At 46.2% G+C, this 71,888-nt stretch overlaps 1 protein-coding gene and 1 non-coding gene across 2 annotated transcripts; both read right to left on the reverse strand.

Moving 5' to 3' along the window:
* Positions 1-12,944: 12,944 nt before the first annotated feature.
* Positions 12,945-13,096, reverse strand: LOC122482185. The gene has a single exon (XR_006297002.1). It is a non-coding gene; the product is annotated as a U12 minor spliceosomal RNA (small nuclear RNA).
* A 23,301-nt stretch (positions 13,097-36,397) lies between these two features.
* Positions 36,398-57,202, reverse strand: FAM124B (family with sequence similarity 124 member B). Its single transcript, XM_043577986.1, has 2 exons — positions 55,562-57,202; positions 36,398-38,253 (listed from the first exon to the last, which is right to left on the reverse strand). The coding sequence occupies exons 1-2, from the start codon at positions 56,291-56,293 to the stop codon at positions 37,603-37,605; spliced, it is 1,383 nt and encodes a 460-aa protein (XP_043433921.1). The 5' UTR covers positions 56,294-57,202; the 3' UTR covers positions 36,398-37,602.
* Positions 57,203-71,888: the final 14,686 nt, after the last annotated feature.

Consider the following 71,888-nt stretch of genomic DNA (forward strand, 5'->3'; position numbering starts at 1 on the left):
ACATTTAACAAATGTCACAGAAGGTGATGAGGCAAGATCCCTGTCTCGAAGCCGAAGCAATAAATAATTTCACTTTTCTCAGCTGTGTTTCTAAGTGTTCTGCAATCGGTTTTTCCCATTAAAAATATATCTTGGGCTTTTCTCATGTCAAAAAAAAAAAAGTCCTTAGTTGGCATTTCCATCTTAATTTCCATCTTAATTTCTAGGAAAATAGCAGGATGGTCCATTTCAATATTTAATGAAATATCAACCTCCATAAAAGCCATGTTCGCATAGACCCATAAACGTAGCCAGGATTAGAAACCAGCTGAAGACTACCATTCCGAGGAGACTGCAAAGGGGGAATGGCAGACACACACACAAAAGGGAACAGGACAGATGAAGGAAACCGAAAAGCCGTGGTAGCAGAATAGTCAGCTCCCAAAGATGCCCATGTCCTGATCCCCAGAAAACATAGTGCGTTAGGGTCCCTGGCAAAGGGGCATGAAGGTGGCCTTGGAATGGAAGCTGCTCTCTAAGGTGAGGAGAATATCCTGGATTATCCAGGTGGGTCCAAGGTAACCACAACCGTCCTTGTAAGTGAAGGGAACAGGTGGACCAGGCAGACCCAGAGAGATCCCAGTGCAAGAGGGGCCAGCCTGGCATTGCTGGATTGGAAGATGGGCCAGGCCACACAGAACGGGGCAGCCCCTGGCCGCTGGAAAAAGCAAGCAAACCGATTTTCCCCGCAGCCCCCACAAAGGAGGAAGGGAGCCCCACCGACACCTTGCTTTCAGCCCAGTGACATGAATTCTGGTCATCTCCCCTCCAGAACTGTAAGATAAGAAATTCATGTTGCATTCAGCCGCTAAGTCGGTGGTACTTTGTTACAGCCACGATAGGAAACCAATATACGTTCGTAAAAAATATATTTATTTGTACCCAAGGAAGGAACACATTTGAGACCCCTCTCCCCACCGCCACACCAAGGCTGGGAATCGGATCTGGCTGAAGAAGATGCGGCTGGTCCCGCTGATGGTGGGCAAGTTCACTGGGGTATCGTAAGTCGGGGCTTGTCTGCGGGCAGCGAGTGGGGGCTGGTGAGCAAGAGGCTGCCGCTGGGGTGCCCACAGAACTCTCTGGAGAGTAAGCACCAGTCTTCTGCAAGCCCCTGGCAGCTGTGCCTTTTCTATTTTTTTTTCAAGTTTTTTTTTTTCCAAGTTTTTATTTAAATTCCAGTTAGTTAACATCCAGGGTACTATTAGTTTCCAGTGTAGAACTTTAGGGACCATACTCGGTGCTCCTCATGTCAAGTGCCCTCCTCAACTCCCATCACCCATCTAGCCCATCCCCCCACCCAACTCCCCTCCAATAACCATCGGTTTGTTCTTTTTAGCTAAGGGTCTGCGGGGCGCTGGGGTGGCTCAGTCGGTTAGGCGTCCGACTTTAGCTCAGGTCGTGATCTCACAGCTCGTGGGTTCAAGCCCCGCGTCGGGCTCTGTGCTGACAGCTTGGAGCCTGGAGCCTGCTCTGGATTCCGTGTCTCCCTCTCTCTCTGCCCCTCCCCTGCTTACACTGTCTCTGTCTCTCTCTCAAAAATAAATAAAAACATTAAAAAAATTTTTATAATAACCTCAAATGCAGGAATTATTAATATCACTATTCTATGAATGAAAAGGCTGGCACACCAAGTTATTAAATAACTTGCCCCAGTTCACACAGCTAGTAAGTGGCAGAACAAGAGTCATTATGGCTTTATAAGCATAGAAGAAAGAAACTATATTTATATATACACACACTAAATCCTAGAATTTTAGAACATATAATATTAGAAATGTTAATATTTTAAATCATTTATTTTATACCTTAAGTGAATTCTATAGTTTGAAGGTAAGTTATCTTTGATGAATTAAAGCCTCAGATTCTTTTATCCTAAATAATTTAAAAACCTATAAACTCAATAACTATGGAAGGTAGGGTTGTAGCTAATTTCCAGTATTGGTTTAAAAGTAGATGCTATGTCGGGTGCCTGGGTGGCTCAGTCGGTTAAGTGTCAGACTCTTGATCTCAGCTCAGGTCATGATTTCACAGTTGTGAGATTGAGCCCCAATTCTAGCTGGGCATGGAGCCTACTCAAGATTCTCTCTTTCCTTCCCCCTGCCCGTCCCCCACTCTCTTTCTCTTTCTCGGAAAAAAAAAAAAAAAGATTCTAGGTGATTTGAAATAGGAGACTGAGCCTGACATTTTTCATGGTCACACAAGGTTCTACATTTCTTACATATTTAGGTAGAATTGGTGTAGTAAGAATTTGGTGACTCATTTCCCTGGACCTCCATTTCCTCCTCTGTAAAATGGAGCTAGCACCTGTCATGGGCTGAATGGTCCCCGCCCCCCAAATTCAGATGTTGAAATCTCTACTCCCAGTACCTAAGCATGTTACAGATAACAGCTAAAGAGGTGATTAAGTTAAGTGACGTTAAATGTTAGGGTGGGACCCCAATCCAAGCTGAGTAGTGTCCTTCTAAGTGGAAGAGACACCAGGGTGCTCTTGCAAGAAGGACATGAGGAAGAAGTGACAAGAGGTAGCCATTGGCAAGTCAAGGAGAGAGGCCCTCCGAGGAAGCCAACTGTGTCTGTACCTTGATCTAGGACTTCCAGCTTCCCAAACTGAGAAAATCCATTTCTGCTGCTTAAGGCAGCCATTGTGTGCTATGTTGTTATGGTGGTCCCAGTAAACTCATCCAATATCCAATGTGCAGAGTAAATAAGGACAGGTCCTGTATGTCAAAAGTACTAGATAAACAATAACCAAAGTATGGAAAGAGCCCAATGGCCATCGATGGATGAATGGATAAAGATGTGGTATATACATACAATGAAGTATTACTTGGCAATCGAAAGAATGAAATCTTGCCATTTGCAACTACATGAATGGAACTGGAGGGTATTACGCTAAGCGAAATGAGTCAGTCAGAGAAAGACAAATATCATGTGACTTCACTCATACGAGGACTTTAAGACACAAAACAGATGAACACAAAGGAAAGGAAGCAAAAATAATATAAAAATAGGGAGAGGGACAAAACGTAAGAGACTCTTAAATATGGAGAACAAACAGAGGGTTACTGGAGGGTTTGTGGGAGTGGGGATGGGCTAAATGGATAAGGGGCATTAAGGAATCTACTCCTGAAATCATTGTTGCACTATATGCTAACTAACTTGGATGTAAATAAAAAAAAAAAAAAGAAAAAAGAAAAAAAGTACTAGATAAATATGGTGGTAATGGTATTGGGAGTACTACAAAGACGTGCAACCAAAGGCAAAATTCTCTTTTTTTTCAGATTTTGTTTTTAATTTCAAGGATTGACTCTTTGTTAATCGCTTTGTTTTGCCCAGTAAATTTTTATAGAAAAAAAAGAAGCATACTTCTATTCCAGATATAAATCTGTTTAATATTGCAGGTGCTTTGAGGTTATAAAACATTTTCCAAAGAACTACAATCTATTGTCTGAAACTAGGGGTCTGATAACCGGATAATCATTGTAGTTACAATTTCTTTCTATAACAGTTTGGTAGGAAAGTCTATTTTTTAATAATAGAACATTGCTTTGGCTCCTAGGCATAAGATCGTTCCTAAATGTTTCTTTGGAATATGAAACGAAAGCATTCTGTCAGGACACCTTCAAGCTGTAGATACCAAACGTTAGAATTCAAGAGGCCTAACCCTTTGAATAAAGGCTAAAGTGGCAAACATTTTTTAGCAAATCTCTGAATGGTGTGGAGAAACAGCTTGTACCAAAATGAACCAAACAAATAAAACAGGTCAGAATTATAGGCTAAGGGTCTTTAAAGTTTATTTATTTATTTTGAGAGAGACAGAGACAGTGTAAGTGGCAGGGAGCAGGGGGAGCAGAGAGAGCAGGGGAGAGAATCCCAAGCAGGGATTCACTCACAAACCACGAGATCATGACCTGACCAAGTGGGACATTTAACCGACTGAGCCACCCAGGCGCCCCATAGAAATTATCTTTTAGAAGCTGTGTTTACTGTCATGGGTTTCTTTATTCGTTGTGGATTTGCCATACTAAATGCAGGTTCGGGGCACCTGGGTGGCTCAGTCGGTTAAGTGTCCGACTCCAGCTCAGGTCACGATCTCCTGGTTCGTGAGTTCGAGATCTGCCTCAGGCTCTCTTCTGTCAGTGTGGAGCCTCCTTCAGATCCTCTGTCCCCCTCTCTCTCTGCCCCTCCCCAGCTTGTGCTCTCTCTCTCAAAAATAAATAAACATTTAAAAATGCAGGCTTGGTTGTGGTGAACATGACCTAGTTATGGCCTTGATGTCATGTCCTTCCTACAGTGGAACAAAATGTCCCTTGGCTTCCAACTAAATTCTTCCCTCCAATTGGCCATATTGGAACCTTATGGTTAAACATCTCTGGGCTTCAGTTTCCTTAGTTCCGAACCAGACAAAACATTCTCTGGTCAGGTCTGACTTCTAGGATTCCGTGGGGCATTGGCCATGGAATGGGACAGAAGAGACCAGGGGGCCGAGGGGTGGTTATGACCTTCAGGAAGCAACCGTCAGGACTCAGGATGGTTCTCCCACACCTGAAAGACTTGGTTAGCTTCTACCAAAAGCCTTCATCCCTCCACTCCCACACACACTATTCTTCTGGTATGTTCTTTGGCTGCTGCTGCTGATTCACCATTGGCAGGCTGTGTATTTTAAGCTAACTTCTCATTAGAGGTGCTATATTTACACCATTGCATGCATAGTTGATGGGGCTAGAAGTTCTTTTGTGGCACAAAACAGACCATCTCAGGTGCTCCGAATCTCATTAGGTTGAGCCTCTTACAGGCTCCATAGGACCCTGGTTTCTAAAATATCAAGTCAAGTGTTAAGGAATTCCAAAAAAAGTAACTAGAATCTATGGTTTAAATACCAATATAAGTTAAAAATGGCTTCCACCTAGGGAGTTTTAATTGGTCACGATACTGTTTTAAAGTTTATAGAAATTTAAAAACAAAATAGCAAGGAACTTCATCTGATTAAAAGAGAATGCTATCCATCACAATTCTGCCATGTTAAATGCTGCAGCGATTGGTTTAGAACAGCTGTGAAGTGCCTTGAGAATGATCTAGTGCACTGGGGTCCCCCTTCCCTCGATGTAGACTTTCTTCCCTAAATTTTGTGAGTTTTTCAGTGACCCCTAACTTATACAATCAAAGCGAGCTGATCACAGAAGCCAGGTTACGTCATGAGCCTCCCCCGAAATATATCCATCCACCTCCCACTGTTTGTTCTGCTAAGTTCCAGAACCTTCGATTTGGCCCTTGGTTAACTGTCAGGTGACCTTTGCCACCTAGAAAGCAATATTTGAGGAAATGACCTCCCCTGACTCGAATTCCTCACCCTCCACAGAGTGGATCTGGTTATGAAAATTAACCCTTGGGAAACCAAGGGAGGGACAAAACTGTGAGTAATAGTTGATAAGGTCTGAACACGAGGTTTCTATGTCTCAGGCCCCTCCCTAGCTAGCAAAATTCTCATTTTCCAAAATAGGTCCCCAGACAGTTTCCGAAGTGCTTCTTGCCTTTCCTTAGCATCTGAAATAAGAAACTGCCTCCCACTTTTTTCTTATTCCTGCCACCCATGAAAGTGTACAGCTATGTGTAGCCTTTGAGGAGGTACCTCACAAGACAGACATATGATCACCCTTCAAGGACGCATTGAGAATCGCTACTTTCTATCCTGTGATTCGATCTGATTTTCTTCTCCCACATTCTTCTCTTCAATAGAATTCTATTTTCTGAGGAGAACCTCTTTTACTCTCATTTAAAGCCACACTCAAAGCCAGCAATCATATGCAAGACTTTCCTATGCTACAGGAAACACCATCTCCCGTGGAAAAGACACTTGTGCTCAGCCCCTGAGAGACTCCTAGAACCAGTTGTGGTTTCAACAACCCAAAGTCCTCACATTTAATGCAAGAGAAATACTGCGTGGCTGGTGACCAGGGATGTCCCCCATGGTCCTTGCTCCCTCATGGTCCTTGCTCCTTCTCTAAGGGACTTACGGGTGCCCGTCCTTTGTACCTTCTCTCACCTGCCCACTTTGAGCTTTCTGCTGTGGAATCCAACATCTCTCTCTCCAATCTTCACCCCCACCCAGATGAAAAGTAGCTATTAAGGCTAGGACCTTACATGATGGTGATAAATTCTCCAAATTATTTAGTAGTGCAATACCTCAGTAAGTTGCCTCAAAGCAATAGGCCTTAGCTAAGAGAAATGTTGGTGATAGTGGAAAATTCAAGTTCACCGTCAAGCTTTCAGGACTGAAACTCTGTAGTCTCATGCACAAACCTTCACTTACTTGAAAACTTTAATCAGTTTACCATCGTGCTCCGGGCTTTCTGGCATCTCCACCATAACCTCGGAAGCCTGTGTCACCGTTTCTTGGGGTTCCTATAATGTGCAGCCAGAGAATTTTGAGTGGCTTCAAGATATTCTAGGATATAGAAAAAAAATGACTCAAGGTCATTTACTATGATTTAATTTTGATAATTCAAGCACCAGAACACCAGAACAAAGCAATTCTGTAAGTGCTCTGTGACCTCCTTCTTACATATATATCTAGAAACTGAAAAATCAAATGACTTTTGTCAGGATGGAACAAAAAGTCAATATTAGAGCAGAGAAGTATAGCCATATTCTGCAAGTCTTGATCTATTAATCAACTGGGACACAGCCCTGCTGTCTAAAAGAGGCAGGAGAATAGAAATGCAATTTGGGGGCATTATAGGCTTAGAGGAGAATAAGCATGTAGTAAGGCTAGGGAAGCTAGAAATTCAATACTTGTTCACCATTGAATATTTAACATTTAAATATCATAGCAAGTCCCACCTAACGTGCAATCTGAGATTATTTGCTTCCGAAGTACTTATCTGATTAGAAGAAGTTTAATGCCTTTCTCAGTTTCATGTGAATGATGGGTGTCCCAAATCCCAAGACGGTAATTATATATAATTTACCATGAAATAGTTAACTCTTGCAGGTTATTGAAAAGAGAAGAATTAAAAGGCAACTCGGAAATTTGAAAATTCTACCCATCAAAAATAAGAGCTTTACTTTGACTTCTTTGGAAATTCTAGATGATGATTTACTTCGCTATTCACGTCACAGTTGAGGTCACCCATTTAAAGCCAAGCCGGTCAGCTGCCTTTAGAAATGGATAAAATAACTATCAGCTGGGTGTAGCCTGGGTGTCTCTCGCGAAGTTGTAGCCAGCGGTGGGGTTGGGGTAGACACAGCTCAAACTGGATGACCCTGTGAGTGATCAACTGACGTAGAAAGTGGTTCACCCATTTACAGAAATATCTTTCTCTGTCAAATGTGTACTCATCAGAAAGGTCAGCTTTTGCTTGGATCATTCCACTGTTGCCCACAGCTGCAGCAAACAGAGTGGGGTATTTATTCTCAACCACACTGCAGGGAACCCTGCCTGAGAACCACCAAACGAGACCCATGTATTGTTGGCAAGTGCCATTTTCTCTGCCATGATGTTTTGGAAGTTGGCAGGGCTTGGCTGCTGCGGAGACAGTGGAGGCTGTAAGTCCGTAGGTCTCTATAATTAAAACGCAATCACACTGCCTTATGACAACCGTTAGGGCAAAATAACATAGCACTTAAACCTGCTTGACCAGGAGGCCAAAATGCAAATGTTGAAAGCACATTGAGATTTTTACCCCCATTCCACTTGAAACACTTGAATGAGAATGGGCAGAAGGACATTCTGGTGAATAGTTACACGCAAAGGCAGGCAGCAGGAGGAGGAGGAGTTTCTGTTTCTCAAGTCTCATTTGCATTTGTCCTTCCCGACCCGGGCGCACCTGATGGGAGCTCCAGACTCCCCTCCATCGCAAGATGGCCTTCCCTCAGGCACAGGGCGCACTGGGCGCCCCTCGCAATAAGCTATCGGCAGGACTCCAAACGTAGCCCTTAGTGGAAAGAGATAAGCTGGCATTGTTTCACTACTTTTCTGAGACTTTAGGGGATCCGTGGTTAATCAAGTGGAGGATATTTTCTAGTCTTTTTGGGTTGCCTGCTGCATCCAGAGAAAGCCAATATGGGCTTGAATTTCCTAAGTTATAAGGGAGCAAGTAACACTTTAGCGTTCTGTTGTTTTTCAGTAGGGTTTTCGGTAAGGCTAAGGAAGTCTATTGTGTGTGTTAAGGTTGTTTTTAATCTTCAACACCAAAGAACAACAACAAAAAAAATTTAACCCCTATCTCCTTGCCGGAGATACTAATTTCAAGTAGAATAATGCCCCATGTGGCTGAGTGTCAACATCAAATAGGGGCTAAAGACATTTAAAAAAAAACACTTCACATAGAAGAAATACACATGGCCAATGAACACATGAAAAAGAAATTTAGTCCTACTAATCCGAAAAGTGCAAATTTGGTAATGGTTTATTTTCTTCACCTATCAAACTGTCAAACACCTGTGTCGATGATAATACTAAATGTTACCAAAAGCTAGATGAAGCAGGCACTCCAGTGACTACTGGACAGAATAAAGTAGGAGAACATTTCTGGGGAACACTCTGGAACCTATATCAGGATCTTCCGAAGGCAAAGGAAATTTGACCCAATATTTCACTACTAGAAACCTGTGACAGAGAACGTTGGCTGTCCCCAAATATCCATTCTCCATTTCTTTCTCTTAGAAAAAAAAAATCAGCTAGGCTTATAGAATTAAAACTACCTTTCCCAGCCACAGCAATGTTATTACAGAAGAAAAAAAAAATAAGATATAAAACCTTAGATACATTTTGTTTTGAAAGCCAAGATTTTAGCAACAATTTAATAGGTCAGACTATGAATAACATGTCTTTCTCTGTAATCTTCTATATTTTCCCCCAAAATGCCAGTTTCAAAACTAGAAAAAAAAAGTTATCAAAAAATGCCACTAAAAAACAGAGGTTTGGGGCACCTGGGTGGCTCAGTAGGTTAAGCGTCTGACTCTTGATTTCAGCCCAGGTCATGATCTCCTGGTTTGTTAGATTGAGTCGCACATCGGGCTCTGTGCTGACAGCACGGAGCCTGCTTGGGATTCCCTCTCCCTCTCTCTCTGCCCCTCCCCCGCTCGTGTGTGTGCATGCACACGCTCTCAAAATAAATAAACTTAAAACAGAGGCTTATATGACTCACATATGTTATACAAGTATTAATGCATTCCTTATTATATTACATGATAATCATATACCATAACAGCATGACAAATAGAAGTCCAGGATGAAGTAATGCATGCTAAAAATTTTGCTTTTTAAATATTTATTTTAAAAATTATTGTTTCAAAGTTAATAGAATAGTGATCTCTTAATCACTATCAACTTAAACTTGGCATTCTAGATAGGGAGATACGCTGAATAAATGATGAGGAGGGGTTTCATGTTGCTTAGGGTCCGCTCTATGAAGTCACGTTTAAAGAAGCACAGTCCAGGGGCACCTGGGTGGTTCAGTCAGTTAAACTTCCAACTCTTGACTTCAGTTCAGGTCATGATCTCAGGGTTTATGAGGGTTTATGTCGGTCTCTGCTCTGACAGCGGGGAGCCTGCTTGGGACTCTCTATCTCCCTCTGTCTCTGCACCGCCCCTCCCCCTGCCTGTGCTCGTTCACTCTCTCTCTCTCTCTCTCTCTCTCAAAATAAATAAATAAACATTTACAAAATAAATAAACAAAAATAAAGAAGCACAACCCAACAACCAATAGTAATGAAAAGGGAACTTTATTCTTAGCAGGTGCACCTCAAAGCACAACAAAAGGGTTAGAGGTCATAACCCGCCTCAGTCCCTTCTGCTTCTGTTGAGGAAGCTCCTGTCCCTTCCTAATTCTGTTGAGGAAACTCTCAAACACCAAACTCTTACTCTCTTAACACCAACTCAAGCATCATTGTTTCACTCTTGCCAGAATTTTTTCCTTGTGTGGCTAAATCTAATCTCCCTCCCAGCCATCAGGGTGTTCTCGTCCTTCATGATTAGAAGGTAGAGCAGGCGCGGGAGGTGGGGAAGGGACCCGGCTAATAAAGGATTTTCTGGAGCAAATAGGGGAAGGTGGGGTACTGTAAACATTTAGGGCTAATGAGTTTTGTCCCAGGAACAGGCAACTCCACACCGCCAATGGGTTGTGATTGGATCCCTTTGATGGGTTACAGATTAATTACATGGAGAGTATTAGTCAACCACTGTTCCTGACTTCATCGTTACAAGCTGTGAATTTGGTCAAGTACTTCCATTTTTGAAAAACAAAATGTCGCAGGACAATACAGAAAACCTAGCCTTGAAGCCTTTTATGGAATAACAAAATTCTGACAACACCCACACCCAAATCACAGTTTCTAAGGAAGAAATGCAGAGCCCGCGAAAATACTGGACTGTCACCACATCATAAAAGAGTCAGCGACTTCGAATTCCAAAATCACTTTTTTTGAAGGTAGGAAGAGACCTATGCTATTAACCTGAAGTTATTAATAGTTTTCCACTGTTAAACGGTACCAAGAATTATGACTCATTTAATAAAGATATCATTTCACTGACATTAATGGCACGCTCAGGGCTGTAAAAAGGCAATGCATGTTCCCTTTAAAAAGAGAGTCAAGGGGCGCCTGGGTGGCTCAGTCGGTTGAGCGTCCGACTTCGGCTCAGGTCATGATCTCACAGTCTGTGAGTTCGAGCCACGCGTCGGGCTCTGTGCTGACAGCTCGGAGCCTGGAGCCTGCTTCCGATTCTGTGTCTCCCCCTCTCTCTGCCCCTCCCCCGCTCATGCTCGGTCTCTGTCTCTGTCTCTGTCAAAAATAAAAATAAAACATTAAAAAAAATAAAAAGAGAGTCAAACTCTTGGCCCCAAATATTTGGTGTCTTTCAAACTTTTAGAGCACCTTATAATTCATTTGGTCTGATTGTATACGTAGTAATTATAAGTAGGTAAAAAAAAAAAAAAAAATCACGTTTCCACTGCACGAAACACAACAAGACTAAGTGGGAAGAATAAGATCCTGAAAAACAACTAGATCTTTTTAATCTGTCCCCGTGTTGCCGCCGCAAGCTAAAATTTGACATTTCACTTAACAGTGACAAACTGTTTTTAATAAAATGGTCGCTACTGCCTCCGAGTGGCAGGTCGTTTTCAGAGTTTAAATTTCATTAATTTCAAGTCTTCCCAGCCTAACGGGAGAGAATTTTGAGACTGACGGCGTATCTATCGTTGCAAGTTTAAAATCTGAACGTGATATTGTAGTTGAAAGACACGAAGAGTATTGTCCTGCTTACAAAAGCGTACGAACAACTTGTTAAGTGTGTGAGGTTGGCTGGCTTTGTCCATAAAGTCTTTGCTTCCACGGGGAAGCAGAGGGCTCTCATCTCTCACTGTTTTCCATCCAGGTAATGCTCCTTGACATCCACGTTTTGCTGGTGGCACTTTCACCTCCAATCATGAGAAACACTGAGCCACCAGGTATATAGGACTCATCACTCACGAAATGCCTCTGTGGAGAGAAAAGCATTATTTTAAATCATTAATGCATCAAACTGGGATTTGTCTGTTGCCGTTTCTAATGGCAGAGGGGTAGGGCAATTTAGTGCGTCAAAATAAAGCTTTGTTTCATGGTTCTGAGGACTGGTCTAAGCAAGTGACATGACAAGTAACCGTTCCTCCGAATTGCGCGTAATTGTTGAAATCAGCAGCCCACGATATAGTTTGCCCAAATCAAACCCTACATAATTAGTACATTGGATTTGGATTATATGGTGGATCAAAGGCAAGTCTGCCCTTTTTTCCACTCTGAAATGAACCAAATGCACACAGGAAAATAAATAATAATGGCGACTCAGTCCTCAAGGAAAATCGAGAACACTAAAAATGCAAATCATGGAGAGAACTGGGAACTTTGGGAAGAGCTGGCAAAACACAGATTTCTACCTGGCGATGAAACATCCATGAATGAGCCAGTGACCATTAGTGTGGAACAAGAAGTGAAAGGGCGAGCCTACGCCGGCCGACTCCATCTTGTTCTGTGCTCTCCACCTTGAGTGACTATGTCCCCGACATGACCCCTTTTCCGGGAAAATCGCAGAAACCTCAGATCGAGCCTCCTCCCCTTGAGTAACCTCCCGCTCACCCATTCAAACTTCCTGATCAAAACACAACCAGCGACTTGCATAACAGGACTCTGACCCTTCCCCAGCCAATCGGCTGCCCCTAGACCCCTATAAAACCTTTGTGCTTTTGAAACTCGCTCTCTCTCCCCGGTATCTCACCGCTGCGTCGGTGCAGGTAGGGGACTGAGTTCGAGCTAGCTCGAATAAAGGCTCTTTTGCTTTTGCATCGGACTCAGCTCCCTGGTGGTCTTTGGGGATCACGAATTCTGGGCATAACAGAAGATCCCTGTGCATGGCTGGGCTGGGGATACAGACACCCCCTGGCAACCCACTTCACTCCATGGAGTGAAACAGGTAAGAATGGTAATAAATAGGGGCGCCTGGGTGGCGCAGTCGGTTGGGCGTCCGACTTCAGCCAGGTCACGGTCTCGCGGTCCGTGAGTTCGAGCCCCGCGTCAGGCTCTGGGCTGATGGCTCAGAGCCTGGAGCCTGTTTCCGATTCTGTGTCTCCCTCTCTCTCTGCCCCTCCCCCGTTCATGCTCTGTCTCTCTCTGTCCCAAAAATAAATAAACGTTGAAAAACAAAGAATGGTAATAAATAAATGAAGCAGCCAATCCAGGTATTTAGGAGACAAAAAAAAAGGATCCAAAGAAAGCCCAACAAAAATAATAAAGATAAAAGTAGGAATTAATACATCAGGAGACTAAAGACTGATAGACCCAAAAGAATGAATCCAAGGGCTTTTTTTTTTCCCTTCTCCACCTCGTTTATCACCTTCATACCAGTCTACTCTTTCAGGGTTAAAGACTGACAGGCAGATCACCAACCCCAAGGCACCCCGCAAAGCAGGCGGGTCACCCCAGAGGCAACCTTTACCCACTCAAAAATTTGTGTCACATAAGCAGTGAGGATTCGGGCATCATCCGAAGTCATCATGTTTCCCTACTTGTAAGTTTAAGGGATCCAGCAGTTGTTTCTTTAAATACCAAACGGAATTGTAAAAATTTAGAAAAACGATTGTCTAAACCGGGAGTTCTCAACGTGGGTGATTTTGCCCGTCCCCTTCCCTAGGGGACATTTGACAATGTCTGGAGATATTTTGGGTTGTCGCAACAGGGTAACAGCTGGTGTTACCGGTATCTGGCGGGTAGAGAGGTAGGGCTGTTGCAAAACAGACTCCAATGCCAGGATAGGAAGGAGTAAAGCTGGAGGAGAAGGAGGAGGACCTTATGCTTGCCTGGGCCTCTACTACAACACCAGGACAGGCCCCACAACAGAGGCCCGTTTGGCCCAAAACATCAGTGGTGCCAAGGCTGATCAACCCTGGTGTGATCGAATCAGTAAAAGCGGTAGGAATTACATATGCATAAGGAGGATGTAAAAATGATCTGGCTCAAAGATATTTGACAAATTACGGAACACTCTGCTCAAACCTGAGCCAATAATTTTGAGAGTCTGTATGTAACTAATGACTTTACCAGAAAGTGAGAATTACCAAAAGACAGTGTAGACAGCACAGAGCTTCTAAGCCAATTATCATGGAAGAAATAGGGCAAGTTGCAAGAAAAGACAGTGAGAGAATGAAAGGGAAATAATTCTATCACCATTTTAAGGAACAGATGGTCCCAATTTAGTTTAAATTGTTCCAGAGCAGAGAGTAAGGAGAAAATCGTCCTTTTTTTTCTTTGACTTTTTTTTGAAAATCAGAGTTAACAAAGAATACCCAAACCTGACAAAGAAAATGCATGGAAAAGACAATTATAGGGGAATCTCAATTATAATTATCAATCTAATAGAAGAAAATAGTAGCCAGAAGATTCTGTCAGGACTTGAAAGCAATAACACGTGATGTTAGGTGGGATTCATATTAGTGATGAAAGTTTCAACATTAGAGAATCTAATATAATTTACCATTTTGAAATCTAACTTAGTGCTTTAATAAATCATGGAAAAATAGTATGATCATCTTTATGATTTCTGAAAGGCAATTGTCAAAATTCACAATCTGAGAAAAAATTCAACATCTGTCCTTTAAAAAAAAAGAACATGTAGATATTTTCATATCATGATTTTATCTACCATAAAACTCCCTACAAGATACACATAGACACATTTGTATATAGTTATGTTCAGTTAATTATGAATGCATGTATTAAATATACGTTTTTCTCCTAATGTGAACATAAGGAAAAGAAAGTCTCTTTCTCAAGATAGGCTATTCCAAATATCTCATAGCCTACGGTACAGAAATTATTTCTGTGGGCACATGACTCAAACGGAACCAAGCAAGTGCTCTCACCTACAATTGTAAGTTCCACTTGGAAAGAGGCTTTTTCTTCTGTGGAATGTCATTAGTATGACCTTAGATTTGTGACTACAGAGCCTGACCGAAACTCTAGAGGTGTGCAGAATCCAATGGGATGTATTTACGAAAAATTGTTAGAGTTTTGGTCCTGCTAAATCAGAAGGATACGTAAAGAATTCAGTACAGAATCAAAGTTAATAGTTCACTGAACCCAATCAAATGTTGAAAGCATCTGGGTAGGGGTTTGTATCTCTAATCTCATTTTAGAATTAAATAATGTATAATTTGAAGAGGGCTCTAAGGCCATCCCATTGGCACACATGGACTGGAAGTCTCTCTTGGTTTAACGGTCATCAAAGAGGGCTCTGTTTGTCTGTCTGGATGGTGAGAAACATACTTCCAGCATGCTACACCATCTTACGCCCTGACCAAGACTTCAGGTTATATACAACCTCATTAAATATGGAAAAAAAGCAATCTGTACTCATTGGATATTTGAAGCATTGGTAATGCATAAGAGAATCTGAGTACTGAACAGATGAATCTAGTCACTCCAAAGTAAAAAGGCATTTGGGTAATTGATTTAGACTTGTGTTTTTAGGATGAAAGGAACAAGAGAAGTTGACTCCTGTTGTGAACAGTGTAAGAACACTTAGGAGAATTTATGATTCCCCAAATGTACAGTTTATTGTACGTGATTTATCAGAATAGTATCTAAGAACTTGGGAAGGTTTGTTAATCAGACATTTGAAGGACTTCAAAGGAAATTAAATATATTAAATTTATTAACGCAGTTTAAATGTTTAAGGAAATTTTATTAGCTTATACAAGCACTCTTAAAAGTGACTGCTGAAATTTGCTAGGTTTATAAATAGATGATAAGACTTGTAATTTAATTTGTAAAGCATAAAGAAGAATTGGGCTTCATAGAATATAGAATTTGTAACTTACTACAGTCACTAATGTGACTAGAAAAGAATTTATAACTTATTAGAGTTATGAATTTTACTACAGTCACATTTTGATTTTGTTTTGCTGATTAGGGTCTCAGTAATCTTGAGTACAAACTCCCCCTCAGCCCTTAATGGGATCAAAACACTCCCCTTGCGGCAGAGAACACAAGCACCAGTCTGAAGGGCCCCCGGGGCCATTTGCTACAAGCCAGGAAGTCTGTCCAGGAGTAAGGTCAATCAATGCAGAAGGCAGGACCCAGAGATGAAAACATGATGTGTTTAAACCCCTCTATCCCACCGTTGCCTGAAGTCTGACGGCCCTGAATTTTTGTGAGTCAATACAATTCTCCTTTATGCTTAAATATGAGTTCAGTTTTTCCCACTTGCAAATAAAAGCTCAAGTGTTTGCAGCTCCGAGCGCCTCCCCTCTTGTGACCTTTTCTCTTCTCCCGGCTTTGACATTGACGGGTGATGTTACGGCAACAAATACTTGACCTTATGGGTCAGTTTTTCCGGACATAGGTAAATTGTTCACAGTTCATTTTTAATGTGACTAGAAAAGGAGCAGGCAAGTTTCGCACTTTTAGCATGTCAGTGGAGCTCCTACAATTGAGAGGATAAAAAAGATAGGACACCCAGTAGGAAAATGGACTTGAATTCTATGCAATTCACAGAAGAAAACTGACCCCTCACTAGCATCAGAGAAAGGCAAAGGTAAACAACCCTGAAATACTATTTTAACCCATCGGATTGTCAAAAGTTTCAGAACTTTGATAAAACCATTTGTTGGTGAGGATGTAGAAAAACACGAACTCTCATGCATTGCTCATGGAACCACGTGTGCTCATTTGGAGAGCAATTTGGCAGGATTTTGTAAAACTGAGCACACCAGTACCCTCAGACACAGTTTTTCTACTCCTGAGTCTATATCCTCCAAATATTCTCTCTCAGATGCCCAAGAGACCATATAGTAGTGTGTTGAGTACAGCGTTGGGGGTTCCAGAAGTTAGAAACCATGAATTTGTCCATCAAAAACTGTGAAAGTAAAGGGGCCCCTGGGTGGCTCATTCAGTTAAGCGTCCGACTTCAGCTCAGGTCATGATCTCACTGTTTGTAGGTTTGAGCCCCGCATCAGGCTCTGTGCTGATGGCTCAGAGCCTGTAGTCTACTTCGGATTCTGTGTCTCCCTCTCTCTCTGCCCTTCCCCCACTCACGCTCTGTCTCTCTCTGTCCCTCAAAAATGAGTGAACGTTAAAAAAATGTGAAAGTAAAGTTAAGGAAAACGCGCCCCACACATACAGTAGATAGCAGAACAAAGCACAGGGGAAGGAGGGAGTCGGCTGTACATACGGCAACATGGACTGATCTCAAAACTATGGGCTGGCTGGAAAAAGAAAGTAAGAAACAGAATCGATTTGAGGCACAATACCTTTTAAGTACATTTTCTAAAACAGAAAGCAATACTATACGTTTGTCATGGACACACATGTAAGGAAACTTACTGAAAGTCATTTGGGAAAGCATATAGTGAATCTACCAGAGGCAAGGAAAAGAATGAGACTGGCGACCAGGAGTGAAAAGACAGGAAAATAAAATAAAATAAAATAAAATAAAATAAAATAAAATAATAAAAGAGGGGGACTTCAGCAGAGAATGATGGTGATTACGTGCCATGAAATTAGGAGCATGATCGGCTCGATTCTATGTATCTAATAGATCTTCATGATCATAATGTGGAATTGAAAGAGGAGTGAACTGAAAGCCAATGGAAATGATATTTCCCCCAAAGGAAATTTGGGCACATAAGCTCAACGGAATGGCCAGCAAGCATTACTATTTACCGTGGATGCTAACCGTGGAGTAAAATGGAAGTTTATGAAATAATATTTTGTGGCCATGACACAGGGGAAATAGAACTCAGAATTACATAAAAAACTATGATTGCAACTTCATAAAAAGGAGGAAAATGCACGAGAGCACGAGGAAACAGAAACAGTCGTGAAAAGAGGGGGATAAAGGAGTGACATTCCCCATAATAAAAAAAAATCATTAAAATATTTTTGAAAATAATTTTTGAAATTAAAATATTTTTGATACTAAAAGCAAGAATCCGGGGCGCCTGGCTGGCTCAGTCGGAAGACCGCGCGACTCTTGATCTCAGCGAGGTCACGAGTTCAAGCCCCATGTTGGGAGGGTGTAGAGATTCCTTAAATAAATTAAAATTTAAAAAAAACACACACACACATTAAAAGAAATAAAAAACAAGAATCCCATCACAATCGGCCTTCTTGGAAGCCAAATGTTTGTTTTGACTTGCTTGCTTATTTGGTTTCAAAAGTGTGGTAGCTGGCCTTCCACAGGTCTCCAAGCAATCCCTTCAAGTATTGAAGGTCCCGATGCTGAGAAAGACCTCGGAAGGGATGGGAAGAAAGGCGACAACATGTTGACACCTGCTCTAGCTAGACGCGCTTACTCGCGTAGCCACAATGTCATTTTCTGTACCCTTCTGCGTATTTGAAATATTTCGTAATCAAAAGCAAAAACAAATCAGCGTGATAAAAATGCAGATTGCTGAGCTCAGGAACCTGGCCTGGAGGAGCCACGCAGAACACTCTGGTTCCTTTCTCCATCCATGCTTTTATTCCTCCTGGAGCTCCGTGGCACCTTCCCGGAGGCCTCAGGCATACGTCCTCTCTCACCTGTCACCCCCTCTCGCTCCCTGCCCTGCTCGTTGCCTTTTGCCCGCCACCGGTCTTGCCCCGCCGCCATTGCTCAAATGGTCAAGCTCTTGCTGGAACCCTTGGCCATTTTCATCCTTCTCAGCGGATGGCGGAGCAGACCTATCCATCTGGGGTTGAAGCTCCGGGAGGAAGAACAGACAAGAAGCAGCACCAATGGCAGCAGGCACCCAGGAGCTGGGTCCTGGTGTCCCCTACCCCCTGGAACAGGGTTGACCCCATTGCCACTCCCACTGCAACTACTACTGACCGCTTTGAGGCAGGTGCCCCAGGCATCTGCACTTTGTTCCTGGCCCCTGGGGCTTCCAGATATGCCTCTGGCCCCCTCCCCGCCCCCTCCCCCTGCTGTGATTCTTGGGACGTTCTAGTAAAAGGGCTCAAATGGAACTTGACCACCAGCAAGAGCCAAATCGGCCTGAGAGCAGCCTCTGTCCTAGTTCTGCCTGGAGGAGACACCGTCTGTGGTCCCACAGGCTGCGGGAGCCCTTGAGGGTGGCAGCCAGGGTGAGAGAGGGAGGTGAAGAGAAACTTCGCCGCCGCCCTCCGCTGAACAGTTTCCTTGGCTTTTTTCGTAGCCTCTGAACAATCTTGCCTCACTTTTTGTTGCCTCCGGATAGATATCCCAAGACTCCAAACATCAAACAAGACACAAACGACGGCACCGTTAGCCCGGGATTACGGTAGGTTCCATGTCCTGCTTGAGTGCAGGGCTCTCGAACCTTGGATCTTTGTGTCACTCTTCAGATTCCATTGGTTCTATTGATATCTATCTCCTGCTGACTTCTCCTCCTTCTCCTCTTACTCGCCATTATCTATCTGATTGTCAATCACACGCACACACGTGCCGCAGCCATAGACATTTCCAGGGCTTCCCTGCAAGCTACAGAGGGTTGACGATCCCCTGCTTCTGAAAGATCTTCCAATTTCGTCGGGAGAATAAGAACCCCATGAAAAGTTGTCAGGCAACAAGTGAACGTGTGCTGAGCATCAGGTGAAAGTTGGGTAGAACCCCTGAGGGACACCTAAATCTTAGGGCATTTGCAGCCTCCTTGGACGGTGGTGAAGACAGTTGTCTATCACCTAACCAGCTGGAACTCAGCCCTGGGCTTCAGGGAAGTTGAAACGTCATTGGGAAGGCTCAGAGGTCAAGGTGGTCATGGAAAGCTTTTAATGATGCAAGGATTCTTCCCTTTTGGCCACTCAATGGCTAGCATTTTTTCAGAGCTGAAGGTTTCAGGGCTGTAGTTATATGGAATAAGAGGGTATGATTTCAGGGAGAGCCTTAGACGTGCTATCCCGGCACTAACCCAGAAATAAGTAATTATCCCCAAGAAATCAACCTTGCTCTGAGGGAGGGATATGCTGGACAGACGGCAACATGGATACCACATCCCCAGGAAGCGCTAATGAAGGTGGTATCCAAATACCATCACAGAGCAGGTGACGGACTCCCATCGTCCCAGTCTTGCTCCCACACAAGTGCCGACGAGTCACGCGAAAACAGACGGTGGTCATTTTTTTTTTAATTTTTTTTTCAACGTTTATTTATTTTTGGGACAGAGAGAGACAGAGCATGAACGGGGGAGGGGCAGAGAGAGAGGGAGACACAGAATCGGAAACAGGCTCCAGGCTCTGAGCCATCAGCCCAGAGCCCGACGCGGGGCTCGAACTCACGGACCGCGAGATCGTGACCTGGCTGAAGTCGGACGCTTAACCGACTGCGCCACCCAGGCGCCCCGACGGTACTCATTTTAATATGAGTCTCAGGATGTAATTTCTGGACTGAGTCCCTAATGTTTCTCCCCAGAAGACGAGGGCTAGTAGGTAGCTGCTTAGGATGCCATTCGAACTAACAGTTCAGATGCCCTCCTGGGATTAGGCAGCTCTTTGTTTTAAATGCCAGGTAGCTTGTATATTTTAGGTCCCTGGTGTATTCTTTACTTATCTCAGTTATTGCTGAGACCTAGATTCTTCTTTCTAACCAATAAAAACAAAAAGAGCTGGATTTGCCTCCTCCAAAGGCACACCCCTTCCATGCTTGGCAAAGAATGTTCCTGCTGAAAATTAGATAACAGCATGAAAAGTTATGGGTGCTGGAGATGAAGGACAGAGGGTGAGGACAGGGCTCAAATCAGAGCTAATAATAGACCAGGAAGGGCTGTTATAAGGACAACAGACTTTCATGAAGACACCCACGGACAGCCTTCAAGAAGCTGACAAATTAGGAGCCCCTGGGTGGCTCAGTCGGTTAAGCATCCAACTTCGGCTCAGGTCCTGATCTCACGGTTCATGAGTTCAAGCCTGGCACCAGGCTCTCTGCTGTTAGCATGGAGCCCACTTCAAGTCCTCTGTCCCCTTCTCTCTCTCAAATAAATAAACATGAAAAAAAAATTAAAGGAGCAGACAAATTACAGGGGCAACTGACAAGAAAGAAATGAATGAAAATCGCACAGGAGGTAAATAGCATTTAAATCCATGATCTTCCTATTGTGGGTGGTGGTGGGGGGAGGAACTGGTTTTGGGAGCATAAAAAATGGTTCATGTTCGTTTAGAATCAATGTGAAGTTTTTCCTGCCAGTAATATTTTGCTTACTTGAATGTCTAATGGTTGGGAATGCTCTCTCTGGATAAGATTTACAAAATATTTAGCCTTTTATTTTTTTTTTAATGTTTATTTATTTTTGAGAGAGAAAGAGAGAGAGAGAGCGAGCAGGGAGGGGCAGAGCGAAAGGAGACACCGAAGGGAAGCTAATCCATGTTTAAATGAGGCATGACATAATCAACTCCCAGCGTAAAAACACTTCTGTCTCTGATCACAAGGTGGCAGTCGCACCCTACTCATTTCATACAGATGCCGCCAAGCCTCAAGGAATTTGCACTCGTTAAAAAGGTGACGGTGTATATTGCAGGTGCACGACACCTTTTCCCAGTTCAGGCCAAGATTGTTCCAATGAAACTGAATCAACTGGATGAATCTTCACCGCACGTTACTCTAAAGGAAGCCTGAGGATTCTTGGCTTCAGTGTTGACCTTCCGGATTACTTCAACACACAGTCTAGGCTTCCAGAACGAGATGGAATCTTGAGTCCCTGGCATCGTCCGGGGCGGTTCGGGCTTGGAGAGCTCCAATCAGGCATGGTTTCTGGAAGCTTCCCAGATGAGAATAATCTAACCTTGGCAGTCGGTGGCAAATTACCAGAATGACAGGGTTTCTTTCAAGCCAGCCTCATTCTCTCCTGTTGCAGATGATGACAGAACGCCGGCTGGCCCGGCTTGAACCCAGTCTTCCCCCCAATCACACTGCCTCCATGTGGTCCCTTCTTTGACCCCTCACTGGATATCCTCCCTAACGTGTAAGTGGCTGTCATACTTGGAGAATGGTTTGGGACTGCCAGCCCTATTCTCTCTGGGGGGTAGCTCCTTACCCACCTCCCTTAACGTCATTCATGCTTGCTCTCTGGCCTGTCTCTTTCTGCTCCCAGCCTGCTCATTGGGTGGGGATGCTGGCATAGCCCACCCACTTGTTGAAGCCAAGCCTTAATTCCATCTTTCTTTAAAAAGTACATTTCGGGGCAACTGGGTGGTTCAGTCGGTTAAGTGTCTGACTTCAGCTCAGGTCAGGATCTCAAGGTCCGTGAGTTCGAGCCCTGCGGCAGGCTCTGGGCTGACGGCTCAGAGCCTGGAGCTTGCTTCCGATTCTGTGTCTCCCTCTTTCTCTGCCCCCGTTCATGCTCTGTCTCTCTCTGTCTCAAAAATAAATAACTGTTAAAAAAAAAAAAAAGTACATTTCAACGTGAGGCAATTAACGTGAGCCATGTTGAACAAATACCAGAATAGAGGATCATTAAGAGTGGGTGGCTCAGTCAATTAAGTTTCGGCTCAGGTCATGATCTCACAGTTTGCGAGTTTGAACCCTGTGTTGGGCTCTGTGTTGACAGTGTGGAGCCTGCTTGGGATTCTCTCTCTCTCTCTCTCTCTCCCTTTTTGTCTCTCCTCTGCTCCTGTGCTCTCTCTCTCTCTGTGTCAAACTAAATAAATAAGCTTTAAGAGTGTATATTTCTTGGGGCACCTGGGGGGCTCAGTCGGTTGAGTGTCTGACTTCGGCTCAGGTCACGGTGTCACAGCTTGTGCGTTCGAGCCCCGCGTCAGGCTCTGTGCTGACAGCTCAGAGCCGGGAGCTTCCTTGGGATTCTGTGTCTCCCCCTCTCTGGGCCCCTCCCCCACTAGCATTCTGTCTTTCTCTCTCTCCCTCTCTCAAAAATAAAGAAACATTTTAAAATTTTTTATTTTTTTAAATTTTTTTTTACATGTATTTATTTTTGAGAAACAGAGTGAGACAAAGCGTGAGCAGCGGAGGGGCAGAGAGAGAAGGAGACACACAATCCGAAGCAGGCTCCAGGCTCCGAGCTGTCAGCACAGAGCCCGACGCGGGGCTCAAACCCACGAATCATGAGATCATGACCTGAGCCGAAGTCAGACGCTTAACCGACTGAGCCACCCAGGCGCCCCTAAAAAAATTTTCAACGAAAACGGAGTACATATGTCTTTCAGCTCGATGAAACGTTGTGTGCAGGTACTTTTTATTCATTCAGTGCACAATCTTTCATTATTCCCTCCGACGAGAAGAATCTATAAACCATTCTGCACCCACCTTCTCACCAAGCTCATTCTCTCTAGCACTGCTGTGTTCTTTTAAGTGCCCCACGCCACCTCCCTTAAAAAAGTACCAGGCCTGGGGCGCCTGGGTGGCACAGTCGGTTAAGCGTCCAACTTCAGCCAGGTCACGATCTCGCGGTCCGTGAGTTCGAGCCCCGCGTCAGTTCGAGCTCCAGGCCATCAGCCCAGAGCCTGGAGCCTGTTTCCGATTCTGTGTCTCCCTCTCTCTCTGCCCCTCCCCCGTTCATGCTCTGTCTCTCTCTGTCCCAAAAATAAATAAACATTGAAAAAAAAAATTAAAAAAAAAAAAAAGTACCAGGCCCTTTTGTGGTTCTGGGGAGCCAGATTCGTTGGTGATCCTAATTCAGAAATTGACCGGCAGAATGAACATTCTCAGGCCCGTGACTAACCTAGCTAAAACAGCAGCGGGTCTGAAGGCTGTGAGTTCGAACACGCAAAGCCTGTGGCACAGGCCAAGCACAAAACGTGTCCGCCGTTCACGTTCTTACGGTTCTGTACTTCTGGCAGTGGTTCCTCCAAACGTATTAAGCGAGTCTTTTTATTCTGACGCCTTGACATCGGGGGCCTTGCTGACCCTGGAGAGACTGCGCCTCTCCAGGGTCAGCCGATTCCTAGAGGTAAAGACTCCCCTGAGAGCATGCCTTGCACATGCAAACCAACCGGCCCAGAGCCCACATCCCAACTACCTCCTTGCTGGCTCACAGGGGGTTCTGTTCCCCCCACCCGGCCCCCGCGGCCCTATTTACCCCAGAGACAGGTACCAGACAGCTGGATGCAGCCTGCCGAAATCATTCAAACTTGCCAGTCCGAAATCTGCACACCCTGCCCTGCCCGTTCCTTCCCAGAGAGACAACAGGAAAGGCTCCTGCTCACGCTTTCCCAGGCTCTTTCTGCCTCCTGACCGACTCTGGTGCGTCGCCACGTGGCCCTCAATTGCCCGGCATGTCCCCTCCTCTTGGGGACTGTGAGTAACAAACTATTCAGTAGCAGGCATCCCCTGATGATAATAAAGCCTATATTGCAAATATTATAGGGGCGCCTGGGTGGTTCAGTCGGTTGAGCGTCTGACTCCTGGTTTGGGCTCAGGTCATGATCTCATGGCTCGTGAGTTCGAGCCCCGCCATCAGGCTCTGTGCTGACAGGGCAGAGCCTGCTTGGGATTCTCTCTCTCTCCCTCTCTCTGCCCCTCCCAATCTTTCTCTCTCTCTCTCTCTCTCTCTCAGAATAAACTTCAAAAAAATATACCATTTTAACACAGTTCAAGGCAGCCTTGAAATAGTGATGATTTTCAATGCTGTTAGAATAAAATTCTCCCTATAGACACAATTGCCAATAAAACGCATAGAATTACTATTTAATATCTATTGTGAAATAAACACCCCATTGTGTGATTTGGGGCATACAATTTCGGACAGACAATCTTTTGCTTTCCTGATTTCACCACCACTTAGAGGAACCAGATACGAGTGTAACAGAAATAACAGAAATCACAGGACAGACCACAGTCACTGCAATTATAGAGGCACCAGGAAATCATGAGAGAGCTGTAAACGTGAAGGTTTATTCTAGAACGAGATTGCCATTGTGGATGGAATCCAACATTTTTATTTTCCCTAATATATTCCACATTTCTTGATTCCATGCAGCCTTTTCAATGCTAACGTGACCATGGCTAGACTTAAAAACCACTCTTTAACGAAGACTCACACAATTTAAGAACTAAACAGATGAACATAGGGGAAGGGAAGGGAAAATAAGATAAAAACAGAGAGGAAGGCAGAGCATAAAAGACTCTCAAATACAGAGAACAAACTGAGGGTTGCTGGAGGGGCGGGAGGGGGGTGGGCTAAATGGGGGATGGGCATTAAGGAGGACTCTTGTTGGGATGAGCACTGGGTGTTATATGGAAATGATGCATCGCTAAATTCTACCCCCGAAACCAGTACTACACTGTATGTTAACTAACTTGAATTCAAGTTAAAAAAAAAAAAAAAAAAAAAAGACGAACACTTTCTTGATTAATTCAAGTATACCAAGGTTACCTGACAAGATTTTTATGTTGCTACAAAGCAGATTATGACTCTTTACTGCATACAACTCCTTCTAAGACAGAAATAAAGCGTCAGAACTTGTTTATATATGGAAAACTCAATTATATACGTGAGCAACTCGTATTTGGTTACCAACTCACCAGGCCTAGTGACAACTTCATAGATGGCCTATCGGTTCAGCAGGAAGTTTATCTAGCAATGAAAATTAGCAGAAGGATTTAGAAAGAAAAATTTTTAAACCCTTCTGTTATATCATTTGACTGCCTTCTTAGATTATCTCTCTTTTCACTTAAGGGTGATTTTTATGGTGAATAAAATAGTACGCAGGTGTGAGCATTCACTTAACATTTGTATCAGCCAAGCATCCGCCTGTCCCGTGATGTCGGGAAGCCACCTACATCTCACATAAGATGACCACGGAGATTTCCAGAATAGGATCTCCAGGTGGCCCACGAAGACTTCTTCTTGAGGCTCACTCCCAACACTAAGTGTTCTTCCTGCCTTTTCTCGAGTGCTGTCTTCACCCGTTTGAGGTCAAAATAACCCTGACAGGACATGACTCTCCATCCATTGACCCCTTCCTTCTGCACCCATGCCAATACTCCTGAGGTCCCTGCTAACTCATCTGGTGCCCCCAGTGAATGAGACCCATGGTACCTCCGCTCTCAACTCTCAGGGCTGCCCCCGGGGATCTGTCCTAACAAACACACAACACCTGTGTACCATACCATGTGACCCCGCTTATATTCGTAAAAGAGAAATGTACCTTCCTACCTCCATTAACACTGGGTATGAATCAAAAAAGGTTTATTCTTCGGTACTACCTACTAGTTAATATTCTTTGTGGAGTCCGAGTAATAAGGATTAAAAGAGTGTATTAGATTTATAATATTAACATTTTCTTTAACAATCAATTTTATTCTATATCTATTTTTATCTATGAACTTTATATTTATCTATTACTGAATCACAGACTTACACATGTTTATTTTGCCTTGCCCTCACACACACACACACACACACACACACACACACATATACTCTACTTAATTTGGTGGGAGCTGTTGGGGTCGAAATGTAAGCATGTGTATAAACCCATGTCTCCCCAGAGGACATCATCTCTATGTGTTTCTATGAAAAGAGTTGAGGACTATGGTGTATTAGTTTCCTATGGCTGCTATAACAAATTTCCACAAACGCAGTGACTTAAAACAACACAAGTGTATTATCTTACAATTCCAGTGGCCAGAGTCCAAAATGGGTATGACAGGGCTAGAACCGAGACATTGGCAAGGTTGGCTCCTCCTGGGGGGCACGAGGGGAGAGTCCGTTTCTTTGCCTTTGTACCTTCTGGAAGGTGCCTGCACTCCTTGGCTCCCGACTCCTTCCTCACATTACTTCACCTGGTCTCCACTGTCATGCCACTTTCTGCCTCCCCCGTGGTCAAGTCTCCTTGTGCCTCCCTCTCGTAAGGGACGCTTGTGATTGCATTTAGGGTCCACCCGGACAATCCAGAATAATCTCCCCCTCTCAGGACCCCAACCTAATTACAGCTGCACAGACCCTTTCGCCACGTGCAGTAACAGTCATAGATGCCAGGGATTGGGGACTGGACATCTCTGGGGCAGACCACACCCAGTGAGGTAATGAGGGCTCGGGACTTTGGAGTGCTCCGACCTGGGCTCCACCAACTGGCTGTACCCCTTACTTAGACTCTGTTTGCTTCCGTTGCCTGATTTGTTAAATGGAGATGATAATAGTACCTCTCTCATGGGGTCGTTGTGAGAATTAAATGAGTGACTATACGTAAAAATCTTAGAACTTGAATTGTACACTTAAAAAAGAAATCTTAGCGCCTCGGACATATTGTGCACTCATGACGATTATTGTTAATCCTTCTAAAGACCCGAATGTCCCGCAGGCACCCACACACACACATTTGACTTTCTCTTTCTCTTTTTTCTAAGGGCCTTACCTGCCTGCCATGCCCAAAGCCATGGGCTCTGGCACTGACCCCATGTTGGCTGAAGCCTCATAGCTATGATGTTCAGGGTCCTACGCTTCTCACGGCAACTCACCCACGGGGCATCGGGGAACTTGGTTCAGCTCTTGTCACACTAAATAGAAGGTGATGTTGCCGTGGCCGTCAGCAACCGACAGCAAGATCCTGGACTGGGCCCTGCCTTAGTCGTGCTCCTGCATCTGGCCTATGTGCCAGCAGACTCGTCCTTGCTTCTCCCCCGGCTGTCCCTCGTCCCTGACCAGCGACACACACTCCTTTCTTCTATCATTCTTCCTCATGGGACAGAACTGCACCCACAGTCTCCCCCGGCTCCCCGAGCCGCTCCCTCACCTTGTAATAGCAGACCTCGCTGGATCTTTGTGTGATGGTGACCCAGGGATAACTAGGCAGAAACTACAGACCCATTGACTCAGAGAGGCAAAGCCTTCACCTTTGCGTAAAAGCTGAGGTCCTGGCACCTCTTTCTTAATGAATTTAAAAATACCTCTCATTTTGACCCAGTCCTGGACCCCCTCCGCTCCACTCCGAGAGGGTCACTCTTGTGACAGCCAAGAGGATATTCATTTACGTCACTATTTTCATCCAGCTCTGTAAGCTTTCTGCAGAAGTAACCTTACAGAACCTAACAGAGGCACAGAAATTACCATCTTAATTTTAGCACAACGTAGAACAGAAATACGCCTGTAGCGTAACTGAATGGTGCCCAACATATTAAACTTAACATACTAAATTCACGGGGACACATTTCAGACTTCACAAAGACTACCAAGGACACAGTTCTACTTGTTCACCTCTTTCCTAAATGATGCTCCCGACATAAAGAAAAACGTTGTCTTACGAGGTCGCCTTCAGTCACCTCCTCGACATATCTCCTTTTTATATGCGGACTGCAAATATTCCCAAAGCCAAATTCTGTGTTGACTTAGCCTCACCCAGACTTCCACGAGTATGACCGAAAGCCAACCGTGACCCGCACCGGTGCGGTCAAAACCAGTGAGGGACCATTTAAGGGGGTGATTTCCCAGTCTGGTTTTCATTCCTTAGGAGCCCCGTGTTAGGTCTCATAGGGCAGCAGCTACAACAAGACCATTATGTTTTTATGCTTTTGCACTTGGGGAACACTTTTGTGGTGTCCACAGGGCCCCTTTAAAGCTTGCTCATTTAGCACAGCAATGTGCAAAGTAATTGAAACCTGGTTCTCTGGGGCACGCGGATTACTTTCTGTAAGGATGCCAGAACTTGTCTCTCATGAGGAAGCTGCCAGAATCAATTTAAACCTCTCTGGCCCCAAACCGGGCACATGTCTCCTAAGTGTCGAACCCTGTGCTGCTCGGTGGGAAGGGTTCAAGAAAGTCTTGTTGACAGGGGTTAGGAAGCTCCCCCACACACATGGGTGGTCACCCACCAGCCCTCAAAGCTGCGGGAAATCACTGCTATCGTTTAATTATCTTTGTGGCTGCGAAGGGTCCCGATAGAAATTACTCCATTAATACTTCTTCCCCAGTGGGTGTTTCAGACTGATAAGGCAGCTGCTCGGGAAGCAGAGCGTGTTAATTATGGTTTTTTTAATTAGATCTAAGGCGGTCAACGTCAAGTGTCAGCCTCCTGCTCCTTAGCCTGTTGGGATCTGTTTAGTGTCCATCTGAAGCTTCCTTTTCATGCCTCGGTTGTCCACGTCCAGGGCCAAGTTAAGGAAATAAAACTCGAGGAAGGTGACTGGCTTGAAAAAGGAGAGGTAGATTGCAAAAGTAGTCAACGGCTCTGGCACACAGGGTCCAGTGACTGCTGGCTCCACCTGTAAAGAAACATACCATCAGGAGGAGGGAGAAAAGCCAAAATGGTTTATTTACAGCTGGACAGCCAACGAAAGTAAAACCAAACCTATGCGGTATGTATTTGTATCTGTCTTTATCAACCACTAATTCCTCGGGTGCATCTGGCACAATATTTAGCACACAGATTTCACGGCTCTGAATTAAAGGGCACAAACGATCACCCAGAAAGGAAAAAGGGGGCTCAGAGAGCCTGCATTGTAACGAGGCACAGAGGCACAGACATGCTCAACATTAAGAACGGGTTTGGAGCAGTACTCAGTGTGTGGATGAAGTACTAAGAGAAACACTCCAAGGAGATCAACCCTTTCATTCTTTTATGCTATCAACCAACATGCACGGAGGGTCTACTCTGGTTCAGGCACTGTTTTAGGCTTTCTGGATGCAGAGATGAAAATGATAGGCAGGTCCTAACTTTGATGGAGGGTGTGTGTGTGTGTGTGTGTGTGAGAGAGAGAGAGAGAGACAGACAGACAGACAGACAGCGAGAAGTAGGGTGGGCTAAGGAAGGGTGACAGACAATACGAATAAAAAATGTGACCTTATTTGGTAAAAGGGTCTTTGCAAATGGAATGCAGTTAAGGATCTTGAGATGAGATCATCCTGGATTATTCTGGTGAGCCCTGAATCCAAGGACAGGTGTGATCACAAGAGATAGAGAGAGACATAAAGAGGAGGAGAAGGTAACCTAAAGGGGGAGGCAACGATTGGCATTTTGCAGCCACAAGCCACGGAACACGGGGAGAAGCCATAAGAGGCAAGAAAGGATTCTCCACTCGGGCCCCCAGAGGTGGGGTGACCCCTTCAACACCCTGATTGACTTCGGACTTGTGGCCTCCAGAACTGGGACAGTACACCTTTCTGTTTGTTTTGAGCCACGACGTTTGTGGTCGTTTGTACAACAGCTCCAGGAAACTCACGCAGGCTCCAAAGAAAACAAAACTGATGAAGGCCGATGCTGGAAAGTCACGTTGTCAAGAGGCATGTTCTTTGTAAGAAACAGGTGTCCGGGAGCCACGCCCACAGCCCTGCTCACGGAGGGTGTTCTTCCTTTACTAGAAGCTACGGTTCAGGCCAGGAGTGGACACCTGTTTTTGTTGCCTGCTAACATGTCTTCTCACTTCCTCTGATACAAAGTCTCTCCCGTGGGACCCTTTCCACGTTGTTCAGGTGGGGCGACCTCCCCTTCCTCTTGTCCCTCCAAACTCCCATTGGTGTGGCCTCACCAATCATCTGCTGTCATCTGCCATCATCAGCTGTGCCCTAATTGGTTCAGGGATGAGCACATGACTCAGGTCAGGCCAATCAGAGGCCTTTCTGGGAATTTCCTTCTGGACATCCTCTGGGTGCTGTGATTGGCTCAGGATGAGCATGTGACTCAGGGTAGGCCAATCAGAGGCCCTTCAGGGGATTTTCTTCCGGAGCGCTTCTCTAGGGGGCTCGCTTAGATGCATGGCCCAATAGCTTTCCTTTTCCTCGCTGTTTGTTTAAATTAGTTCTCAGTCTCTCTTGCTTGTGAATGAAAGGGTTGTAATTCAAGGCGCCATCGTGGTGACCTCTGCCAGACCACATGTAGCCCATAGGATTCTTTCTGTCTGGCCTGGACAAAGGTCTGGAGGCAGAAGTACATCTCAAAAGGGCCCCTGCCCCCCTTCTGTGGATCCCTTCCTACTTCCCTCTTAGCGTGGGAAAGGGGAGGGGGCAGGTCTTCGCACTTTACTAGAAGCTACGGTTCAGGCCTCAGGGGAGGTCTTCTCCCCTCCCACAAGGGAGAAGAAAGAAGCAATCGAAAAGAAAAAGGGTCAAAGGAATCAAAGCTAAGAAAACTTCAAAGAGACACGGAACCCCCCAATGTACGGTTTTAAACATCTCTCTTTATCCCTTTGAAAATTCAATTCCCTAATACAGTGCCCCAATTTTGTACTTGGCCTTAACCCCTATTAACGTTTCACTCTGTATCAATCTCAGCTATTTGGTGCATCAACAGAACTGATTCTGGCTGATTTAAGCCGAGAATTAATTTATCAGAAGGCTGGAGAACCGGGCTCAGAAAAAGCACAAGAACAGTAAGAAGACGAACAGGCAGAATGATGAAAATCAGGTCCCAGGACCAATCTGGGATAAGGGCTCAGCCAAACACCAGACATGGCTTCTCCCCAGGCCAGATCTATGGAGTGTGCCCCTCCCTCTGCCAGGTGTGAAGGGACCCCGTTTTTACAAAGCATGGCTAAGGCTGTGCGTGTGGAAATGCTTGTACTGGGTGTTGGGGACGTTTGCTACCACCTGCTGGCTTTGTGGTATTGGTCCTGCTGTGATAGGGCTCCTGGCCGGGCGTGTGGCCACCTTGTTATGCTGTGAGGTGCCGCTATGCAGTTCAAGTTTATTTCCTTCAACAAACGCTGAAAAATTAACAAAAACAGACAAACAGTAACCCACGAAACATGGGTCGTGCTTCTGGTAAGTTTGCCTCCTACTGAGACACCCATGGGGAAATTTCCTGAACACAAGTTAATTTGAAAAGATCTATTTGTCCTCTCTTGGGGTGAAGCAGAGGGGAGAAAGGTTGGAGCTGCCCCCACAGAGATTAGATTGTCCCAGGAGTGCTCTCTAGTGACAGACTCGTGAGAGGGTGGAAACCAGGTAAATCTTCACACACCTCATTAAAATGTCCTGCTGAAATTCAACCACATTCTGGTTCTGTGAATCAGACCCTTGGGCAAAGCAAGAGAAAATTCCAAGATGCAAACGCTCTCCTGTGAGAAGAGATCAAAAGGACCATAACTGGGACGCCTAGGTGGCTCAGTCTGTTGGGCATCCGACTTCGGCTCAGGTCATGATCTCGTGGTCCCTGAGTTCAAGCCCCACGTCATGCTCTGTGCTGACAGCTCAGAACCTGGAGCCTGTTTCAGATGCTGTGTCTCCCTCTCTCTCTCTCTCTCTCTGTCTCTCTGTCTTTCTCTCTCTCTCTCTCTCCGCCCTTCCCCTGCTCATGTTCTGTCTCTCTCTCTCTCTCAAAAATAAATAAGCATTAAAAAATAAAAATAAATAAATAAACAAAGGGACCATAATTTATAAGGGAGGTTAGCTGGAATGGACCGCAGTCTGTGCCCGCAGGAATTCAGCTTGTGCTAAAAGCAGCAATATCACTTCCGCTGTAACCCTCCCGTGTGGCCACAACTGTTACAGTCAAGACCTGCTCAAGGCGCCTGCGTGGCTCAGTCAGTTAAGCATCCCCCTTCGGCTCAGGTCATGACCTCACGGTTCATGGGTTCAAGCCCCCAGTCGGGCTGTGTGCTGACAGCTCGGAGCCTGGAGCCTGCTTCTGATTCTGTGTCTCCCTCCCTCTCCCTCTGTCTCTGCCCCTTCCCTGATTGCTCTATTTTTCTCTCAAAAATAAAAATAAAAAACACATTAAAAAGATTTTAAGAGACACAGGAGACCTCCCTTCTCCCCGCAGTGAGATATAAATGCCTGTGGCTGAAGCCACCCAGTGTGTGGTACTTTGCCATAGGCGTCCTAGCTGACTAGGACAATCTCTTACCTCTGGCGTCTAGAGAATAGAGGCCTCGCCTCGTCTGTGTCCCTGCCCCTCAACCTGCATTCATTGAACTAAATATTTGCAAAAGCATCTGCTCCGGTCCTGGCCCTGGCCTAGGGCCTGGGTTCCAGAAGCGCTTCAACAGAGTGCTGTCTGGTCAGGTCCCCTGCAAAAGGAATTTTAACTTGAACTCTAAATGACGAGAAGGAGCACCCCCTCCCCCGCCAGGGCGAGTCTGGTGCAGACAGAAACAAGTAGGATGTGCTTGAGGGGCAGAAAGGAAACTGAGGCGGCATGCCATTGTCCAGGTGCATGGTGTGGAGGGTGTGGGCACCGTGCAGGAGCTGAGGTCTCCCCTCTTGCGCCCCCGCTGTGAGGGGCAGGATGTTGGAGTGGCTATGGATGGGCACAGACTGCAGGCAGACAGCCTGTGTTCTAATCCCAGCCGTGCCACTAACTCATCGTGCAATTCTGGATTAGGTTCTCTCTCGGCCTCTCTGTGCCTCGGTTTACTCACCTGTAAAACGGGGATCATTATCTCAAAGGATTGGTGTTAAGATTGAAATACTTAGGGGGCGCCTGGGTGGCGCAGTCGGTTGAGCGTCCGACTTCAGCCAGGTCACGATCTCGCGGTCCGGGAGTTCGAGCCCCGCGTCGGGCTCTGGGCTGATGGCTCGGAGCCTGGAGCCTGCTTCCGATTCTGTGTCTCCCTCTCTCTCTGCCCCTCCCGCGTTCATGCTCTGTCTCTCTCTGTCCCCCCAAAAATAAATAAACATTGAAAAAAAAATTTTTAAAAAAAAAGATTGAAATACTTAGGAGAGCACCTCGCGTGTGGGAAGGACTGCACAGTTCAGCCCTCATTGTCAGATTTAATGTCGTTGGCCCTCTTGAGAATTATTATCCTTAAAAGAAACACCTTGGAAACATCTCCGGCAGACGTGCGACTCGTAAAAACCACACATTTCTTCCCATGCTCAGCAGAGACCTTGTCGTGTGTCCGGTAGCCCAGACAGGTTCTCTGGGATAACTCGACTTTGACATGACACATTTGAAGAGAAAGTTTATGAGGACTGAGTTCTTGATAACGTAGATCCTAATGATGTGCTCTCCAGGGCCGTCGGCACCTGCTGGTTGGCCATCATATACTACAGCCAATTTTTAAAATTGCTAGTTGTGAGAAATGTTCCAGAAACATCTCAGACCTCCGAGAAAGGTCCAGTGCTCTCCAGAGAGGAGAGCAACGTGGGTAGAGAGACCGCCATTCTCCTCAGTGGCGTGGGCCTACCGGTCCCAGGGAGAGTCCTGAACGTGAGCTGGAAAGTGGGGAGCACTCCCCCAGAGCAGGAGCGGCCTTGTCTTTCCCATTCTCCTGGAGCTTAGCCAACAGGTCCTCTTCAGGAATCCTGGGAGATGCCACCAAGACAGAGTTCTGTTTTTTAATATTTATTTATACTGAGAAAGAGAGAGAGGGAACGGGAAAAGGGCAGAGAGAGATTCCCAAGCCGGGTCCTAGCTGTCAGCACAGAGCTCCAAAAGGGGCACAGAAACCGACGTGGGGCTCGAACCCACCAACCGTGAGACCATGAGCTGAACCGAAGTCAGATGCTTATCCAACTGAGCCACCCGGGCGCCCCCAAGACAGAGTCTATTAAACCAGAATGAAGAGAGTATCAAATCCATGCATAGAGGGTGAGTGGAAAGGAGGGAGGACAAGAAGGAGGGAAGAGAAAAGAAGGAAAGGAAAGGAAAAGGGAGAGAAAGCCGAAGCATGAGGGCTTAGAAAAGATTCAAGAAAGGCAGACAGTATTAGGTATCTCAGGACTTTCTGAATAGATTTTATGACATGGAGATGAAATTTAAGAGTTTCCAATGCAACGAAAATGGGCTCCCTTCTTTTCTCTTTGGCTTCCCTTCCCCTTTTCCTGACTTTCTCTGGAAGGAAGGAGCCGAGGCTCCTGCCCACCTCCCTTTGGAAATCGAGGGGTGTCCCACCCTTCCCCTTCTCCACCCCCAAATCCCCTGCTCTACTTCCTTTAATGAACAAACTCATTCGAAAGCTTCCAAAGGCTACCATTTCCAGTAATGTTTAGCGACGTCCAAAGAACAGCTGCAAAAAGGTATGATATACTATTGATGAGGTTAAAAACAGCTAAAGAAGTGTAATGCGACTGATCTTTAACGTGCCTATAAAGAAACATAAAGTAATCGGATTCTCAAGAGTCCCTCTGATTTAAAAAGGGGAAGGGGGCCCCTGGGCGGCTCTGTCAGTTAAGCGTCCAACTTCGGCTCAGGTCATGATCTCCTGGCTCCTGAGTTTGAGCCCTGTGTTGGGCTCTCCACTCTCAGCTCGGAGCCCACTTCAGATCCTCTCTCCCCACCTCTCTCTCTGCCCCTCCCCCACACTCTCTCTCTCTCTCAAAAATGAACTTTAAAAAATAAATAAATAAATAAAATGAATTAAAATAAAAGTGATACATTTTACATTAAAAAATACAGCATAAGCAAGTAAAGAGTCTAGTTAATGTGATAAATTCGATTAAACTAGTTGCCACTTTATTGATGTTACATACAATCTCTTTTGAACATTAAGATGTATTTGATTTCTTCCCATCCATAATTTCCCTCCTAGAAACATGAATGTCAACAAATGGCACATATAGCAAAAATCTTAGAGAGCTGGGGTTTTTTGTTTTTTGCTTTTAGCATTTATTTATTTTGGAGAGAGAGAGAGAGATCGGGCACCACAAGCAGGGGAGGGGCAGAGAAGGATGGGGAGAGAGAGAGAGAATCCCAAGCAGGCTCCACACTGTCAGCGGATTCAGGGCTCAAACCCAGGAACCATGAGATCACGATTTGAGCCGAAATCAAGAGTTGGACGCTTAACAAACTGAGCCACCCAGGTGCCCCTGGGTTTGATTTTTTTTTTTTAACTGAATCATTGATTTTACTAAAAGTTGTTTCGAAAGAAAAAAAAAAAAACTTTCGTTGTCATGACATTTTAAAAAAACATAGGTCTGAAGGACCATTTGTAATAATACTACTATTTTACGTATTTATTGTGCTTAACAATATCCAAATACCTTCAGGTGCATAATCTTGATTCTCTTAACTTTTGGTTACAGTAGGTAAGGCAACGGAGGATCAAAGAGGCTGACCGTTCAAGGCCCCATAAATAGTACATTTAAAAGCTGGGGCCCAAAGCGGGGATTTTGGCACCCTGGTGCACTGGAATATCCGTCCCATTGCATTATAAATGGGATTCCTGTGTTGAGAAGGATCTAGTCAGTGTCACTTTAAGAGTGTGTTATTTTATTTTATTTATTTATTTAAAAAAAATTTTTTTTTCAACGTTTATTTATTTTTGGGACAGAGAGAGACAGAGCATGAACGGGGGAGGGGCAGAGAGAGAAGGAGACACAGAATCAGAAACAGGCTCCAGGCTCTGAGCCATCAGCCCAGAGCCCGACGCGGGGCTCGAACTCACGGACTGCGAGATCGTGACCTGGCTGAAGTCGGACGCTCAACCGACTGCGCCACCCAGGCGCCCCAAAGAGTGTGTTATTTTACAAATCAATTTTGTAAGGTACTCCTTCACGTTTATCAGTGTTCTTCCTGATTTCCATGTACTTATATTCTTGCCCATGTATTATGTTAAAGAATTCAGGTAACCTCAAAAGAAGCAGGAAAGAAATTTCAGAATTGCCCGCCTGCCGCGCTTTCCAAGGCAGCTCAAGAGCTCAATTTAAATGAGACTTTCATTACTTTAAACTCTTATTATAGAAAATCATACCGAAATTAAGTTCTTCATCCCATTTCCTAAAATCTAACTTTAGTCTGGGGGAGGGAAGGAAAATGAGAATGAGAATATATTGACGTCACGCGCTTAGAAAAAGAAAATCAACCTCGAAGTCTTATCTTTGTCTATTTGCGACTCGTCTTCATTTCTACTCTTCAAGGTCAGCAGAGCGCCCAGACTCAGCCAGGTGTCTCTTCCCTGAGACTCGTGCTTGAGCCCGAACACATCTTCTCTCCACGTGGGTATACTAAGTGTCGGGTTGTCACGAAGATCGGGCCAAATCATCATGGATTTGGAGAATAAGGTTCATGGAGTCCGATAACGTCATAAATTGACTACAACACACAGACCTCAGATGTTTTAAAAACCTTTATTATAGACCCACCAAAAAAATACAGTCTATGAGCAACCGAGAATTTGTCCATTATGGTTATAATTGCAACTTATAATTTGCGCCGGTCTCCACCTGCAGGTGGCGAATGGTTACTACAGCCTTGTGCAGCAAGTGTGAACATCAGTTGTGGAAAAGGGTTCCGGAGGAATTAACACTTCAACATATTCTCAAGTGTTGCTACAATGCATCTGTACTGGTGGGACCATAAACTTTTGGTGGTTGGATGGCCCCAGAATGTATGTGGACCATATGTCAGTCTGTCTTCTTCAAACATGGGTGCTCCATAAATACGTGCTGAATGAGTGAATGAATGTATAAATGAATGAATGAGTATTGCAAAGAAATTTAAGAATTTGAACATGGCCAGAAGAACGTTAAGTCCTGCTCCAACGACCCATCCAATCCAATCTTCCTACCGTATTAAGTAGAGATCTGGAATCATCCGATCATGTCATGTTCCTCTCTGGTTAGAAACATGAACCACTTGGCCCCTTTGGAGTAGCCCAGAAACAAATGAGAAATGGAGGGGCTGGGAAATCCCAGGGCCTAGCTTTCATTTTTCACCGGATTTCTTGGCTTCCTGTGTTTCTGCTCATTAAACAGGAAAAAACTAAATTGTTTCTAATTTTCAGAACACTTGCATGGTAACTCATTCTAGAGGCAAACAACTTTAAAGGCAAAATCACGAGCGGCTATGTAGTATACAGAGCATAGATACCAAAGGAGGCCACATAAAATTAAAAAACACTAAAGAACAAATAGTCTGTGTCGTCCAGGGGGATGAACTATGCAACCCAAGTGAAAATTAAAACCAAAGTGCATACGCTCATCAGCATTGCATAACACAGCTGACTCATTTGCATACAATGCAATTATTTCTGATAGGTGCTGAACTCAACACACCCAGCTGGGTTAGCTGTGTCTCCAAGGGCTTTTTTCCCCTGCACGTTGGCTGTGTTCCTTCCTGACCATGATCGCAAATAACCGTTCACAGCACCGTGAGACTGGGAACAGTTGAAATAAGCGCTATACTGATCTGTGCATGGCCAGCCTTCGGGGCCCCTCACGTGAACAAGAAACAGACCTGATTCTAGGTCAGAGGGCTCCATTCCTAGAACACTGTATCTGATCTCGTGTTTTAGGAACCCCCACTTGTTTGCTGCTATATAAAGAATTCTTCTTCTTCTTTTTCTTCACCCTGGACTGGCAGGTGAAGGAGACATTTTGACATCGTCTTCCTTGCACCAAGAGCCCTCTGGCCAGCAGGGGACAAACCATGGATCCTTTCCTTACAGATTTTATTGTTCTTGGAGGCAGTTGCCCCTAAGGATGAGTCTGGCAAGCAGGATGGTGGCTGGCTGGCCCGGAGATCCCTTGGAAATTTGCTTAGAACAGATTGCCTGGGTTCACAGTTGACCGTGGTGCGCCCTGTGTCAACATTAGTTTCTGCCTCCAGCTTCTCAAAGCTGTTTTCCGCGCTGAGGACCTTTGCTGTGGCCCCAGGCTGGAGGTGGGGAGAAGGCAGATGCATCCGGGCACCCGTGGCTGCGCTGCGGTCCTGGGATGGGGAACCAGGGTTTTTCCACAAAGTACCACTATAGCTGTCTGACGCTGGGCATCCGCCGGGCGCTGGGCACTCCGGAGAGCCCACCTTGAGCCTCCTGGCCCGGCTTCTTCGGCCTCTGGGCTCTAGGGTCCTCCTTGTGGAGACAGGGATCAGCCTGGAGCCCTGGGGAAGCGTGTTAGCTCCCGAGGTGCCGTTCAGAAAGGAAAGCTCGCCATTCCTCACACCAAGTCCTGGATTCAGTTGGACCTAAGGGACAAGGGAAAAAGAAACAAATTCAACAGACGTTTTCCATTAACTAAGTGCCGAGAGCAGACGATGTCCCATTCATCCTCCGCCATGCTGTGCCCACAGCAGACTTGCAACAGAGCCAGTTGAATTGAAGTCATAAGTCCAATCTAATTATGAGCTCTATCAGTATTCAGCTCCACACATCTTTCTCTCAGACTCCCTAAACCAACGTATGACCAGGCTACGAATCTGAGAATCAAATGACCGCTTGACAACAACACGGTTCTTGTAGATCATGTTGTTCAAATGACACAAAGATGTTCGAAGATGTCATCTGGCGGCCTCACTTGCTGATGCAAACAATGTATCACCAACTGTGCAATCAAAATCACAATAAAAAGCCACCCAAACATGTGGCCATGGTCAAGATAAAGCCTGGAATAAGAATTCAGTCCTCCAAAGTTGGTAAGTTCTTTTAGATCAGGCCAATGATATCTATCTTGAGCTATTGCAAGACATGTGGGCACTCCAGCCAGACTAATAATTCGACACCTTTTAAGCCAATATTCTTTATATTGGGGGGGTGCCATTTGTTTATAGCACAGACCTAGTGTCATGTGGGAAACAAAGAAAGGAGGGAGCTGTGTTCTCTTAATCCCTAGCAATTCCATTCTGGTTCCAAACGTACAGGCCCTACTCAGCAGAGCTCCCAGCCTAGGGTTTACTGCTGTCTCCTTCTGCAGAATGGAGTTCACTGGCCCATCTCCCATCCTTGGACTCTTGGGAGCCTCATCCCCTACTCTGTACATTGCACTCTGGCCAAGAAGATTTCTGGAAAAGATAATGTTCTCTCTCTTGTCAGTAGCCCTTAGGGGCGCCTGGGTGGCGCAGTCGGTTGAGCGTCCGGCTTCAGCCAGGTCACGATCTCGCGGTCCGGGAGTTCGAGCCCCGCGTCGGGCTCTGGGCTGATGGCTCAGAGCCTGGAGCCTGTTTCCGATTCTGTGTCTCCCTCTCTCTCTGCCCCTCCCCCGTTCATGCTCTGTCTCTCTCTGTCCCAAAAATAAATAAACGTTGAAAAAAAAAAAAAAAAAAAAAAAGAAATTGGTATCTAGGGCCTACCCCTGCCTGGCCCTGCCCTTAATCAAATATGGAAAAGAATGTCACAACCGTAAATACATTTTCTAAGTGAAAGAAGCCCATCTGAAAAGTCTACATACTGTATGATTGTGACCATATGACATTCTGGAAAAGGCAAAGCTATGGAGACCATAAAAAGGAAAAAAAAAAGTGGGGGGCACCTGCACACCTCAGTCGGTTAAGTGGCCGACTTCGGCTCAGGTCACGATCTTGCACTTAATGAGTTTGAATCCTGCGTTGGGCTCTGTGCTGACAGCTCGAAGCCTGGAGCCTGCTTCCGATTCTGTGTCTCCCTCTCTCTCTCCCTGCCCCTCTCCTGCTCACACTCTGTCTCTCTCTGTCTCTCAAAACAATGAATAAACATTAAAAAAAAAAAAAAAAAAAAAGTTAGTGGTTGCCAGGGGTTAGAGGGGAGAGAGGGATGAACAGGCAGAGCACAGAGGATTTTTAAGGCAGTGAAAGTACTCTGTAGATATCGCGGGGGCGGGGGCGTGGGGCACACGTCATTATACCTTTGTCGAAACAGTTCGTGCAACACCAGGAGTGAAACCTAATATAAACCGTGGACTTTCGGCGATAATGATGTGTCTATGCAGGTTCATTGATTGTGGGATGGCGGGATGCTGACAGGGGGGAGGCGGTACCTGTGAGGGGCAGGGGAGCATATGGGATTCTCCAGTTTGCTGTGAACTTAACACTGATCTAAAAAAAAAATGTTTTTAGGTTTGTTAAAAGAAAATAAAAAAGACTGGTCCATATTTATCTCCCCAGGCAAGAAGGAAGAAATCAGAACAGTAAGAAAGCAGGTCTAGAAACGACCAAATCACCACGCACGAGCGTTCGGTAGTTGCTTACTTATGTCACACTCATGTAGGCCCAGCCCCCAATTTTCTCTCTGATAGAAACGGTATAGTGACCGTGATCAAACTGCAAAAAGCGAGAAAGTTGTTTCCATCAACTCCTTTGGCAAATATTCTCTGTAAAGAGCCGTATAATGTATCTGAGGCCCCGTGGACCCAAGGTCTTCATTGCAATTACTCGACTCTGCTGCAAAGCAGCCTCAGACAATGAGATAAATGGGTGTGGCTGGGTTTGAATCTTGTGCAATTTTCATGTGTCATGACGTTCCCCCCCCCCCCATCCCCACCAACCATTTAAAAGTGGAAAAGTGGAAAAACTATTCTTAGCTCCCGGGGCCCATGGTTGGCTGATCACCGCTATAGAAAAAAAAGCAATGACTTCCCACTCCCCAACTGCCCCCCCCCCACTTTTTTCAAGCAGAAACTTTTCTGGAATCCCTAGATACGAGGTGCTGTCTGCAGAGCGGCCCTGATTGAAGGCTGCTGGGCCTCCCTTTGCTCCCCCACCCCCACCCCCGCCCGCTGGGGTGCTGACCCCACTCACCACGTCCCTAAGGCTCCCCGGAACACACTCTGAAAACTGGTATTCTGCAGTCTGGACCAAGCCACTTACCCTGAAATCTCCCCCACAGGTGTGCTTCCCCTGAGCCGTGCCCCCTCCCCTCCCCTCCCCTTCCCCCCACTCTCCCTCTCCCTCCTCCTCCTCCCCTACCCCTCTCCTCCCTCCCCCATCCAGCCCACCCCCCCCACCCCCCCACCCCCGTTCACGCAGGGGGAGCCTCCACCAACATCCCAGCCCCCTCTAGCGGGGACACTGTCAAAGGGACGGCCACTGCATGCCGGGATGTGTCCCTGTGTGCGAACCCAGAGGAGAAACTTCTGTCCCCAAACTTGGCTGCACACTGGGGCCCCCTGGGGAGCTTTAAAACACTGACACCAGGCTCCCGCCTGCGGACGTTTTAATGTCATTGGGCTGGGAGCCACCTGGGCCTGAGGAATTTTTAAATCTCCCCCCGCCCGGGGGTGATTCTAATGGCGCAACAAAAGTTGGGAAGTACAGCCACAGACCCAGAAAAGGTGGGCGTCCCGCAGCATGCTATCACGTGGTCACCGTGAGTCTCAGCGTGTCAGGCTGACCTCCCACTCCACATTTCTGGAGTGGGATTTGCCTTTGCCTCTCTCTAATTCCTCCTGCCTCCCCTGCCCTTCCTGACTTTCTGTCCCTTTTCCTTTTTCCTTTCACCCAGTGTTACCTTCTAATAATATCCATCTAATAATTTCTGGGGCGCCTGCGTGGCTCAGTTGGTTGAGCGTCCAACTTTGGCTCGGGTCATGATCTTGCAGCTCATGGGTTCAAGCCCCACATCCGGCTCTGTGCTGACAGCTCAGAGCCTGGAGCCTACTTGGGCTTCTGTCTCTCCCTCGGTCCCCCCCTCCCCAGCTTACTTACACTCTGGCTCTCTCTCAAAAATAAATAAACGTTAAAAAATTATATTCATCTAATAACTTCTCATAAGAAAAACGTGGTAAAGGCAGTGACGGCTCACTGTAAAGCCCATTGAACTGAACAAGTGTGTAAAATAAAAAGGAAAAGCTTCTCCCCAGCTCCAACCTCAAGCGGCCCCAAATTCTCCCTCTCCGAGAACACTACTCCTTCATTCTTTCCAAATCAGCGGGAAACAGACTCTCTCCCAGATGCAAGCTGGGGTCTCCTCTCCTGGGAGAACAAACTCCCCAAGTCCCCTCAGAGGGCTGAGCCGCCAGCCTAGCCTCCTGGAGAATCGTTTGACCTTATAATCTACCTTTTTACGTGACCCAGTGAAGTCTTTTTCTTCCGGAAATGGAAACTGGCATAGGGATTCCCATACTCAGAGACCATTCAGGGTTGGTATTAGACTATCCAGTCTGGATGAGGAAATCCACTGGTTTGGTTCTGAGGTCCTATTGAATTTTCTACCAATCCTGAAGAGAAGGAGAGGCCTCAGAGCAACCAGGAAGTGCCTCTCAGGGCAGGGTCTGTAGTCGCCCCTCCTCTCAGCTCTGCTCAGCCCATGGCCCCTCCCCTGGGCCTCACCCCCCTCGCCCCCCTCCAATGGTCTACCTCCCAGGGACCGCTGAGCAGTCTTTCCTGTTCCAACACTCAGCTCTCCTGTTGCATCAACTCTTTCCCATCAGCACCTCCTTCCATGTCAACTGGAGTCCAAAGGCCCTCATGGCTTCAACCACTTCCCCACCCAAACCTCCCACTCCTCTCCACCACTCCCTTTCCTTCCGCCAAAGCCTCCCTCGAGACCTCCCAACCCCGGGTTCCATCTGCGTGCCCACAGGCTCTGAACTTGTGCCTTGAACTGCAGGCTTCAGAAAAGCACACGACTGTTCAGCGTGACATCACCATGAAGGTGCGCTTTCCAACTGGGCCCAGGCTCCCCCTAGGTCCTGTTTCCTTAGCCAACTGTCAGCTGCTTCAGAGCTTCTGAGCTGTCCTTAAACCGTCAGTGGGACCACCACACCCCCTCCCCAGGCAGAAGGATCTCTAGATTAGGGAGAAAACAAAAGCCATCAGCAGCTAGCACCTCTCGGCCGCCTGCCATCCAATGTACCTGCAACATCATCATCCTCCCCACAAGAAACGGGACCAGTCTCCAATTCCAATGCCTCCTGCCTTCCTGGCCACCGCCAACTTATGGATGATTCATTTCCTCCCACTTTGCTATCTTGTTTCTCCCCCCCTTCTCTCTACCCCATGCTCTGCCCTCTCTTTTTCCACAACAATTAAACCTGCTCAGGTCTATCTTGAATAAACACATTCCTTCACCTCTTGCCCTCCGGCTCTCTCTCTCCTCTCCTTCACAGTCAAGCCTCTCTATTAAATGTATCCACACTCATTTATCCTACTAACCTCCCCTGATTTCCTCTACCCATGGCACTGACTCTCCCCGCTACCAATCCACTGAAATTGCCCTTGCCAGAGATCATCCTCAATCAGCTTCCTTGTCATTCATTGTTACTTGAGCTCCGGTTGAATTTGACAAGGCTGACCTTTCTCCTTTACATTTGAAGTCTTTTTTTTTTTAAAGCTTCAATTACTGTGTAAATGATGAAGGCTCCCCAAAACTACAGCTCAGATCTGTCTTATAAGCCTCCCACTTGTCTATCCAACTGCCTTCCAGGCACTAGCTCCTCAAACTCAACATGTTCAAAATTGAACTCATTTCCCTACTCATGCTAATTCCATTCTGTTTAGTCTTTTCCCTTTCTTCAAACGCGTTAGCCCCGTGTTAGCAAAGCAAGAGCATCATTTCCTCTTCTTCGTCCCCGTGTCATCCACTCCCGTGGACTCTGTCGCCCAAAGATCTCTCCGATCTTCCTGGCTCTCCGTGTCCAATGCCCTTAACCCTAGGGCAGGCTCTTGCCATCTCTCATCTGAATTACTGCCACAGCTATGGGATGAGGCCCCCGTCGATGCCCTCACGTCCCTCCGATCCCTCCTGTACTCCTCTACAAGAGGAGCTTCAGAAATAGCTTTCATCATGTCACCCTCCTACTTCAGATGGCTCCCTATTCTTCTTGAGATAAGAATCTAAGTCCTTTAATAGGACCGATCACACCCTCCACAGTCTGCCCCCTCTTCCTCCAGCCTGGTCATTCACCACTTCCTCCCTTCCAGCCTCCACTTGCCAAAATCGAGCTTCTTTGGACATGATTTGCTCTTTCCCAGTGCCAGTGTTTGTGTATATTATTTCCTCGGTCTGGGATAGGTCTCTTCTAACCCCTCTCCCTAAAAACCCATGATCAGCCCCGGCTTCCACATCACTTCCTCTTGGAAGCTTTCTTAATGTCCCTGACTCTGGGTTAGGTCCCCTAAATATTGGCTCTGCCACTTAGTTGTTGGACTTTAGAGAAGTTACCTAATCTTCCTATGCCTCAGTTTCTTCACCTATGAAAGGAAATAATCTTGAGTACCAGCATCATAGAGTTGTTGAAAGGATTAAATGATAACAGTGGCTGGGACATAGCTCTGCTAAATATGAGTTGGTTAGTATCATAGTAATTAGCATTATTACTAGATCTCCTCGCAGCCTGTAATTCCATATCATAGTAGTTATCACAGTGTTATGCACTTGTCCACTGACATCTCTGTGTCTTTCTCTGAATTTGCCATCTTGAGCAAGGGGTATATTGATCTTCTTCATTATTGTATCTCCAGTCCCTCGTATCGTGCCCAGCACATGGTAAGTAATCAACTAGATGTCTTTTGGATACATACGTGAAGCTTAGCACCTAACAAAATGTACATTTTTACATGTATAAAGGTATGGAGATGTAAAATCCTATTGGGCCCCTAATTATTTGACATTAGGTAGATCTCAAGCCTTTTAAAGAAAAGTCAAAATGACTTTCAACGTATGGTTGGCCATTTCTGCAAACATTTTAGGAGAAGGAAATGTCAACTTCTCATTCTCAAAGTGAGGTCTAAGATCCTTAGACCACAGACCACAATTGAGTGCAATATTATTAATGTAGAAATGCAGACGTGTGCAGTTACGGTGAAGAATTTCCAGGAGAAACATAATGCTGAGTGATTGAGAGAAATCCCTTGGGGGAGAAGAAGGCTCCTCTTGCCAGAACACAAATTGAAATGCATTTGTAGGAATTCTGATCATTTAGAGCTCATCTTTCCAAGAAATATTTGTAAAATGTTACGAATTGAGAACTAGCTTTTTCAAGTTTCGGGGAACCCTGGCAGTTATCTTGATGAATAAGACTATCGTGTGTCACTCATTTGATTCTAAATACCTGAGAAACAAGAGAATATGCATCATTAAAAAATGATTAAGCTGTTAAAGAACAGATTCATCCCATGAAGGGAAAATAAGATTGTCTCTTAGTAAACGTGATTGCGAGAGATAAGAGAATTTCTCCTACACTGAAAAAAAATTTAAATGGAAACAAATGACGCAGATAATAAGAACCCCCCAAACAATGCCAAACTTGCTTACTTAAGAGTTGAAACCACTGTCTTCTGATTAATTGTTCTTTAAAGTAAAGGTACTTACCAAAAAAAAAAAAAAAAGTGGGGGCCGTCTGTGGGGGCTCAGTCAGTTACGCCTCTGACTTCAGCTCAGGTCATGACCTCACAGTTTGTGAGTTCAAGCCCCGTGTCAGGCTCTCTGCTCTCAGAGAGCAGATCTTCTGTCTGCCTCTCTCTCTGCCCCTCCCCAACACACCCCTCACCCCTCAAAAATAAATAACTAAATTTTTTTACAAAAAGAAAAAAGAAAGGCACTTACTTTAACTGATGAATCACAACCACTGATGTTAACTGCTTTTCTGTAAGAGTGAAAACCTGAGCAATGCCTCGAAGTGTTCCTTCAGGGCAGCATAAACCCAAGTATTGAGTGAGCAGAAGGGTAAGGAAGGCAGTGTGTGTGTGTGTGTGTGTGTGTGTGTGTGTGTGTTGTGTGGTTGTGTGGGGCACATTTGGGGTAGGGATGGAGAATGAATAAGAAACGAAGAGAGTGACAAAGAGGGAGGAATAGAGTGGAAGCGCGCACAGCGGAGAGATTCGGAAATGGGAAAGGACCCTCGAGAAATGCTACCGAAGAAAATGAATTACTTTCTCCAGGACACACCACGTTCTTTGATTTTTTGAACGGCTAAGACAGAACACGATGACGGACTTAGCCAAATGTTGATCAAGTGAAAAGAACCACGTGCTTGCTTACACCAAACTAGCTTCTGGAACACACACCTTTTCCGAAGAGACAGGCTTATTTCCTGAAAACAAGCAGTCAATCAACCGGTGGTGCAGAAGCAGCTGTCTACCCGCTAGTCTACTGGAAATAGACATTTACAACAAAATACTGAAAAGGAAGCGGAGAGTCATAGACTTCCAAATTATATGGTACAAGAATAAGAAAATATGTAATCAGTTGTGGGTTACAAAAATTTCCATGTAAAACGTGCACCAAATGGAAGCTAATGTGCATTGGAGCTTCACGGCAGGTTTTGGAGGCAAATTGCCATTCGAGCAGAGCCTTGAAGGGTGGAGAAGTGAAGAGGCAGAGAAAGACATCTCTGGACAACAGCTTAGGCAGTGCAGAGATGCCAGATATCCATAAAATGGAAATTTTTCAACTCAAAAAGGAATGAAATTCTGACACCTGTTACATGGATAAACCTAGAAAACATTATACTGAGTGAATGAACTAAGCCATACGTAAGGACAGGTATTATATGCTATGTGTCGCATCACATAGGTGAGGTGCCTAGAATAGGCAAGTTTGTAGAGACAGAAAGAAGAACCAAGGTTACCAGGGACTAGGGGAGGACGGAAGAAGGAGTTATAGTTTAATAGGTACAGAGTTTCTATGTGGGGTGATGAGAAAGTTCTAGAAACAGACTGTGGTGATGGTAGTGTAACATTGTAAATGTACTTAATGGCACTGAACCCGACACTTAAAAAGGGCTCATGTGAACAAATGTTGTGTTCTGTGTATTTTAGGACAATAAAAAAAACATATCTGGGTGCAGGGGTGAGCCTAGACTTCTGGAAAGAAAGTTGGGCTAGCCATAAAGTTAGCCGCCATTTAAAAATGTGTTCAACTGTGGTGTGCTGGGTAAAATAGGATGCCTGGAGCCTGAGTGAAGAGTTAGAATGTCATAATAGTTATAACGCACCTTTAAAGCTACGCGGGCTTAAAGAAGGAAGGGGGAGAAAGAATGACCCCAGTGGAAAACTACCAGTTTTCTATTCACCTACATTCACTAGGTGTGACTGAATGAGGGGCTCCTGGGAAAAGAGGCTTTAAAAATGACAATGTTTCAAAACCACTGCAAATGGGGAGAGGGTGACCAGAGCTGGAGAGGTTGGGGGAGGCTGTCGATGGTGTCTTAGGTTTCGCTCGGACTGAATGCGAGGTGCGAATGAGACATGATGGTCCCGTGGTCTTCCAGGGAGCCGGAAATAAGCTAAAGCTCGAGAGCCAGAGATTCTCACACAGCAGTAAGGTCAACAAAGATGAGGTTAAGTCCACAGGATGGTCTATATTTCTTAACCTTAAGGAAACCTTTGGCCAAGGACAGTGGTTCTCAGCTGGGGGAACCTTCACCCCCAGAGGCGTTTGACAAGGTCTGGAGACATTTTGGTTGTCACAACTAGGGTGCGGGGGTCGGTACTACTAGCCTCTAGTGACAGAACCAACGGTGCTGCTCACATCAGCAAGGCACAGGACAGTCCTCCACGACCAAGAATCATCTAGTCCAAAATGTCAATACTGCCAAGGCTGAGAGAACCTGATTTAGGGACAGGAAGAAAGAGGTGAGTCCTTGAAAAAAAAGATGGAAAGAGAAGACAAACTTAAAGAGCTGGGTTATGGAAACCCACAGAGGACAGGCTTTCGAGGCAGGAGTGGTCAATGTGCATGATGCTTGTGGCCTTATGGCGAAACTCTCCCAGCATTTGTACAAGAAGTGAGGATGAAGGACAAATAGCAGCCCCAGGACCGGAGAGACAGATAAATGCAGGGAATCATGGCTTCTCGGAGCAGAGACTCCTAAGGGGAAACACCAGCGGGAAGCAGGGCCAGATGAGGAAAACCTGAACTGTGACTAAGGAATGGCAGAAGGCTTCGTGTGGACAACTCTGAGAGTTAAAAACTCCAGGGAGACCCAGTCAGAGGGGCCCCACAAGCTTGTGAGATTTACCTCCAGGAGCCTGACCAGACTCTCACAATAAATATGGGAGAAACTTCTCCTTGTGCTTCTGGAAGGGGAAGGAGAAAAGAAACCATTTTTTCTTTTTTTTTTCTTCTTCTTCTTCTTTTTTTTTCTTTTTTTTTGAAAGAGAGAGAGAGGGAGAGGGAGGGAGAGAGAAAGCGTGAGTAGGAGAGGGGCAGTGGGAGAGGGAGAAAGAGAATCTTAAGCAGGCTCCATACCTCAAGGCTCCAGCCCACTACCATGAGCTTATGACCTGAGCTGAAATCAAGATTCAAATGGTTAACTGACTGAGCCCCCCGGATGCCCCTAAAAAAATACAATTTGAAGAGACGGTAAACATCAGAGCCAGGCATGGCAGCGCTGTTGGGATTATCAGGCTAGGAATTTGAAATAAGTTGATGAATGTCCTAGAAGCTCTAATGGATAAAGCAGACCGCAAGCAAGGACAGGTGAGCCATGTAAACAGAGACAGAAATCCTAAGAAAGAACCAGAAAGAAACACTAAAGATATAAAAAAAAACAAAACCAACACTGTAACAGAAATAAAGAACACCTTCGATGGGCTTGCTAGTAGACTGGACACGGTTGAGCAAAGAATCACTGAACTAGAGCAAACCTCAGAAGAAACTTTCAACACTAAAAATCGGGGGCACCTGGGTGGCCCAGTGGTTGAGCATCTGACTCTTGGTTTCGGTTCAGATCATGATCTCATGGTTTCGTGAGTTCACCCGCAGCACGGGGCCTGCCTGGGTTTCTTTCTCTCCCTCTCTCTCTGCCTCTCTCTTAATTGTGTGCATGCTCTCTCCCCTCTCTCTCAAAATAAACAAACAAACAAACTTTAAAAAAACAAGACAAAGCTAAAAATCAAAGAGAACAAAGACAAAAAACCAGAACGGAATATCCAAGGACTGTGAGGCAGCTACAAAAAGTGTCACATTTGCATGGTAGGAACACCAGAAGGCAAGAAACAGAGAAAGGAACAGAAAAAATATTTGAAATAACCGTGCCTGAGAATTTCCCCCAAATTAATGTCAGACACAAGAACACAAATCCAGGAAGTTCAGAGAACACCACCCCAAAAATCCCCCCAAAGCTACACCTAGACATACATTTTCCAAACTACAGAAGTCAAAGATAAAGAAAAAAAAAATCCCAACGGATGTCAGAAAAAAAAGGAAAAAGGTAAGGGTCACATCCCACTTTTCAAAAGCCATGCTAGCAAGAAGAGAATGGAGTGAAATATTTAAGGTGCGAAGAGAAAAAAATAGCCACCAAGCTAGAATTCTATACCCTATGAAATTCTCCTACAAACGTGAAGCAGAAATAAAGTCTTTCTCAAACAAACAGAGGTTGAAGGAATTTGTATGTCAGTAGGCCTGCCTTGCAAGAAACATGAAAAGCTCTTTGGAGAGAAGCAAAGTAATAAAGATCAGAAACTTGGAAGGAAGAACATTGAAGAAGGAGTAAATGAAGGTCAACTTTTCTTTTTCTCATTCTTAGTTGATCTAACAAAACAGTGTGTTTAAAATAATAATACCAAGGGTGCCTGGGTGGCTCAGTCGGTCAAGCATCTAACTGGCTCAGGTCATGAACTCCCATTGGTGAGTTCAAGCCCCATGTCGGGCTGGGTACTGACAGTTCAGAGCCTGGAACCTGCTTCGGATTCTGTGTCTCCTCTCTCTCTGCTTCTCTCTCTCTCTCTCTCTGTCAAAAATAAAGATTTTTTAAAAAATTTTAATGATAATACCAACAATGTATTTAATTATGTGTATATATATATATATATATATATATAATCACATATAGCATTGAATGCATATATTAGAAAAGAAGAAAGACCTCAAATCAACAATCTAAGTTTCCACCTTAGGAAACTCGAAAAAGAAAAGCATATTAACTCCAAAGTAAGGGGCGCCTGAGTGAGTCAGTCCGTTAAGCATATGACTTTGGCTCAGGTCATGATCTCACGGTTCATGGGTTCGAGCCCCACATCGGGCTGTCCGCTGTCAACGCAGAGCCTGCTTCAGATCCTCTGTCCCTCTCTCTCTCTGCCCTTCCCCCACCTGCACTCTCTCTCTCTCAAAAAATAAATAAACGTTAAAAAATCATCAAGAAGAGAATATCCTTTAAAAAAAATCTGAAGTAAGCGGAAGATGATGAGAATTAGAGCAGAGATCAATGCACTTGAAAACAGGAAATCAGTAGAGAAAATCAATGAAATAAAAAACTGGTTCTTGGAGAACTCAAGCGCTACTTGTAGAGGATCCAGAGGCGAGCCCAGGGACTGGACGAAGCTCACACAGGCGTGATTGCCCGCTCATTCAGCGGAATAAACTGAGAGAAGCCACCAGAAAGGATGGCTAATGACCGACATCTGCCATTGAGACTCAGCATCCCAGATTGTACTGATGTTCGGTTCATGTGCTGATGTAAGCAAACCCCCTGCCTGGGTCCACGAATGAGACACCACCACGGTGGGGCAGGTGGTGGAGACGAGTGTGAACTTCCCCATTTCATTCGTCTTGGGAAGCAGTCAACTCTTGTCAACAAAGAAGACCTGGAAGGTGGGCCCCCAAGAGATAAGAGGGAACCTTCCTGCTCTCGCTGTGTGCTTGGCCTGGAGCACCTCCTGGTGACACACGTGCAGCACACACGGAGACGTGTGAGAGGACCTCGAGGTCACGTCTTGGCCAAGGAGCTCTGAATGGTGACACCCAGAGGTGCTTGTAAGTTACCTCTCCTGTAAAGAATGTCCTGTTGTTTTCCCCTTTGGGCCTCAACCTTTCACAAAGACCTTGTTGGAAATTAGAGCCTGGCTTCAGTAGTGTTGTGGAGACGTTGGCAAGGACATGCCCATGGTGGTCGCAGCAGCTACCCGTGGAGGTGGGACGGCCCTGTAGCTGGTGCTGATCTCCCCGGGGTTATTGGCAACACAACCAGAGAGCAGTGGCCCGATGAGCAGAGGAGGCTGGAAGAACCTCAGGGGCCCGTTCTAGCGCACCCGAGAAAATTCACGCCACCGAGTACACACCGGCTTCGACGACATCACGGTCTGTGCCTGCTTCTCCCTTTCGTTCCCCGGTTCTTCTTCCCTCTCCCGTCTCCCAGAGTGTGGACGCTTCGTAGATTCTGCTTCCTTCTCTTCAAATTCTACACACGCTTCCTCATTACCACCACTGCTGCACAGGGCTTCAGCCATCTCCCCCCCACCCCCCACCCCGCCCATGTCCCTACCCCAAACTCCTGCCCTCAGGGGCCACCTGACTCCGGAATATCACCCGAATGACCTGCAGGCATCTCAAGCCCCAAGGTGTCCAGACCCATCGTCACCTCCCTTCTCTTTTAAACCCGGTTCATGTTTAACCTCACGCTTCCATCGTGCTTTCCCTTACTTAAAACTTTGCTAGTCCCTGATTGGGCCGTCGAAGTCACCTCTGGATCGGTCCGTCTGGTACCCATCCAATCTACCCGCCCTGACGGTGCCGGCGTCATCATCTAAACTGAATCTTACAGGGACCTACCGTGTCTGCTTCTTCTCTAACAACCTTACTAAACGCCTCTCTGCTGCCTGTTGTAGATCCCCCTGCACCTATACGGGCCACAATCTTTCCCCCAAAAACTCATCTGAACTCTCCAGCCCTACCCCTACCCCCTACCACAGCCCGGTTCGGTCATCCTCCAAGTCACACGTGCTCCAATCTTGGTCAAATCAACCCTTTCTGTCCCTATACTCAAGGCAGGGGCGGGGGGTGAGGGGGTGGGCTGCAGCCCTACCAGAGCAGGCTCCTCGTACCGCAGGCTCCTGGGGGAGAATCCAGCCCCCCCATCTGCCAGGAAAGGCAACGTGTCATGGCAAAGAAGACCCAACCACAGGGTAACAGAGGGACGGCTGTCTTGTCTCCCACGGGGCAACCACGGAAAAATGCAAGGACAAAGCACCGCTAAAGGGGGAAGGGAAGAATCAAGCCACCGTACATTGGCAGCCGTTAAGAACTAAGACGGGGGTGCCTGGGTGGCTCAGTTGGTTGGGCCTCCGACTTCGGCTCAGTCGTGATCTCATGGCCCGTGAGTTCAAGCCCCGCGCCGGGCTCTGTGCTGACAGCTCGGAGCCCGGAGCCGGCGTTCGGATTCTGTGTCTCCCTCTTTCTCTGCCCCTCCCCCACTCAGGCTCTGTCTTTCTCCCTCAAAAACAAAGAAACATTAAAAAATTTCTTTTAAATAAATAAATAATAAAAGGACTAAGACAAATGGAGAGAGGGGGGCCTAAACAGGTTCCGGCGCAGGGTAGACAATCAATACGAGTATTTGGTGAACGAGGGGCACCTGGGTGGCTCAGTGGGTTCACCGTCCGACTCTTAGGCTCAGGTTCTGATCTCACGGCTTCGTAGGTTTAAGTCCCTCATTGGGTTCCGTGCACGGTACCACACAGAGCTTGCTTAGGATTCTCTGTGCCCCTCTCTCTCTACCTGCCCCCCACCTGCTCGTGCTCTCGCTCTCTCGCTCTCTCTCTCTCTCTCTCACTCAAAATAAACTTTAAAAAAATAAAAAAGTATTTGGTGGATGAATCAACACGGACATAGTCGATCATTTATTGACACATCCATTCATTTACTGAGCACCTACTATGAACCCTAATGTCACTCTCCGCAAAAATGCGCATTCAGACATTCTGCACTGGCAGGTCAGCTGGGAAAACAACTGTTCACTGTGTGCCTCTGGCAGGACAGCTGGTGGCTTTCTTACACACACACACACACACACACACAAGAATTGCATTGCTTCTGCACAATCTCCTACAGCGTCCACTTTACAGAGCACCTCCATTTCTATTTTCTCTCTTTTGATCCTCATACCTAATTGTACCAGTCAGTACCCTGCACGGGCTCCATCAGTGACTGCTGATTACAATAAGGATAAAATAGAAGCTCCTTAGCGAGACGCTTGTTCGTCCCCACGAGAATGTATTTGCCTACCATGCGTCGGGCCGTCCTAGGTACTGGGAAGACAGAGGTTCCTGCTCTCATGGCGCTTACCTTCCAGTGGCTGACCATATTCCTGATGATGTGGTCCCACCTACCTCTCATCTTCTTCCCGTGACCCCACTCTCTTCCCCCCAGCCACATAGAACCTCGGGCAGCTTTTTGTTTGTTTGTTTTTTGGGGTTTTGTGTGTGTTTTTTTTTACATGCCCTGCTAAGGAAATGCCACATCACACATTGTCACCCACGGTCTCTCCTCTTTATAACACCTTCCTCCCTTCTCCATCTGGCTCCTTCCTTCTGGGCTGTCCAGCTTCAGGAGGCCCAGGTATCACTCCTCAGGAAGCTTTGCCCATCACCTGCCCACACACTCACATCCATTCCGGCGCTGAGGAAGGGTTATTTGTGGAGAGGTGAATCCGTAGTTATGGTTTTCCACTGAATACGTATTATTTTCTTTCTTTTGGTCAACATCAGTCATCTGGGCCGCCGGGCATTTGTTTCCCTACGATCTTCACTGGGGGTCCCTGACCCTCCCCTGTGAGTCCCTGACCCTCCCCTGTGAGTCCCAGGAGGGTCTGACTTCACAGAAAGTCAGCCTCTGCCTGAGAAGTATACTAACCCCCATGATCCCATTCCCTTGGATGCAAAAATTGGTTTAGAGAAGAGAATTGGTTAGAGAAATTGGTTTAGATCTGAGTTGGTTGGGTTAATCTTGAAAATAAGAACAGTTTAAAAAATGTGCCCCCTGCTGCACACACATATTAAATGTTTGTTTGACAGTGAGGTTGATTATAAATTCCGGAGATTAACCGGGGCTGAAGTAGAAACTTTAGATGCCTTGGAAATTGCTGGGTTAATTACAAGGCAACCGACAGAAAGAGTACCTGTCCACCTTAGGTGAACAAGAAGGTAAATAATTTAGAAATCTTTTGACACAGAATCACTATGATTCATATGTTATTAATAGCTCAAAGCTGATGACAACAAAATTAATCGAAGGGAAAGACTTTTTGTCTTCTGTCCTGTTATTACTGTACCCAATCGACCTTAAAGGGGTTTCTGACCATTTCTCAAGGACAGAAGCCACAGAACATTTTGCTGTAACTATCATGCCCTGCCTGCACACACTTACACAAGCATACACACTCACAGAGCACTGGATAAGAATGGAGAATTGCATGAGTTGTCTTGAGTGAATTGCATGAGTGAATTGCATGAGTGAATTGCATGAGGCAATTCACTGAGAATCTCTCCCCCTCAGTTTTGTCATCTGCAAAATGGGAAAAATAGTGATTTCCTAGGTTGTTATAAGAATTAAATGAATGGGGCGCCTGGGTGGCTCTGTCGGTTGAGCGTCCAACTTCGGCTCAGGTCATGATCTCACAGTTTGTGAGTTCGAGCCCCACATCGGGCTCTGTGCTGACAGCTCGGAGCCCGGAGTCTGCTTCACATTCTGTGTCTTCCTGTCTCTCGGCCCCTCCCCTGCTCATGCTCTGTCTCTCTCTGTCTCTCAATAATAAATAAACGTTAAAAAAATGTTTAAATAAGAATTAAATGAAGTAATCAACGTAATACATTAGTCTAGGTCATAATCAATAATAATAGTTAAAATTGCATTGTGGGCGTTAAGTGTTAAGGCATTTCGTGTGCACAACAACCCACACTCTAGGAAGATGTTGGTATTACCTTTGTTGTGCTAATGAAGAAACCCAGACTAAGCCAAGCAGCTTCTAGGTGCCAGGCTCACCCCGAAGAGAATAGTCCACAAGAGACACCACATGATCGCTATCAGGATGGTGCTTGGCTTATAGGGGATGCTTACAGAAGGCTTTTATACCAACATTTTTTTTTAAAGGAGTTCGAACCATCTAGCTTGATTTGGGGTAGAATTTGACAGTGATACAAGGTGCTTAAAAATGAGGTCAAGCGTTCTCAAGGAGCGTTTTGAAGGGGCACCTGGGGGGTTCAGTCAGTTGAGCATCGGAGTCTTGATTTCAGCTCAGATCATGATCACCAGGGTTGTAGAATCGAACCCCGGGTCGGGCTCCATGCTAGATGTGGAGCCTGCTTAAGGTTCTCTCTCCTTCTGCCCCTCCCCTACTCACGCGTGCACACACTCTCTCTCTCTTTCTCAAATTAAATAAAAAAGAAAACTAAATAAGTCAACAGGGAAAATATTACGTCCACAGGACTGCAAACTTAACATCGCCAACTATAATTACAGCTTGAGCTTCCTTAGGTCGGATGGGAGGAGCTTACACTATTTCTGAACCAAGAGTGGACCAAGTATTTGCGCGCAGTTTTAAAGGACAATCTTGTATAAGCTACAAGCTCACGGAGCTTGAACTCCCTTATCTGTCAGATGAGGGGATTTTATTAGCCCACTGATGCTCAACCCTGACACTTGCTACATATCTGAGTCCCCCAAGGCGCCCCCGGAGACGCCAGTCTCACTGACCTGGGGTGCTGCTGTGGCAGGAGACGTTTTCCAAGCCAAGCTCCCCGGGGGATTGTGACGTGCCACCAAGGTTGAGAACCACTGCATCGGATCATCGCTAAGGCCCATCTCAGACATAAAATCACACAGTGCCATGTGCGTCTACAAAGATCAGAGGCAAAACAGGAATACCTGAAGCAGAATCTGGTTGCCATCATAGTCCTGTGTTTGCCACCTGGTGCGGCTGATGGGGACGCACGGATGGGGTAGAAGAGGCACTAACTGGCCAATCTCTTGGACCTTAAACTGCAGCACTGAAGACTCTTTGGGGTCCACTGACATCCCGAGGGGCAGCTGCTTCAGGGACAGCTGCAGAGCAAAGCTCTCGGTGGCATAGAGCACAAAGAAACAGAAGTTGCTCTTCTGCAAGGTGGCGTCCTTCTGCAGGATCAGCTCGTAGAGTCTGATGGCATCCTCGTAGTTGTCAAAACTGCAGTAGAGTGTCACTCGCAGGATCTCGGCCCCACAGTGCACCTGCCTCACGCCCCAGACGGGCATCTGGCTGTCCAGGCTGTAGAACTCCTGCTTGGCGAGAACGTAGGGACACGGTCGCCCCGGGGCGTTGGGGGCCGGGTAGCACTGCCAGGGCCAGCGCCGGAGGGAGTCGAGGACCCGGAACAGCCGCTCCTCCCCGAGGCTCTCGTGCAGGAAGAGCAAAACAGACATCCCCGGGAACCGTGAGCGCTTGGAGTGGCCCCTGTCGTAGTATTTCGCTGGCCGGACCCGCTCTGACACCAGAAAGGGACGGACGTCTGGGCACACGCAGTCCAGCAGCCGGTCGAGAGTTTGCTGCAGAAGCGAGCCGTGCCCAGAGTTGGCCAGGAGGTGGACGGTCATGGCCAGAGGCTCTGGTGTCTCGTCCATTCTGGACTGACCGAGGACAGAGGCAGCAAGGGGAGGGGGGCCCGGGGCAGGCTTCCGCGGTGAACGGAGCAGCGGGCGGTTCTCACGCAGAGCCTGCAGCCCACCAGGAAACCCGCACCCCCGCCCCCCTTCCGAGCCGAGCTCCCAGCCTGGGCCCCTGGCTGCCGGCGGCCACACGGGAGGCAATCCACACAGATCGGCGGCCACACGGGAGGCAATCCACACAGATCGGGGCACGACCGCAGCGGGGGTCGATGTCAGCCACAGCGTCACTCGCGCGCACAGTGTCACTGCGCGTTTGGCTCGTCCAGGCACTCCCCAGGGGTTCTGTTTGCCCTAAAAACCTACAATCCTGAGAAACACCCAAGTGGGTGGTTCTTACAGACACTCAGGAAAGGAAATGACCGGGCAAAAAAAAGGAACAGGAGTCGGCTCTGTCGGGCTGATAGCGATCTGTTTAGTTGAAAAGACACTGGGTTTAGGTTTACGGTTTCTAGGCCCACAATGGGTTCTGATTTCCTCCTTACGTCCCTCCAGGCCACCTGAATACAATGACCGCTTTAAAACAATTCTGCAACTTGTCCCCTGGCCAGGATTTCCACCCCCCCTCCTTTGTCTTTTTATTTTGTTGCAGGACAACGGATCCTAGGGCCCAGACGAGAGGATATTTTATCTAAATAATATTGACTCTTCACCAAAAGGGATTTGCTCTACCGCAGAGTCTGAGGGCATTGTACTAAAAAGATGTTTCAAAACTAAGCCTTCCCCCCCCCCCCCCCCGCCGCCCCGTTCATGTGGTTCTTCACAAAAGAGTGAGAGCTTTCCAATATCGACCAGTGTGGTTGCTCGTACCTACTGAGGATCGACCAGGCACCAGTCATCAGCCCTTCTAAAACTTTACATGAAGAGGTTTAAGTCTCCAGCACACCTACGAAGAAAAGACTGTTTAGCCCCAAATGATGGATGCAGGTGGGACACAGAAAAGTTAAGCAACCTAGCTAAGGTCTCACAGCTAAAAAGTGGCTGAAGGACGATTGGAACCCAGGAACCGAGAGGTGCTCTTGAGAAGCAAAGAGGAAATGCTTCGCGGGGACCTGGAAGTCCTGGCCTGGCTTTTCTTCCTAAGCATAGGGAAAGGACACGAAAGCACATTCTAGCTGAGGACACGTATTAATCTTAGGGACTCTGTGTGCTGTTGAATCTTAAAATGAATAATGTTCGATAAGAATATCCGAGCTCTAGGGGCGCCTGGGTGGCTGAGTCGGTTAAGCGTCCGACTTCGGCTCAGGTCCTGATCTCCCGGGTCATGAGTTCAAGCCCCGCGTCGGGCTCTGTGCTGACAGCTCAGAGCCGGGAGCCTGCTTCCGATTCTGTGTCTCCCTCTCTCTCTGCCCCTCCCCCTCTCATTCTCTGTCCGTCTGTCTGTCTTTCTCTCTGTGTCTCTCAAAAAATAAACATTTAAAAAATTAAATTAAAAAAAGGAATATCTAAGCTCTAAACATAATACCCACTGTAATGTGTTCTGAATGTCCGTTTGAAAATCATTTGCTGTTTGGATAGCTGCACTCCTAAAAAGGTGTGGACAAGCACATTTTTCCAAAATATTTTTTTTAAGAAAGAGAGAGTGTGTGAGCAGGGGAGAGGGGCAGAGGGAGAGAGAGGAAGAGAATCTTTTTTCTCTTTACTGTTTATATATGACTGGGGTGGGGGGTGGGGAGAAAAGGGGGCTTGAACTCATAAACTGTGAGATCATGACCTGAACCATGAGATCATGACCTGAGCCAAAGTCCCAGGTGCCCCGGAGAGAGGGACAATCTTAAGCAGGCTCCATACTCAGCACAGAGCCAAATGCGGGGCTCGATCCCACAACCCTGGGATCATGACCTGAGCCAAAATCAAGAGTCAGACGCTCAACCGACTGAGCCACCCAAGTGCCCCATCTAAGCATAATTCTTAAAATAAGCTACTTATTAATGCTTACAAGGGAACACATTGTGACAATCTTTTTTAAATTAAAAAGCACTTTTATGATTTGAGATATAACTTAGCTTTTACTTTATGTGGGTGGATTCCTTTAATAGTGTAACAACCAACTTTAAAGTCAAATATTGTTATCTGTGGAAAGGAACGATTTCCATTCGGATTTCTTTTCTAAACCACACCTGCCACTCATTATCGCTTCATAAATCCTATACTTTTTGCACTGGAAAAATATATAAATACAGTTTAAACAAATGAATTCTTTTTTAATTACCAGAGTAATCAAATTCACTTTGCTTCAACTTTCCAAAAATCATTAGAGTTTTTTTTAAGGCATTACAGTTGTCAAGCTTTAAAACAAAACAAAACAAAACAAAACAAAACAAAACAAAAAACAACCTTAATTCACGTTGCACATTCGCCCTGGAAGGCAGTAACTTTCTCATCTCTCAGTAAGACACCCTTCCCTTTTCTTCCGCTCACAGAGCTGACTGTACTCGTGCACTTGAGACTTCAGACACGGTTTCTGAAATGTCCTTTGCAATTCTGGAAAAAAAAAAAAAAAACTCCAAAGATTCAAGGAGAAAAAGTATACCCCTGAGACCAAGATACTAACTCACAACGTTTTGCACGAGGCAAGTACTCAAGCCCTTATATAGAAATGGGTTTGCTTCTTCAAGTTGTTTTCATCTTTTATCCAGTGCGAAAACATACTTTTTTCCTCTTGAGGCTGTCATTTCTGTCAGGACTGGAAATATTTCGCTGATCTGATGGCAGCCAAAGTGCCAAGAGATACAGGGTCGTGGCGGGGGGGGTGGGGTGGAGGGGGCACCAGTCTCCTTTCTGACTGGTTGCCTCTGCAACTATTTTTCCAGAACAACCTGAAGGACCGCCCCTCAGAGTCACTTCGTCCACACCTCCTCACTGCCTTCCATCGCCATCGTGGCCGGCTTCTCGGCCTCACCCCATGCCACCATTCTCTTTTTTTCTTGCAAGCTGCTTCTGCTGGAGGCACAGATGAATATACGAGGGGAAGGCATCAGCTTTGACTCCCAGTACCCGGACAGCTGACCCTCTGCCATCTACCTCATTTCTCTTAAACGTAGCAAAGATGCCCCGGTTATCTGTCAGTCACCAGCTCCTGGACGGCAGCCAGTCGGTCAGCTCCTCCTGGCTAAGTGGGGGAGCTGGTGACAGGTGGCACAAGGAAGTGTAAGAACTCAGCTAGTTATGAGGATTTGTTGGAACCTGGGGACAGCCACCGGGATTTGTACCTGCTGCAAGTCGCGTGAACATGGCGGGATACGATGAGACTCTGAGATTCCCACTGCCACTCTGAGAAAACTCGGAGCAAGTTTCTCTCTTTGACTTGTAAAATGTGTTTATTTATCCCACGTATGGAGAGCCAGGCACGTGCCAGGAGCAGACACTAGATAATCACCTTGCCCCCCTCTGGAGAAGCACCTTAAATGGTGTCATTAAGGCTGCAGTAAAGGGCACTGCAGGATGCCATCGAAACCCCTAGGAGGAGCCACGGAGCTAGATGAGAGGGCCAAGGAAGCCTCCAGAGAGAGGAGAAAATGCTACCCCTTGAACTCCCGAAGAGTGAGAAGGAGGGAGCCAGGCAGGCGAGGAGGCTGGGTTGGCGGAGGGGGAGGAGTCCCGAGGAGAGGACGCCAATGGGGGCAAGGTGCACCTGCAGAAGAGTGGAGGCCCTGTGAACCATGGGCCAAACCGCCAGCAGTTCAAGGTGGCTGGAGGATGGGGACGAAGATGGCTGGAGTGGCCAGAGACTGGAAAGGCAGCCAGGCCTCGCAGGTCACCATGAAGGGCTTGGGTTTTTTTATGACGGGGAACCCCACCACAGAAAAGTTGGCTTGAAAAGGGAAGCGGTGCTCTGAGGAAGGCACGGACAGGAGCGATACGTGGAAAGGCAAAGTCATGGGCAAATTGTCGGTGGGGTGTGAGCAGAGAGCTGCGAGGACACGTCCAGGAGGCCTCCCCGGGTAGCCTTGGTGACGAGTCCCGCTGGCAGTCACCATAAAAGGGACCCCGGAGAGAGAGAGAGCAGTCGGGAGTGAGGGTGGGGTGCGCAGATGAGACACGGTGGGTGGACGTGGCCGTGGGACATCGGAGGGGAGACGTCCAGTGGCCGCGCGGCAGACAGCTTACAGGGCAGCAGACCAGGAAGAGGGGCTGCGGAGCCCCTGGCCTTTGGGTAACGGGAGTGCAGGGGTGCCCGTGGAGAGCACGTGAGGAGGCCAGGAAAGGCAAGAAGACGGAGATCCGGGGTGCCCAGTTCAGGGGAGGCGCGACACGTAAGCGGCATTCGGAGTCAAGTGGGAGGCCGAGCATGTTGTCTGCACCCTGCGTGGGTGTCTTAGATTCAAGGCTTTTGGGAAGTGGCGTTGGCCGGACGAACAGCCTCGCTCCAAGTTTCAGAGTCCCTCTCCCTCCCCAGTTAAGCGACTTCCAAAGAGGCGCCACGCAGATCTCGGAGCCATCCAAGCTTCTGTTTGCCTTGTTCCCCCAACAACCTTAAGTCGGATTCCTCGTCTGATACTTGGTGGCCAGCCAGGAGCTAGGCATCGGAGAGCCGGAGAAAGGAGCCTGCAAAGGCCAGGCCTTTTAACCCCTGGCCGCAGCCTGCAACCCTGTTCCTGCAGAGCAGCACTAGAAAGATCTGTGGTGAAGAAGGAATGTGGCATCTCTGAAGAGATAAGAATCTCAGGGAGGCTAAGGGACTCTCCCGCTGGCTGGTGGCCGTGCCCAGATTTCTGGTTTTTCAACTATGCTTCCCCAAGGGAGCAATGCACAGCAGCATGTATTAACCTGTGTCTATTCACATAAGAGCCATTCGGGGCGCCTGGGTGGCTCAGTCGGTTGACCGTCCGACTCTTGATTTCTGCTCAGGTCATGCATGATCTCATGGCTTGTGAGTTCTGCTGTCAGGGGAGTCTTTCTCCTCACTCTCTTTGCCCCTCCCCCGCTCAGGCTCCCTCTCTCTCTCTCTCTCTCTCTCTCTCAAAATAAATCAACAAACTGGGGTGCCTGGGTGGCTCAGTCGGTTTAAGCGTCCAATTTCAGCTCAGCTTATGATCTCCCGGTTCACAAGTTCAAGCCCCGAGTCAGGCTCTGTGCTAACAGCTCGGAGCCTGGAGCCTGCTTCGGATTCTGTGTCTCCCTCTGTCTCTGCCCCTCCCCCGCTTGTGCTCGCGCTCTCTCTCTCTCTCTCTCAAATATAAACATTAACAATTTTTTTAATTAAAAAAAAAGTTAATTAATAAACTTAAAAAAAAGAGAGAGAAGAGACATTCAAGTTCCGGACACACAGCTAGCACATAAAAAGGAAAAAGGAAGGTAAGACGGGTGGGTATCACCGCTGAACACATGTTTCCCTCATCAGCTATAGGTATTCCTGCCCCAAGGCCATTCCTGTACTTGGCTTTCACCATCCCAGCCCTGCTCCCAACACCCCCCCCCCACACACACACAGGTGCACACATGTGTGTGTGTGAGCACACACATGCACTCCCACACATGCACGCACACATGTGCACACACATTTGTGCACACCCACGGCAGGCAAACAATAGAGGTCTATGCATCCCCACCCACTCTGGGCACTGGGCCCCTCCTAGGGCAGGGGTGGGAGGGAGGAAGTGGTCACAGCAAGCCTCTTCTCCAACCGGTTGTGCCCGTAGCTGGAAGCCTCTCTCCTGGTTCCCCAGAGGATCCCCCCCTGTCCAACCCAAAACAATGCTATCAGGCCTCTGTTAAATTGCCATCTGTTTCCCCTTTTCCAGGACAATGCGGCCCAGCCGCAGCCTGTGAGCTGACACCCTGCATTTTCACAGGTGCGGTAAAGAAGGCGTGTTTCCTCCTTGTTCTTTGTTGCGGTCAGCGGCTGTGACATCATTTCCCGTGCTCTGACCAGTACTGGTTCTAGGCTGAACCAGCTCGGTCACTGGGTAAGGAGACAGAGAAGTCCGGTGGCCAAGCCAGGGGCCCGGGACCGGGCCGCTTCACCTGGCTCTGCTGTTCACCCCCACAAGGACCTGAGGTCTCAGGTTTAGTTTCATCGGCTCCACGGAATATAAAAAGTAGCAATGGTAGTAACTGACCTCTCTCCACAGATGAAATGAGCTAAAATGCCCCAGACGACCTTCCAAACTCTCCAGTGCCCTACTAGAGTGATCATCTCAACAGGAAATATTTTACATTTAATATTGTTTTAAATACCTCCCCCCGCCCCGATACTATCCAGCAAATGCAGTAAGCAATGGGCAAATACATTGGTGTACATTTTTTAATGGACTGCTACTGTTCAGCTGTAATAAACAACGAGAGAACTTTGGAGAAGTAGATGGGCACCTGCTACTAAAATTGAAGAAATACATAGCCTTAGCATTTTCCCTCCCAGGTTTAATCTCTGGAGAAATCGTCTCACTTAGGCACAAAGGGGGCATACTGAGGAATGTTTTATAGCTGCATTGTTTGACATAGCAAAAAAAAAAAAAAGTGGGGGGAGAGGGAACCACCTAAATGCACATCAACAGAAGAATAGATAACCAATTATAATAACATATTCTTGCAGTAAAATATAACATATTCTTGCAGTAAAATTGTAACATATTCTTGCAGTAAAATAAAAATGTATATTCCCTACATCAAGGGAAATGAATGAACCTGAACTACCCATTTCAGTCTGAATGAATCTCACAAACATAACGTTGCAAGAAAATGCATACAGAATGATACCATTTATATAAAATTTGGAAATATGCAAAGACTCTCCAATGGTTATAGATATAGACATAGTCTATAGCCAAAGAACAGAGAAATACACAGGAATAAGAAACAACCAAATTCAAGATGGTGGTGGCCTCATCTCATGGCGGCAAGGGGGGGGGGACGTGATCGATGTCTTCGTAATCTTTATTTAATAACCTGGGCGTGTCCATGAGTGCCCATTGTATTATTTTTACAACTTTGTGAAATATTTCATAACCATCTTAATGAGAGAGATCGATTATATACCAACCTAGAAAGGGAGCTCCAGTATACTGTTCAACAAAACAAAAACATATGTAGCATCTGTTTTCCTATAAGAACCATATATGTGCCTATGTGTTTGTGTGTATGATTGGTAGGCACAGGAACAGTCTGGAAGGATATAATTAAGCTTGCGTCAATAGAGTCTCAATAGTGGACACCACTGGGAGATGGGATTACGGGGTTTAGAAACAGTTTCATTTCTTATTTTATAAATGTCTGTATTATTTGTATTTATCACAAATACCATGCACTGCCTTTATAGTTAAGTAATAAATACTCCACGAAGCAATTCAAGTAACACATGAACTACAGCCTTCTAGTCCATTCTTTCAACAGATGTTTACTAAGTATCTGCTATGCAATTCAGGCTAGACGGTGGGGATCCACGACTAACAAAAATCAATACTTCCCTGGTTCTCATGGAGCTTATATCCCGGTGGGAGGGACAGACATCAATCACATAATCACCCAATGAGATAGAAAGTGGTACCCATGTTAAAGGGTGGTGCACGGGATTTGAGCTGCTCAGGGAGATAAGACAGGCCACCTCCGCAGAAGGCATCTCTGACCTTTGAAATGGAGAAGTGGGAAGGACATTCTAGGACAAGGACCAGCACATGCAAAGACCCTGTGGTAGGCAGGAGCATGGTAGAGGAAGGACTGGCTTATGGGGCTGGTGGTACCATAAGCCAACACAGAGAATTCTGCCAGAGGAGCAGGTCTGGCTGGGACGTGGCTAAAAGGTTTTTGAGATACGAGTACTGGAAAAATGTCATTTGATTCAGGATGATTCTAGCAACCCAGAGAAGGAGCAAATCCAGAGACAGTCACTGGACAGATGGTCGTAACTGTTACCACTTAGAGAGCACTTTCTGTAGCTCACTTCTTGCTACAATAGCAATAGAAAAAAAAAAAGTGTCTTTTTCTATGTGTAGAAAAATTTTACAGAAATTTGGGGATCACTGAACTGGGGAAACTAGCTATGTCCCCTGAGGGACTGAGATCACTTCTATCAGACCTTCTACTGTGCCCAGAGCAACGCCTGACACGTAGTGGGTGCTTCACAAATGTTTGCTAGAGTAAGCTGTTGGCTGAATGTATATGGAGAAGGCTGCACACGATTTCTACTCCTCTGATAGAGGTTAGCTACTTGTCAACAATTTGGGTGGTAAGCCGACTGTAATTAATAAGCGAAAGCAGTCTGTCCTCATTAGAAGTTTCAGGAATGACCCAAAACCAAGCAAAACAGAACAGCAAAAGCAAAAATCCTGCCGGCATTTGCGAAAGGGATCATGAATGTAGTTACACGCTCTCATCTTGGTTTCGGACAAGTCTCTTTCCAGAAGGACATACGTTCATGAAGTGACACATCTATAAACTGGTAAGGGGGACAACAAATAATTTTTTTAAGTTTATTTGTTTCTGAGAGAGTGAGAGAGCGTGCGTGGGCGAGCGGAGGAGGGGCAGAGAGAGAGAGAGAGAGAGAGGGAGACAGAATCCCAAGCAGGCTCCAGGCCTCCTGCACAGGGCCCGACGCGGGGCTCAAACCCACCAACCGTGACATCATGACCTGAGCCGAAATCAAGAGTGGGCCGCTTCACCCACTGACCTACCCAGGCGCCCCTGAACTGTAAATCATTTTTAAACATTTTCCTGACATAAGCATAAGTATATGTATACGTATAGCCTTTAAAAATAAGCTAGAAACGGGCAGGTAATGTAATAGCACGCCTCAAATTCTGCCAGAGCTGAAGCTCCCTCAAAATGTGTGGCCTTAACCACCACGCGGGGTCCGAATGGAGATGGATCGTCTCTCCCATGGCAAGAAACACCGCTTCCCGTGCCAACCTTGAAATCATTAAAGCTCGCGCAGCACAGAGCCGACAGAGGAGGCGAGCGGACCGAAATCGACAAGCCTGGGCCCGCCCGGCCGCCCTGCCCGGCTCGGGGCCTGGCCGCCCTGGTCGGCCCTTCTCCCCTCCGACCGGGCCGCCCTTCCCACTTCATACATCCCAGCGGCCGCAGAGGGCCACGGCTGTACCGACCAGACGGCAGGGACGGAAGAGACGGGGAAACAACCACGCACATGAATAACAGATCGGTTTTCCAACGACGCCGCAGGACTTGGGGCCCGTTCAGCTTCGTGAGAGAACCTGTACAAGACCCAAACCGAGGTTGCGGTCTCTATGGCGACCTGCGTTTCTCCCCGAGTGTGAATCATTCTGAGAAGGGTTCCAGATTCGTCTGCGGGGCGTATTCCGTGGGATGACACCAGAGCAGAATAAGGAGAGCGCTTGCATTCGCTCTAAGCATAAACCAGAATACTGCTCACCTGCACAACTTAAAAAAACAAAACAAAACTGAGTTGCGGCACCAGGAAGAGAATCGGTCTGAGGAGGGAGAAGGATCTGCGTTGGAATCCTCACTCCCTTGCGGGCAAGGGTGTTTCTTTGCTCGTCCCCACAACGGGCTGGCTCCATCCGTGGTCGCTGTGGGGGCTGAGATAAGCAGCCGGCGTGTGCCCGGCACAGGGTCAAGGCCAGTAACGCGTTGTGTTTTTTTCGAGCAGGCGCTGCGTTCAGCGCGTTTGCAACTGTTCTGCTCGGTATGAGGCTATTTGTTTGCTCCGTATGTTCTTAATCCAACCAGATCTAGGCAATCCTGTGATGGCACACGTTTCAACATAAATGTATTTGGATTCACCGGTCTTAATTTAAAAGGTGAGTGGGTTCCAATATGTGGGAAACCTACCTAAAATAACCTGTTTGGCAAAGTCATACTTAAAGATTAAAAACAGGAACCTCCTGACTCATGGCTGGCAAACCATCACAGAGGCTCCTACAAGCACAAAGGCAGGTGCCTGTCAGGTTATTTATGGGAGAAGAGGAAAGACAACACTGAGGTAGCTATTAGCACGATTAGGTCACCAAGCTTGACTGTGCTGGATGGGACCTGGGACATCTAGTTCGCTCTGCCGACTTTTCACAGAGAAAATATTCAGCTGCAGAAGATAGGTGGGTTACCTGAGGTCACCCAGTTTAATATGGTCCAACTGGGATAAGCACACGGCCTGATGGAGGCACTCTGTTTCACAAGTGTAGCAGGAAAGGCTGACCTCTAACCCATACTAGTTTACCAGGGGGTCACCATTGCTGAATACTTCCCGTAGGAGTCAGAATTTTTATTTCTATTTTTATTTTTTTAACTTTTATTTATTTTTGAGACACAGAGACAGAGCATGAACTGGGGAGGAGCAGAGAGAGAGGGAGACACAGAATCGGAAACAGGCTCCAGGCTCTGAGCGGTCAGCCCAGAGCCCGACGCAGGGCTCGAACTCACGGACCTCGAGATCATGACCTGAGCCGAAGTCGGATGCCCAACCGACCGAGCCACCCAGGCGCCCCAGGAGTCAGAGTTTTTAAATGGCAGTTTGCTTTCATTGTGAGTAAAAAAGGCTTCCCCCACACCTGTAATACATGTGCGCTCTAAGGTTTAAGGTTCCTGGTGACTGGAGGGATTGCCAGTACTGATTACCATTCTGTCCTGGGGGTTTTCGTTTCCATATGAGAAAAAGGCAGGGGCTCCTGAGTGACTCAGTCAGTTGAGCGCCCAACTCTTGATTTTGGCTCAGGTCATGATCCCCGGGGTCGTGGGATCGGGCCCCCTCTAGGGCTCTGCACTGAGGGTGGAGTCTGCTTAACATCCTCTCTCTCCCTCTGCCTCTCTCCCCCACTTGCACACACGTGCTTTCTCTTTCTCTCTCTCAAAAACAAACAAATAGAAAAATTTTAAAATAATAAAAAAAGAAAAAGGTAAACAGGAAGGTCGGGTGTAACGAAGTAAAAGAGAAATTCAGGGAACATCTTTCCACTTCATACGGTCTCCCTGTCCGTGAGATGCTTCACAGAGCTGGCGGGAGACTGCATACCGTATGGCAGGCAACCCCACGGGTAAACATGGTTGACTGTCTGAAAACTGACCTCAGAATCAGGGGAGGTAGAAAGAAATCACAGCAGGCATTCACAGAAAGGAGGCGCGAAACCAGCCACTGACTCAAGAGACTCATGGAACTAGATCACACAGATTCCAGAATGACTGTACGTATGGTCACACTCAAGTCAGCGGCAGGGTTTGCTTTCGGTCTTGCTTTTGTTTTCTTTGCTCTTGAGGTTGAACGTCAGGAGACGTCAGATCAAAAGTATCAGTGATGGAATGAAGACACCTGGTTCCATTGGGTTGGCAAGACGATCTTGGCCATCGTGGTTGGCTTATTGTTGACCAATGAGTAAATCGAAACTGATTGTTACAAAACAGTGGGTGATTTCTTCATCAAGTCAGTGAGGTGGAGGGAGTGGGAGGGACTGTTGTAGATTAAAAGAGACTGAGGAACCAACCGTAACCAGTGTGGACCTTGACTGATTCAGATAAACCAACTGTAAATAACATTTAAAGACAATTGGGGCAGTTTGGAGGGAAAAAGATGAGTATTAAATACAACTAGGGAATTACTAGTCATTTTGTTACGTGTGATAATGAATGGTATTATGGTTAGGTAGGAAAATGTCCTTCCTTTTTAGAGATCCATAGTCCTTAGCTGCAGAAATGTCACGGTACTATAAAAGTTTTTAAATATTTAAGTAAAAGATGGAATACGTTAGCTAAGAGACCTCGCGATTTCCTTAGGGGAAGTAATAGCTATTTCTATTTCTATTATTTCTAGAAATAATAGCTATGTCTATCTAGTACCACGGAAGCTGTATTTCTTTTATATTCCTTAAAAGAAATGAACCATGTTACATTTGTGTATTAGTTAGGATCCTATGAAAGTAAGGATTACTGGGGCGCCTGGGTGGCTCAGTCTGTTAAGCATCTGACTCTTGATTTCGGCTCAGGTCATGATCTCACCATTTGTGAGGCTCTGAGCTGACAGAGCAGAGATGCGTTAGCTCTACATTCTTACAAAAAGAGCTAACATCACCGCTCCCCACTGCACGTCTCTATAAATTTTATCTGTTTGCTTTTACGGGGACTCAGAACCTGCTTGAAAAGATTACTATAAATAGCCTCACTGGAGTATCAACAAACATGCTTTGAAAAAAAAAAAAAAACAACCTCTTTCAAATAATTGTTCATTTGCCCCAGTAATTAGGTAACACCCTCGCACACCTTCAAAGGAAAGCGTGACACAGGCACAGTGATTTATATCTGTTAGCAACGTAAGCTCTGGCAGAAAGGAAATAGAGTTAAAGGACTTTAACCTCACTAGAACTGCTGCTTTGAAGATAGGAGTATTTACGCCAAGCTTTGTTGTTCTGGGGCTACTGAGGCTCATCAGTCACCACATGGGCTCCCTCGAGGTCTAACCAGAAACTTCCAACCCAGGTGGATATGATGGATTCTGTGATCTAAGGCATACATAAGTCTCCATTAGCATTCACTCTCTGTAGGCACATACATGCGCGCGCGCGCACACACACACACACACACACACACACACAAAGACGTCACGTACTTGTTATTAATCACAATCAAAACTGTGAAAAAAATCCTCCCTGTGTTCAGTCAACACAATTTTGAGACCAAATACTTGAGACACAGATGGATGAGCCAAAAATACTCGAGTTCCTCAGAGCAGTCATGTCCTACCTCATGAAGAATCAAAAGAACTATTTTCCAGAAAACTTGTCAGCCCCTTGTAATCGCAATTGTTCATTTTCCTTCAGGTTCAAAATATTTTTATCTTAAATGTCAAAGGCTCTCTTCCAAAGATGTTTACCCAGTGGCCCAAATCTGACAGGATGTGCAGCTGCGAACGAGTTGGTGGAATTCAAAAGCTTGAAATCCTGTTTTCAGACTCGACACACTAGATTTTCTGGGTCTTTTGACAGTGCTTCCTTTCAACTCTTTTAATCACGCCCTAAATTCTTCAGGCACCATGGGACCAGCTGGAATACAGGTATCTATTCAAAAATTGTAACTTTTCACTGATGCAAAGGAATGCTCTGGGAATTTAAACTAACCCACTTCCTCCACTTTCTCTCCAAATTAAAGCTCAGGAAACCAGACCCGAATGCTAACATCTCTCCCTAGAATAATAAGGAAGAAACATGCAGGAGACTCAGGAACGTCTTTGGGTCTTTGGGTAACCACGCAGGGGACCATTGTGAATGCAAGACGCCCCAGAGGGAGGCCATGCTGGTCCCTTGTAATCCACCTCTTGGAAGGGATCCAATCTGGGCCTGAGTCATCCCCACTTTGGTCTAGGGTAAAGTGGATGCCAAAGTGGCTCTAAAATAAAGTAATAGCCATAGGAATGCAGTTTCTTTGAAAAACAATTGGGCCATACATTAGCAAGAGGTTTAAAAATGTGAATACCTTCTGACTCGGTAATTCTCTTTCTCAAGAGCTATTCCAAGTAAATATTAGAAACGTTGACAAACACTTGTGGACAGAGATAATCACAACATTGCAAATATGTGAAAGTAGGGGAAAATTAGCCTACATTTCAAATAGACTAATAATAAGCTGGAGTGTATCCACACAATAGGAGTATAGTGAAATAAATCAGGGCATTATCATTTGAAAAGCTTCTTTCAAATCATACCTATCGACATAAAACCACTTACGTTAATGTTACATTTTAAAAGCAAGGGTTTTATTTTATATTTTATAACATTTTATAACATTTCACTTATAGTGTGTTCCTAGATGGTCGAGAAATATTCATAGAACAGTACAAAAAAATGCAAGTGTGAATGGTGGTGATCTCCAGGTAATCGGTTAACTGTGATATTTCTTTTCATTTTTAACTTTCTTATTTTCCAAATAATCTGAAACGGGCGCTTAGAACTTTAATAAGAAGAAAACAATAACTACATATACATTTTTAATGTTTATTTATTTATTTATTTTTAATGTTTATTTATTTGGGGGAGGGGGGGAAGGGCAAGAGAGGAGACACAGAATCCAAAGTAGGTTCTAGGCTCTGAGCTGTCTGCATAGATCCTGACAGGGGGCTCGAACTCAGGAACCATGAGATCATGACCTGAGCGGGAGTCAGACACTTAACTGACTGAACCACCCAGGTGCCCCAATACGTATATATTTTTTAATAAGGTAACTTAAATGCAGCACCCCCCTCCTTTATCCTGCACAAGAAAATATCAGGTAAAATGAGTTAAAATAAATTCACTATTGAATATATTGGGGGAGGCTTAAAGTATTAGACCTTAGTTTCTGTAGTTGGTTTTAAAAGAGATTGCAAAACTTTCAAAGTAAATAAATGGAATTGGACATAGCCATTTTTATAGGACACTTTTCCTTGGGGCGCCTGGGTGGCTCCGTCGGTTAAGTGTCTGACTCTTGGTTTCGGCTCAGGTCACGATCTCACATAATTCATGGGTTCGAGCTCCGTGTTGGGCTCTGCACTGGCAGCACAGAGCCTGCCTGGGATTCTCTCCGCCCCTCTCACCACTCATGCTGTCTCTGTCTCTCTCTCAAAATAAATTAATTAAAAAAAGAAACTTCTCCTTCAAGCTTCTTTTGACACTGGCATCCCCATTTTTTGAGCCCCTAATCATGTTTGCTTCCTCTTCCTTTTTATCAACAAATAACTTATTGAACACTGGTTTTAGGCCAAGCGCCACTCTAGGGACACAAGATACAGTAGTAAATAAAACAGACGTGACCTGTGTTCTCTCACTAGGCTACATGTTCCGGTGCATATTAGGCAAACATTCATCACAGATGACAAACGGTTGTATTAAGGAAAAGAGCCAAGTGGGGGGTCCAGTATAGGTGTCCCGTGTCAGAAAAGACTTCTCTGATGAATGAGGGAAAACCAGTCATGGATAGAGCATTCTAGGCATATGGGACCAGCAAATGTCCTGGTTCAGAAAGGTGTTTGCTATGTTTAAGCAACTACCAGGAAGCCAGAGTAGCTGAGGAAGATTAACTGATGGAAGCATGACATTGGGTGGGATTGGAAAGGGGGTTGGCAAGAATCGCAGAAGTCAATGATTTCCACAGGCTGGAGTAGAGTTGGACTGGTTGCAGTGGAACATCAATGATTTTCTTCATTGTTACGCAAGTCATTTTTAACCTCGTTCCTTTTTCTTTTTTTTGAAAGACAGAGAGAGCGCGCATGCATGCAAGTGAGGGAGAGAGGCAGAGGGAGAGAGAGAATTTTAAGCAGGCTTCACACCCAGTGCGGAGCCCAACTCGGGGCTCGATCTCACCACCGCATGATCGTGACCTGAGCCAAAATCAAGAGTCAGTTCAGCGGGACTGAGCCACCCAGGTGCCTCCTTAACTAATTATAGACGCTCAGGAAGTTGCAAAAATAGCTCATCGATTCCCATACTTCACCCAGCTTCCCTCAGTGGTGGCATCTTACATGAGTGCCGTACAAAATCAAAACCAGGAGGTACAACGCTGTTAACTAGACCACAGATCTTATTCAGCTTTATGGATTGTGTGTGTGTGCGCGCGCGTGTGTATAGTTTCGCTTGTATGTGTGTATAGTCCAATGCAATCTTGTCCCGTGCATAGATTCTAG

This window comes from Prionailurus bengalensis, chromosome C1 (genome assembly GCF_016509475.1).
Source record: "Prionailurus bengalensis isolate Pbe53 chromosome C1, Fcat_Pben_1.1_paternal_pri, whole genome shotgun sequence".
Classification (NCBI taxonomy): domain Eukaryota; kingdom Metazoa; phylum Chordata; class Mammalia; order Carnivora; family Felidae; genus Prionailurus; species Prionailurus bengalensis.

Bases quoted from the DNA above. Each gene is read 5' to 3' on its own strand.
- FAM124B (XM_043577986.1), bottom strand. From the start codon at position 56,293: ATGGACGAGACACCAGAGCCTCTGGCCATGACCGTCCACCTCCTGGCC. The intron at 38,254-55,561 runs GTATTCCTGTTT...CTTGTCCCTTAG, and splicing joins GCAACCAGATTCTGCTTCAG to GTCCAACTGAATCCAGGACT.